The following is a 67,976-nucleotide window of genomic DNA, read 5'->3' as shown; positions in this document are numbered from 1 at the left end:
TGTAATACTTTAAACAATAAAGAATTTTTTAAAAGCTGTAAAAGACAAGAAACTGTATGCAAAAACAATTACAGTGGAACCTCATTTCTTGAACTTAATTTGTTCCGGAAGGCTGTTCCAGAAGTGCTTTGTTTGAAAACCAAATCATTTTTTCCCATTAGAAATCATGTACATTGAATTAATTCATTCTAGACCCCCCAAATGAATCCCTGTTTTAATCTTTCTTTCTTTTAAATCTTATATACAGTACATGTCTAATGTACTGTTTAATTTATAAATAAGCATTTCTTTTCTTAAATTTATCAAACCACCTCCTACTAGCCTTAAACAAATTTTTCATATATCACTGCCTCAGAAATGTTCTGCTTTTCTTAGCCTTAAACAAATGTTTCATATATCACTGCCTGGGAAATGCTATCACCAGCTAACTGCTTTTCCTTTATCTGATCAACAACAATTTTTCTACCTTTCAATTGCCTGTGATTGTGGTTTTGTGAGCACTTTCACACCCTTAGCAACATTAGCACTCTTGGTAACCTCTTTATGCTTTAAGATTATGCTAATCACCGAAACCGGTTTGGCTCAGTGGATAGAGCGTTGGCCAGCGGACTGAAGGGTCCCAGGTTTGATTCCGGTCAAGGGCATGTACCTGGGTTGCGGGCACATTCCCAGTAGGAAATGTGCAGGAGGCAGCTGATCGATGTTTCTCTCTCATCGATGTTTCTAACTCTCTATCTCTCTCCCTTCCTCTCTGTAAAAAATCAATAAAATATATTAAAAAAAAAAGATTGTGCTAATCATTGATTTTGCCAGCAATAAAAGCATTCTCTCCTATGTTTGTTGCCTGAGAGACACTTTTTGTTATGCTGAGGTAGGTATCAGCATGAAAGTGTCAGGTCAAAAAGTGAAGTTTCAGTTGACAACCGAGACATTTTTTCTGTGTACAACTTGCTTGAGAACGGAATTGTTCAAGATGGGAGACATTCACAAACCAAGGTTTGACTGATTAGGGTTCAATCAGAGAGGCAGAATCACATATGTGTGCATATGTATATGTATACATCTATATCTACATCTATACCTATATCCATATAACCATGTATGCATGTACTAGTATACATATTTGTGTGTGTAAAGGTATCAGGAGTCAAAGGAACTAACGATGGAGCCATGGGAAGGTGAGGCAGTGGCAACAAGGCGAGCCAGCAGACAAAGGCAACACGTGTGAGCTACAAAACAGTCACTGCTTCCATTCTGTTCTCCACACACATCTTGCGCAAGAATTATCTGTTGGTTCACCTCAACAAGAAATATACAGAAAAGGGAATTCTGGGAAATGCATTCAGCCTAGCCAAGTTGACACATTACAAAGCTACCATAAACAATATACCATGGACATATATTAAGCAAATCTTCCAATAATATAAGGAGAATTTCATAAAATCAATACATATTATGGTGGAAATTTTGAACAAACTTTACTCAGAATTTGAAAGGTTAAGTGTGGTAGGCAGAAGTCTAAGATCGTCCCCAAGTTGTGTATACTCCCCTTAAGAGAGCCAGACTTGTAAATATAATGGGATATCACTCCTGTGTTTATATTATGGTACATGGCTGAAGAGACTTTGCAGATATAATTTAGGTCCCCAGTTAACTTAGAGTTAACCAAAAGAGTTTATACTGTTGCACCCTAACCGGTTTGGCTCAGTGGATAGAGCATTGGCCTGCGGACTCAAGGGTCCCAGGTTCGATTCCGGTCAAGGGCATATACCTTGGTTGTGTGCACATCCCCAGTGGGAAGTGTGCAGGAGGCAGCTGATAAATGTTTCTCTCTCATCGATGTTTCTAACTCTCTATCCCTCTCCCTTCTTCTCTGTAAAAAATCAATAAAACATTAAAAAAAAAAAAAGAGTTTATACTGGTGGGCCAGATCTCATTTTAATGGCTCCCATAATTAAAACATTTCCAAAGCTTGGCTCCTATTTGTATGTAAATGGGGGCCAATTAATTTTTAAGAAACAGATAATTCTTGGGTTATTTCAGATGTTTCATAAGATAGAGAAATATGGAAATCTTTCCATTTTATTTACTCATGACTAGTATTAGTGTGATATCAACATCTGAAAAATAAAATGCAAATCACCTATTTATAATTTTATTTGTAAATATCAAAGCCAAAAATAAATAAATACTGAAAAATCAAAATATAATTTAATTTAATAATAACATGAGTAACAGAAGAATTTTTGAAATTCAATATCTTCACTAAATATTCAAAAGACATTTGATGAAATTCAACATCCATTCCTAGTTTTAACAAAACATTTCTTGTAAATATTTCTCTCTTTTCCGCATCCAGCACGGCTAGAGAGTGGTCCCGTTCCAGAGTAGGGGCTGCTGGGGAATGAGAAAATGAAAGAAAGAGATAGACACAGAGATGGAAGGAAAAAGCTGGGGCCGGGTGGGACCACTGTCCTCTAATGGGGAGCCAGGCGCCCAGAGCCAATACAGCGTGTCTATTTTATACAGCAACAAACAGGAAGTTTTACTAAAAATCAAGACAAAGCAGATTATGCACATTCTTGGGTGGGCCCAAGTCATATTCATTCCTGGTGCTTGGCTGGATTTAGATAACGAAACAACCCCTCCCCCACCCCTTTGGCACCTGGGCTGAAGGTCAAGCTGACAACACTCCTGCCTCTGGCAAAGCGTGTTTCCAGGACGTGGCTCTGCCAACGCCACTGGATTCAGCTGACAGTAATTAAAGAAATGCTCATGTGCCTTCCCAGGTGCTCTCTACAATCTCTCAGTAAAAAAAAAAAAAAGTTTAGTTGGGCCAGTGTGGTTCAGTGATTGAGCATTGATCCATGAACCAGGAGGTCATAGTTCAATTCCTGCTATGGCACATGCCCATGTCATGGACTCGATCCATAGTGGGGGGTGGGTGCAGAATTAAAATAAAATAAAAATAGTCTTAGCATGATAAATAGGAAACATGAAGCTTAATAAATGGGCCACTAAAGGCATTGTCTTTATATATTTTTCAATTTTTATTTTATTGATTTTTTAATTTTTATTTTATTTTGGAGGGAGGGAGAGAGAGAGAGAGAGAGAGAGAGAAAGAGAGAGAGAGAGAAACAGATGTGAGAGAGAAACATTGATTGGTTGCCTCCCACTTGTGCCCCTACAGGGGATGGAACCTGCAATCTGGGTATGTGCCCTGGCCAAGAATCAAATCCACCACCTTTTGGTGCATGGGACAGCGTTCCAACTAACAGCCAAGCTGGCCAGGCAAAACATTGTCTTTAAATTCAGGAACACTATAAGGATGTCTGTTTTCATTATTATGATCCAATAGTTTTATAATGTTTTACATCCATACAATAAGGTGTTAACGTAAAAAAAACCATTGAAACCTGTAAAGAATTTTTGTGAGTTTATTTGAGCCAAACTGTCGACATATGCCGGGAAGCAGAACCTCAACGAATTGAGATAGTGCTCCGGAGAATGGCAGGGTTACATCCGTATTTATACATGAAATTCATTGGTGACAGATTTAAGGAGGTGGGATTAAGCGAAGCGGGGAAACCTCTGTGATAGGATAAAAAGTAAAATGATGGACACATACTTAGGTGGGTGCAGGAACAATTAACATGACAAATGAAAGAATCTGCTGCATCTGTCCTGGGACCCAGCACACCTGGTTGTGCCCCAGGGGCTCCATAAAAAGGGAAGTCACAAGTTACCCAGACATCCCAAGGACATGTTATCATAGATGCAAAAAGACAGATAGGCTCAGTTATGGTATAAAGGTTGACCTTATCAGTGAAGATATCGGCTTAGGACGTAACTGCCCACCATAACTGCTTTTAGTTAAGGTTTAATTTCAGACCATCCTTTGTGGTTACTTTAGGTCTGCAAAACTGCCATGCAGGCCTCTCCTGAGCTTGTCAGGTCAGCATGTGGCCCCTTTTCGTCCACAAAGGCAAGGAAAAGAAATAAAAAGAAGAATTTAAAAAGGAAGAAAATAAATAAGGATTATATATAGTTCATATTATTCTCCCTCAAAAGTCTAAATAATCAAACAAGTTAGGGCTCTCCAATATTGACATTAGCAGAAATCCCATTCAAACTGACTTTGAAAAGATAAAATATTATAGGTTTACATAACTGCAAGCCCAGAGACGGAAAGGGACTCAGGGTTGATTGATCTAATCAGTGATGTCATTTAGGACTCAGGTATATCCTGTCTTCAAGCCCTGCTAGTCTCTGTGTCAGCTTACTTAGGTTAGTTCCCCACAAGATTGTGGGATGGGTTTCTGTAAAAGTTGGGGCTATAAACTTCCTTGCCATATCCAGGGGATGATAGAGAACTGGGTTCTTCTAACTTTCAGAGAAATGAGAGATTCCTTTCCAAAGCCCCGGAAAGCTTCTTCTCAAACATCATTGGACCAGATTAAATCATATTATAATGTCTGAACCAGGCATGGTTTCAAGGGACAAAAAAACGATTCTGATAAACTTAAAGTAATCAATGTTTACCTTTAAACCTGAATATAAGCTGTGTTCCACCCAACACCTATAGTTGCATAGACAAAAAGATAGCTATTCAAATGAAAATCTGGTGCTATTAAAAAGAGGAAATAGATGCAAAATAGGCAACTAACAATGTTAACTATAATGCCATCTACAAAACTATTTGAAACTATAAAAATACTCATTAGGATGGACGGATACAAGACATACACAGAAATAGAGATTTGCTTATAATGATTGGTTAGAAAATATAATAAAAAAGGAAAACTCATTCTAGTCCCCAAAATAAATATGGCTAAATATCAAATGCCTAGAAACACACTTAAGAATTTGCAAGACCAATGGAAAAAACAATAACTTGTTTTGAGAACTGAAAAGAGACTTGAACAAATGGAGAGATAGAAATTATAATTCTAACTGGGAAAGTTCAATATTATAATTTTATCCATCCATAAAGTTAATGCTTTTTCATTAATTATAGTTGGGAGGGCATGGAATTTAGAAAATTATTCAAAAGTTCATCTAGATAATAAATATTTTAAAATAATAATCAGAAGGATCTACCAGAAAGATATCAAAAAGTGTACCAAAACTAATTAAAATCACAATTTTAGTTTGGGGATTTTTTTATACAGAGAAGATGAAATTTCAGATCAAATAGTGTTGAAAACTTGTCAACCTATTTGGGAAAAATATTAGAATTCTACCTTACACTATACATCATAAAATTTTTTAGAAAAATTTAAGTGTAAAAAGTAAAATCATGAAAATAATATAGGACAAATTTTAATATTTTTATAATTTTTATAATTTTTGGATAGAGCAGATCTTTCTTAACATACCATACATGCCAAGTTGGAAACCTTATAAGAAAAGTTTATGGACTTAGCACGTAAATTTTCTAAAATTTTATACGGCAGCCAAATACCATCATTTTAAGTGAAAGATAAATAATTAACTGGAAAATTAATTGCTACATATAACAGATAAAATATTTACATTTATATTAATTTTTACAGTATTATACTGTAAAGAGTGACAAAATAAGTAAAACATTATACATACATGAAAAGAGGTAGAGGACTGAAATAAAAAAATTGTAAAAAAATAAATATAAATAACTAATACATGGCAGATGCTCAGCCTCACAATTAACTAAAGAAATGCATACTAAACAACATTATTTTTTTAACTATCAGATTGGGAAAAGATTGACAGGATTTACATTGACCAATATTGAAAAGAATGGGAGCCCTAGTTGGTTTGGCTCAGTGGATAGAGCATCGGCCCTCATTCAATTCCAGTCAAGGGCATGTACCTTGATTGCAGGTTCCCCGGCCCTGGCCAGGGTGTGTGCAGGAGGCAACCAATCGATGTGTCTCTCTCATATTGATGTTTCTCTCTGTTCCTCTCTCTCCCTTCCATTCTCTCTAAAAATCAATGGAAAAATATTCTCAGGTGAGGATAAATAAATAAATAAATAAATGGGAGAAATAGGTTCTTTTAAAACACTATATATATATTTTAAACACTATATAATTTATATATTTTAAAACACTATATATATTTTCTTTGACCAGTAATTCAATTTTTAGACATTTATGCTAAGAGATAAATAATCAAATATATACATAAGAATGTTCATTTAATGGGGAAAAATTGAAAATAACCAACTGTTCATCAAAAGAAACATTTAGCCCCAGTGTGGCTTGGCTGGTTGGAGCATTGTGCTGTACATCAAAAGGTTGCAGGTTTAATTCCCAGTCAGGGCACATACCCAGGTGGCGGGTTCAATCCCTGACTGGCAACTAATTGATGTTTCTCTCTCACATCTCTCTCTCTCTGTCTCCCCCTAAAAAAAAATCAATAAAACGTATCCTTAGGAGAGGATTAAAAAAAGAAGAAACATTTAAATTATGGCATATTTGTGCACTGGAATATTACATAATCATTAAAACATGTTATATATTGGCATAGAAAGACAAATAAGATATTTTAAGTGGAATATATACTTCAGTATATATATTATAATTCTACTTTTAGGGGGAAAAGGAAATATTTATATAGACCTACTGAAAAAAAATCTGGAGGGTTGTATTTCAACCTGTTAAAAGTGCTTAGCCCTGGGCTGGGATTATGACAGATATTTTGTTTTAATTATTTAAATTGCCCGGCCAGCATGGCTCAATGGTTGAGCTTCGACCTATGAATCAGGAGATCAGGGTTCGATTCCAGGTCAGGGCACCTGCCCGGGTTGCAGGCTTGACCCCCAGTAGGAGGCATGCAGGAGGCACCCAATCAATAATTCTCTCTCATCATTGATGTTTCTATCTCTCTCTCCTTCTTTCTTCCTCTCTGAAATCAATAAAAAAAATATTTTTTAAAAATAAACACTCCTGAATTATTTTTATTTTGTTCAATTTAATATGATTTTATGCTCAAGGGGAATTGGTTATTTCTTCACCAAATAGAAAAGAAAGTGGAGAAGACAGTTAAAATGGTTTCCATACACTGAATGTTTGTGTGTCCCCCCAAATTCATATGTTCACGCACTGATCCCCAATATTGTAGTATTTGGAGGTGGGATCATTGGGAGGAAATTGGTTTTGAATGAAGTTATGGAGGTGAAGTTCCCATGATAGGATTGATGCCCTTAAAAGGGGATAAAGAAACCATAGCTGTCTCTAGCCATGTGAGGATACAGTGAGAAGGTAGTTGTCTGCTAGTCAGGAAGAGGGATCTCACCCAAACCTGACCACACTGGCACCCTAATCTCAGACTTCCAGCCTCCAGAACGGTGAGAGAAAAAAAAAGACAAGAAAAAAAAATACGTTTGTTGTTTAAACCACCCAGTCTATAGATCTTGTAGGCCAAACTGACTAAGATAATGAGATTCATGGTGAAGTAACTTTGAAGAAATATTTTTCAGGATAGATAAGACTTGAGCTTGTTTTAGGCCCTGGGAAAGAAGCCAATGTGGGAAGAGATTTGGGAGGGTGAGGGGAGCATTAACCAGCCAAAGTCCCAGAGGGGCTGGAACAGTACACCAGTATCAGGGCTAACTTTAGAAAGAAGGAAAGGACAAAAGGCCAACTTAAATGAAGTTAGGAAATCTTTTTGAAGAGGGAAACAAAAGGTATTAAAACCATTGAGCCCATGTGTTTTCCCAATGAATTGGGAGAAATGATCATCATTGGAGTAGGAGGGCTGGGACTGGGAGCTGGAGGGGTATAAAAGAGGTATATGGCTGCTGGATAAAATGAAATAGGCACACTATCTGAATTATCAGTTATGCTCATGAAATTCTTGATCTTTTCCCAGATCTACCAAATCATAGTCTCTGAAGGTGGGTGATCCTAATGAACACTAAAAATCTGGAACCTTTGAAACTAAAGGTTAACTAAGGATATGGGGCTGCTGCTGATGCTAGATAACGATTATTTGAAAGAGTCAATTAATACATTTGTATGATTTTCTCCAGCATTATTGAGAAAAATCAATAGCTGGATATACCCAGAGTTGGGCTTTGGCAATGTGGGTGTAGAAGTTGATGGATCAATGGAACTTGAGATGCTGGTAAGTGCATCATTAACTTGGGTAATCACAAGGTAAGAATAGGGTGGAGAGAGAGGAGTTGGACTGGAACTTATGAGCAGGATGTAAAGCAGATTTCTAAAAGTCAGAGAGTGGGTGAAATGCAAGAACTACAAGTTCTGGTCAGTGAGATGTGTCCTGGTGTAAAAGATTTTGAAAAGGAGATGGTGACACAGTCCTCACAGTGGCCATCGAAGGAGCTTCTGAACTACTAGCGTGGAGATAAAGCTGACCCAAGTAAAAGAGGTCCGAGTGTGAGATGGTTATCCTAATGAACACCAGGTTTGTTGGATCCAATGGGTAAAGGTGAAAGTGGAACTCAAGACCAAACCAGATAGCGAAGAAGAAAATGTTAGGGTCAGGGAGGGTGAAAAAAAAGTGTGACTGTTGTTTGAAGATAGAATAAAAAGTAACAATAAAGATTTCATTGTTCTCTACCTGAGCATGAAATGTTCAGCCTCTGCTCTCTTCAAACTTTCCCTAGGTAACCTCATCTTTATTCACGGTTTTAATGATCACCTCTATGTGCACACAGACCTTCCTTCTGAATCCAGATCTGTATCATTTTCTACTTGAAACCTATCAGAAGCACCAGAGAACCCCTGAGGCTCACCCTGCACTAGCAGAGTTCATGATCTTCCACTGCAATCCTGGTCCTCTTCCAGAGTTTGCTCTCCCATTGCTTATCACCTCTTCTCCACAAGCCGGGATGAGTCAGCAATCAACCTTGATGAGTCCCTTTTCCTTATCTTCTACCCATCAAGACTTCCAATCCTATGTAATAAAAGCCTAATATGCTAAGTGTCCAGCCGTTCTTTTGACCGTTTGAGCAGTCACTATGACATGCACTGACCACCAGGGGGCAGGCACTCCGACTGGTAAGTTAGCTTGCTGCTGGGGTCCAGCTAATGGGGACTAGGAGAGATGGGGCCAGACACACCCTGGAGTCTTCCCGCAGTCCCTCCCCTGCCGGCCAATCTTCCTTGGTCCCTCCCTGACGTCTAAAATATTTCTTCTAATTAATTTCCTTTCAATGTGCACGAATCCATGCATCAGTTCTTTAGTTTAAGATGTAAAGAACTCGCCCTAACGGGTTTGGCTCAGTGGATAAAGCATCGGCCTGCGGACTGAAGGGTCCCGGGTTTGATTCCAGTCAAGGGCATGTACTTTGGTTTCGGGCACATCCCCAGTGGGGGGTGTGCAGGAGGCAGCTGATCGATGTTTCTCTCTCATCAGTGTTTCTGATTCTCTATCCCTCTCCCTTCCTCTCTGTAAAAATCAATATAATATATTTTTTAAAAAAAGATGTAAAGAACTCTTGAATCATTCTATTTCTCTCCATTGTTAAAGCCACCACCCAGCCCTAGATTTCTGTAATACCCCACAATGGGCCCACCTACGCCCCCAGGAGGCCCCCTCCAATCCCCTCTCCACCTCACCAGCCAGGATGATCTTTCCAAAACTTAAATCTGTAGGTGTCATGTTCCTGCTTAAACCACCTCAAAGACTTATTATTGGGTTTAGCCCTAAACATGATTTACAAGGCTCAGTAAGGTCTGAGCCCTGCCCACAGCCCCAGGCTCATTTTTGCACCACTCCTTCACTGGGAGCCAGCTGCAATGGGTTTGTTTCATTCTTAGATAGGCATCATTCTATTCCCATCCCCAACCCCCAAGGCCTTTCTACATGTTCTTCCTTCCCTAGTACCTGTCATTTACCCCTACGCTCCCTTTTGATCTCAGGTCAGGCATGATTTCTTTGGAGGAGCCATCAGAGATCTCTCCAACAAGGTCCAATCTCCCTGTTATAGTCATTCATATCCCCCAGTTTTATAGCATACATCTCAGTTGTGATTTCACATATTTCTGTACGTGTGATTATTTCACTTACGTCTGTCTCCATCACTAGACTCTTAGCTCATGACGGCCAAGAACCCTCTGTGTTGTTGCTAAGCACAGGCAGGGCGTGACACATAATGAATATGCCATAAATATTTCTTAGATGAGTGAATGAAGAGACCAAAAACCACCTCTGCCTGGTGTTAGCTATAGTCCCAGTAATAAAGGTTTGTTTCTCCTGTCCATCCCTTGTGACTTGGGACTAGTGTGGTCATAATGGACTCTTCTAAGCAATGATATCCATGATAGCTTAACCAGCAGTTAAAGCCAAAATGCTTTATTCTTGTCCTGGCTCCATAGTGGTGTGCCCTCAGACAAGATATGCATTTTTTTTTTTTAGCCCTAAACTCTGTGTTTTACCTACAGATCAGGTGTCTCCTTTTGCCTTTGAACTTTCAACAGCTGTTTCTCCAAACCTCTCCTCCTTCCCTTCCAGCCTGTCTCCCAGGCTGAAGATGGCTGCTGGCCTCCTGCAAAGGTAGGCGAGGTCCTAAAACAGAGCCAGCTCCTCTGTGGGAGGGTTGGGAGGAAGTGTGGGACTGCCTTTGTATTCAGAAACAACTGCTGGATTCTATTTCTTCAGACAAACTCGTTTTGAAAAGAACAAGGCTTGAATATTTAACATGACAAGGAGCTAGTTCTAAACACTGTTGCCTGAAAAGGTGTAATTCATCAAACTGAAAACCTAGGAGCCCGATTTAGGTGAATTTACCCCCTTCCTTGTTTAATTGGGCTCACATATATTCAGATTGATCTCTTTCTAGTTCAGTGACGTCTAAGCAGTCTGAGTTTTCAGGCTGCTATTGTTTATTTTCTAGGTAGTTTGCCCAAATATGTCATGGGAAGTGAAGGGGAGAAACTTGGTTTTCAAACTGGAATGTTTCTTCGGAAGAAACTCAGCAAGTTGCCTTCTCCACCTTTCTGATTCTTGGATCCCAAACTATCCCCGGTAGCTGAAGTGCAGTTTCAGACCCCATCCTGTGCTATAGACTCGCAGTGTGAAGCTTGTCATGGTCTCTCTGTATGTTCATTTCTCCATCCCTAGAATGGATGCAATGGCTCCTACCAGTCTCAGGGACACATCATTAAACCACGGAAATGATATCAGAGGAAAACGAGAATGACTCATCTCGCAGAAAGGCATAGCTATATTTTCTTCGTGTTCTCCAATGTGCATGAAAATCTCGTTCAGAAAAGATGTATTCGTACCTGATTTGACAACTCCAAGCTGCACCGCAACCACCCACTTCCGAATAGGAGGGGGAAAAAATGAGAACCATTTCTGTGTGCCATTGTGTAACACAGAAATCTCTGGCCTGGAGCCCATCGCTGTGGTTTGGCAACACAATCAGCACATCTCTTTTTTCATCTCTTGAAGAAAAAAAAAAACACAACACACAACCCAACAGAGAGAAAGCACCTTGAGAATAAAGGTAATGATTAATCCATCAGGCACAAAAAAAGGATAAAAAGATCCTTTTGGGATTTCAAAGCTTTTAACTCACTAATTTAAATAAATTGCAGCGAACAGGGAGTGACAATTTCACCAGGAGAGGATTAAGTCACGAGCTGTAATTGGGACAGTGCGGAGTCGAATAATCTTATCAGAGATTGCAAGGTATTTATGAGCAGTTGTCAAAACTTCCTTTTACACGTGTGAGTGAAGTAGGGAGCAGAAGAAGCCGGTACTGGTGGAAAGAGTGGTCCTTGAAGAAGCCACACAATGCAGCCTGAGAAGGAATGGAGGAGGAAAAGCCTCAAGCAGAGACTGGTGTTGAAGAGCAGTTTGGCTAAAGAAACACTCTCTGAGTTCTTGGGCACGTGTATAATGATCGTGAGTATTTTCTGATTTTCGGATTTCCAAACCAATAACGCCTCCCTATCAACCTAGTTCCTGGTGGAGAGTTTTGTTTTGGTTTCTTTAAGTTTGTCGGTAGATTCCTGTCTTCCAGGAAGCAGCAAGTTACTTCCAGGCTGTTTGACTACTTAATTGTCTCAATATTAGGTTTCCATTTACTCATTTATTCACGAGAGTTGGTGGGAGTGGAAGAGGAGGAAGCTTGAAGTACTTTTTTTATTTCAGAGATTTACTCGGACTCTAAGGTGGCCTTGTGATTAATGTCAGATATGAAAAAATTTTTTCATTGACTCATTGATTTATACCCTGTTTGTTTCACACAAACATTGGGGTGACTCAGTCACTTGAAATAAGTATTGACAGCCAATAAATATGGATGGTAAGAAACAGTTCGTTATTGTGTTGATAGATCACTTGACTCTTAAATTAAAAATTGCACAAGACAGAAACAGTGTACTGTGCAGTAGCCCAGCTTTGGCTTTGCACCATTTTCCCCTCTAACTCAAGCTAATCTCTAAAGACCTTTAATTAGACAATTACAAGAACCTTCTACATATATAAAGGAAGGGCCGATTCTAAACCTCTTGAGGATTTTATCTAGAGATTTGCACAGCTATTAATAAAACATTAGAAAGTTTACTTGAGTGGCATGGGCTTTAGGTTTTTATCCTGTTGCATGTTTTCCCACATTCTCTGGACCCTGAATTTTCAGTTGGAGCCAGACCATTTGTTTTGTGTGTGTGTGTGTGTGTGTGTGTGTGTGTTTTTAATCCTCACCTGAGGATATTTTCCCATTGATTTTAGAAAGAGTGGAGGAGAGAGGGAAAGACAGAAATAGCAACGTGAGAGAAATACATCGATAGGTTGCCTCCTGCATGCACCCAGATCAGGGCCTGGGCCTGGAGGAGCCTGCAACCCAGGTACATGCCCTTGACCAGAATCAAACCGGGGACTATTCAGTCTGCAGGCGGACACTCTATCACTGAGCCAAACCGGCTAGGGCATGGTGCCAGACCATTTGTGAACAGAAAATTAAATCTTTGATTATTCTCATGTGTAGCAACTACTGATTTTAATTTGTTTTTAAAAATAATCTGCTCAAGGATTCCCTACTCCAGGTATAAATAATTTTATTTTTCTTAAGGTAATAGAGAATTGCCCATAAGCTTTATACATTAAAAGTTATTTGGTAAGAAAAAAATAAAGAAAAAAGTTATTTGGTAATGTACAGCATGGTGACTACAGTTGATAATACTGTATTGTCTATTTGAAAGTTGCTAACTAGATCTTAAAATTTATAAGAAAAAATTATAAAACTATGGTGATGGATGTTAACTTATTGTGGTGATCATTTCACAATATATACAAATATCAAAATATTAGGTTGTGTACCTGAAACTAATATAATGTTATATGTCAATTATACCTCAATTTTTAAAAAGTTATTTGCTTTGGGTAAATATATAGTAATTTAGGAGAATAAGCCAAAATTGAGAAATGAATGTGAACTTGGGAATTGAACTAGCATAAGATGAGAGAGCCATGTTTTGTGGTCTCTGATAGCTTGTTTTTTTTATTATTATTATTTAATTCACTCAAGTGTTTTAAAGGCATTAGGGATGATTTCTTGTATTGCTTCTGGGCTGTCCTTACCCACATGATTGCGTAGGGGAGATTGTGAAGGAAAAGAGACAATCAAAGCCCAGGATTCTTTTGATGTTAGTTATTGCTTCCTGGAAAATTGTGCTCAAGGAGACAGACACCCTCAGGTCAGGGTCACGTTACTTGACAATTTGGTCCCAAAGAGGAGAGTGGTTGTTACCCTGACTTCTGCTTCACAGTAACCTTGCTTCCAGAGAAAGTGAAGCAAGTTCAGTTACAACTCTTGAGTGTTCTGCAGAGTAGGAAGTAAACACCCATTTTGTAACCAAAAAAGTTAAAACTTTATTTCTTCACAAGAACCTGTTGCATAATCCCATCCAGTCTAGGTTAAATAAGTGAAAATTGCTTTCAGCCATTCACTATTCTACTATTAAAAATCAAACACAAAATCCAACTGTGTAAATATAAAGATCTAATTGGCTTTATGAAGTGATTCAGAAATTGGGCAGCATCCCATCTTAGCAACTAGAAGGGGGGTCAGAGGAGTTATACAGAAAGGAAGGTTTTATAGGCAGAAAGAGGTGGCACTAAGTAATTAGAGTGGATTAATTCAGACAAGACCCATTCCTTTAGGGTAAGTCAGGGTGTTATTAGGAAGGTTTTATATAAAAAGAAAGGATTATTTTGGGGTCAGGACATCTTTGGGGGGAAGAAGGGAAGGGTTTTTAACATGCAAATTGCCTCTTTCTATGGGTTGGGGACAATGGAGAGGGCCCACAGCGTAGATCCTTACTGGTGCTAGGCCAGAAAATTCCAGAGTGGTTGATTAAAATTATGTTTCTGGCCCTAGCCAGTTTGGCTCAGTGAATAGGTCGGCCTTCGGACTCAAGGGTCCCGGGTTCGATTCCAGTCAAGGGCATGTACCTTGGTTGTGGGCACATCCCCAGTGGGAAGTGTGCAGGAGGCAGCTGATCAATGTTTCTCTCTCATCGATGTTTCTAACTCTCTATTCTTCTCTGTAAAAAATCAATAAAATATATTTTTAAAAAAATTATCTTTCTGGAGAGGTTGAAACTGCAATTAAATCAGGCATGGAATCTAGTTTAGGTATCATGGCTTTCAGCACAAGTGACCATTTTGGGCCTGTGGTTTTCTGTTTAAAAACTACTCCTACGGCCCTGGCTGTGTGGCTCAGTCAGTTGGAGCATTGTACCATAAGCCAAATCTCTCTCTCTCTCTCTCTCTCTCTCTCTCTCTCTCACCTTCTCCCTCCTCTCTCTAAAATCAATAAAAACATACCTTTGGGTGAGGACTTTTAAAAATTAAATAAAAAAAACCCCACTCACCGAAACCGGTTTGGATCAGTGGATAGAGCATCGGCCTGCGGACTGAAAGGTCCCAGGTTCGATTCCGGCCAAGGGCATGTACCTGGGTTGCGGGCACATCCCCAGTAGGAGATGTGCAGGAGGCAGCTGGTCGATGTTTCTCTCTCATTGATGTTTCTCTCTATCTCCCCCTTCCTCTCTGTAAAAAATCAATAAAATATATTTAAAAAAAAACACTCATACAACTAACACTGTCTCTTCCCCTAGTATTCAAGAGGGGAGCTAAAGAAATAATATCTTACTATTGTATGTTGAAAAATTAGCCTTTGTATCTTCTGCCTAAAGCCAATCTATTCTAGATGAAAGGCTTGATTTCCATCTATACTGTACGCTTATTTAAAGCAAACCCTGATGAAATCTATATAGTGATTACAAGCTCCAATTTTGTTGAGGCCTGTGGGGATGTACAGACAAGTTGCCACACCGACGCAATTATTTCTTAATCCATAAATCTATATGGTTTTGCTCAAAGATTTCCAGAGTAGCTGTCTTTGCTGTATTAAAAAATGTGCATTTTGCCTTGTTTTTTCTAGTAAAAAGCTCTGCATTCTGATAAGGCAGGGAAAGGGAGCCTTAAACAGATGGCAGAGGATGTTCAGGACTCAGTGCAGCGGTTCTCAACCTTCTGGCCCTTTAAATACAGTTCCTCATGTTGTGACCCAACCATAAAATTATTTTCGTTGCTACTTCATAACTGTAATGTTGCTACTGTTATGAATTGTAATGTAAATATCTGATATGCAGGATGGTCTTAGGCAACCCCTGTGAAAGGGTCGTTCGACCGCCAAAGGGGTTGCGACCCACAGGTTGAGAACCGCTGCATTAGTGCTTCAGGTTTGTGGAGCTGGTTCCCCTCCTTCCCCCGCCCCCACCCACCCCAAACTCTCCCACCCTGGGAGTTTGGGACCATTTCCCCCACCAAAACCAACACAAAACAAAACAAAATGCTCTTTGGGGAAGCCATGTCACTTAAACTCATTCATGTCATGGTGTAAATGACTAATAAGGCCCACTGGTAGCATTAAGGGAAGAGATGGCCCATGAGAAATTCTTGGTGAACTACAGCTAAAAACAATAATTACATCATAAGCTGAGGAACTAGCTCGAATTTGGCTTTCTAGGCACTAAGATAGGTAGGTCTTCTTGCCTTTGCTAATGTCAGGGAGGAGGTCTTATTATCACCCATAAACAGTTGGAGAAATGAAGGCTCAAAGAGATGAAATAACTGACTAAAACCTGAAAAGCAGTAAACTGGGATTCTTTTGTATTCTAGAGCCTATACTTTCCACACCCATTACTGGGAACTATTTTAGCGATGTCCTTGATAGTAAGACTCCCTCTGCTTTAACAGATTAGAGCCATAGCTTGCTTGAGGGCATGTGAGTTGCTCATGGGCATGTGAGTTTAAACCTGTAAGCACTTGAGACCAAATTGTTCCTTATACCCTGAAGCCAATGTCTTTACTTTCTCGGCAGCTGAAAAGACTGTTCATTGCAGGTAGAGAGGTATGAAGTGAAGGTAGAGCTCAGGCCCATGCATGTGGGCTCATGGCCTGGTGATTTCAAACTGCACCTTAAAAACGCTACATGTGAAGTTCCTGATACAAGAAACACTCATTCAATTCCACTTCCTTTCCCCCTTTCTGGCTCCTTCCCCCTTCTGTTCAGAATTCTTGTAGTATTTGAAAACAACTGCTTTGTCTCCTCCTGGCCAAAATCTTGCAGGCTCCTTTCTCCAGCATCTGCCACAGAACTCTGCTCATACATAAATGGGAGCCCGTAAATGTGTGTTGAATTTAAATCTTTTTTTTTCTTTTCTTTTCTTTTCTTTGTTTGCTGAACATTTTAGGATCTCCAGTTATTTCTCTTTTTTTTTTCTTTTCTTTTCTTTTTTTTTCTTTTTTTGCTGAACATTTTAGGATCTCCAGTTATTTCTTGTATGTTCACTCCTCACTGTTCTGTGTATGTTCTTTTCTCTTCAAACATTACAGCATTCTTTGACACAGCTCATCCTCTTGAAGATGCTGAGAAGAATAGCCCAGCAAGCAGCCATGTGGCCTGCGGTGGGAAGGCATCTTTCTAGGGCTGAACTTCTGAGTAGGTAGCACCTACTTGTGTATTGGGGAAGACCCTAAATTCTTTTCTCACTCTGTGTCAAGCTTGCGCATTAGAGGTCTACTTTTTGACATTTCTAAGAACGAAAAAATGTGAATCCTTCTTTTAAAAGTGACATCCTTGATGTGTGCCCTGAAGGGAAATACAAAAGGTAAAGGCCTGGGACACAGACTATGGATGGGCATAGGGGAGTGGGCAGTGCAGGAGAGAGGGAGGAAATGAGATGAATGGTACATGAGAAACGTCAGACTCTCCGTGTTTCCCACGTCTGCTCCTGTCTTCCTCCATGACTTCATGCCCCAGTTCTCTCCCAGCCGGAGTCACTGGGTTAATCATTTCATTCTAGGAAGGTTCTCAGATAGGCTTCCTATAGAAATTCTAGGGCTTTACAATCATTATTACAAAGTGTGCTCAGATCTTGGAATAGGCCTATTCCATTTTAGAGAGGTGTTTTTTTTTAATGTTTTATTGATTTTAAAGAGAGAGTAAGGGAGAGGCATAGAAAGAGAGAAACGCCAATCTGTTGCCTCCTGCACACCTCCTACTGAGGATCAATCCCAAAACCTGGGCATATGCCTTGACTGGGAATCAAACCGGGGACCTCTTGGTTCATGGATTGATGCTCAACCACTGAGCCACACCAGTAGGGCAAGAGAGCTTTTTTTTTTAAAAAAAATTATTGATTGATTTGAGAGAGACAGACAGACAGACATTGACATCAATATGTTCCATATATTTATGCATTCATTGGTTGATTCTTGTATGTGCCCTGACTGAAGATCGAACCCGAACCTTGGGATATTGGGATGATGTTCTAACCAACTGTGCTACCTGGCCAGGACCCACTTTAGAGAGCTTTAAGAGAGAGAGAGAGAGAGAGAGAGAGAGAGAGAGAGAATCAAGTGTATATCAAATTTAGAGTGAAATAGGAAAGTTCTTCAAATAAGCCAGTTCTTAAAATAAATCTGCTTTGCAGGGCATAATTCAGGGCAGTTTGGGTCTATTACATTATTTAGAATTCCCAGGTACTGGAGGACAGCTGGGATAGGGGTGGGATGGATGGAATTGACCCTTCATATTAATGGGGAAACCAAGGCACAGGCTGGCACAATCATGTATCTTGTATCTTTCCTGGGAGGGAGAGAGGGATAAGAGAAGGAGGGGGGGAAGAGGGAGAGAGAGAGAGATCAGCTCCATTCTTCTAGATGGGGAAACAGATATAATTAAGAGGTTCACCCAAGATCACCCTGCCCATGAATTCAAAAACTGGGCTTGATATCTTGGCTTCAGTCATTCCTAATATACTGTAATTTGATGAGATATAACTCTTTTCATGTGAAATCCCCACAAGAGCACCACTGGTTTTACAGCCTAAAGCACATTAGTTAGTAGAGGTGTCAAAAGATGATTATATAGAACAGGCATCATCATGGCAGGGAAATTTTATAAAAAATCTATTAGCATAGAGGTTTCAGATCTCTTTATCACCAGGTGGTTCTGCCATATATCTTCATGGCTCCAATGAACACACTGACCATGTGTTTTCCCCCTTAGGACTTCTATATTCTGTGAGCCAGCAAAGGACCTATAGGAAAGTGAGTCTCAAGAGACCCTGTAACTCCTCTCTTGCTTTCTGCCTCAACAGTCTCCTGCCCTCTATCTGTCTCCTCTCTACTTGGCTCTACTTAATGCTTTGCAAAGGTATGCCCCCCACTTCAAGCCTGAGGGGTTCAGGACGGAAGACCCCCAGAACGGGAGCCATCAGTTTGCCAACAAATAATAGGAAGAAGTCTCTGCTGTCAGCAGCGCCCTGGCTGATTCTGGCCATGCATGGCTAGTCTGCCAGAGGCGTGGAAGGACCCACCATCCCTGGGCTCTCACACACTGGCTTTGGGACGAAGTGGTCTCCGTTGTCCAGTCCCTGTGTCCCTCAGATGAGGGAACAGAGACCCACATGCTCAGTTTCTGTGTTTCTGTCAAGTGCCCTTTCTGTCACAGGAGGACATCAGAGAGATCATCCACAGTCAATCCCACCTGTTTCTAACTATTTTCTTATGACTTAGCCTTTCATGGATATGCACTTGTGTACTTGGGTGTCCTGCCACAGCAAGAAAGTCCACACTTCTAAAATCTGAATGCCTGAACAAGCTAAACACGGAGGGTTCTTGCCCTGTACCTTCACTGGGGTATAAAGGGGCCTTGATGCAGGAAGCTAAAGAGGCCTGGTTCTCTCCCTTCAAATAATGATGACGACAAAAGACAGTGAAGGGGTTAACATTTACTGGTCATACTTTATACCAAGACACTCATTCCTTGGAAAATCTCATGACATAAGGGGATTGTTCTTATTTTACAGCTGAGGAAATCAAGGCTCAGTAGACTAAGCAACTTGACCACAGGCAAGTGAGTGGTGGAGCTGGGAATCGAGTCAAATCTCTGGTCTCTTCACTGTGCTGAAGTTACTTACCGTTCTCCTGTATGCCTTTGAACTTCTACCACTGTTGCCTGTAGCAATATATCTTATTCTTATATATGTTTTAAAAATTTACATACATGGCTTCATAGTTTATATACCTTTTACAATTTGAGATTTTCCCCCAAAGACACTTTTTGAGATTCAGCTACTTGGGGACACGTAGATGTAAGGCAATTCATTTTAGCCATTGTGTAATATGGCGGGTTTATATATCCAGTCCCCTCTTGAACTGTTAGGTTGATTGTAATTTGTCACAATTACCAATACTGCTGCAATGAACATCTTTGTATATGTCTCCTTATAATCGAGTTCCAGAGTTTCTCTTGAGTATATACTTAGAAATGGGTTTGGTGGTCCCAGAACTGGCATATCCAACTGGGTGGGTATTGTAAAATTGCTCTCCAAAGTGGCTTTAAAGTTATACTACCAGCAGCAACATGTGAGTTTCCGTTTTCCACATACTCCCTGACCATGGTATCTAACTTTTATATTTCTGTCCTTTGGACATATAGGAAAAAGAGTTCCTAGTGCAGTTGACTATCTTTTCATGTTTACTAAAACTTTAGATTTTCTCTTTTGTAAGTTGTCTGTTTATGTCTTCTGCACATTTTTAAATGATTTCTTATTGGTTATAGGATACTGGTATTTGTTTTAAATTCAGATATTAAAGCTATTTTGTATTTTCTTTTTATAGTTCAATATTTTTCTTTTTGTATTTACGTCTTTAAATCATTAGAATTTTGTATGATGTAGAGTAGTCATTTCTTTATCTGGAAGGAAAGCCAATTGCTCCAGTACCAGTCCTAAGGCTGCTGATTGTGTTGGCCTCTCTATTACATACCAGTTCACTTATAAATGTGGCTGCATGTCTACTCTTTATTTAATTCCATTGATCTCTGTCCAAACCTGCACTGATGCCATATATTTTTGTTATAATCACTTTCTAAATTTTTATCTTGTGTTTTTCTTATTATTTTTTCAATAATGTCTAGACTACTTTGTAGCCTTTTATTCTTCCACATGAATTTTAGAATTAGTTTATCAAGTTTCATAAATTTTGGCTGGAATTGCATTAATTTTATATATTATTCTGAATAGAACTGATATTTTTAAAATATTGAATCTTCTCATTCATGAACATGAACTAAGCTCTTCATTCATAGGTCTGCTTTTTATATTTCTTTCTAAATTTTTATAATTTATTTGGTGTTAGTCATATATTTTGCTTGCCATATTTCTAGGTATCTAATGGTTATTGCTACTGTGAATTGTACATTTTACAATTATATTTTCCAACTGGTTATTATAGGGTTTAGGAACAATATTGATTTTTATATGTTGATCTTATATTTAGCAAACTTGGTAATTCTGATTAATTCAAGTAAGTTTATAGATTATCTTGGATATTCTATATAGGTCAGAGCTGTCAAATATGATAGCCAGTAGTCATTGTGGTTACTTAAATTAAACAAATAAAAATGAGTTTAAAAATGAGTTCCTCAGTCTTACCAGTCCCATTTCAAGTGATGAAGAGCCATATATGACTATTGACTATAATATTGGACAGCAGGTATAGAACTTTCCCCTTATTGCAAATGATCTGTTGGACTGTGTTGATACAGATAATATTTTTTTTTCTAAGAAGATGAGACCTTCAATTTTCTTTCTAGTCCTTAAATATTTAAATTTCTCTGTCTTTTGTAAAAATCTAAGAAGATGAGACTTTTACAGAGAGGAAGGGAGAGGGATAGAGAGTTAGAAACATCGATGAGAGAGAAATATCGATCAGCTGCCTCCTGCATACCCCCTACTGGGGATGTGCCCGCAACCAAGGTACATGCCCTTGACTGGAATCGAACCTGGGACCCTTCAGTCCGCAGGCTGACGCTCTATCCACTGGGCCAAACCAGTTAGGGCAAATTTCTCTGTCTTTTTATTGCAGTTAAAACCTCTTGCAATTTATAAGAAGCTGCAATTGTGGCATTCTTATTTTATTTCCAACTTTAAAGAATGTGCTTCTCATGCTTTGCCATTAAGTGTGATGGTTCCTTTAGATTTTTGCTAGACATTCTTGATTTGAGTAAGGAAATTCGTTTATTGTTTATTTACTAAAGTGTTCATTAGAAATGATCACTGATTTTTAAAAATACCTTTTCTACATCTATTGAGATAAGCATATGGGTTTCTTCTTATCTGTTGATGAAGAAAATTACATTGATAAGTATGTTTAGCATTAAATTGTCCTTACATTCCTGGGCTTTATTCCTACCTAATCACGCAGCATTCAGTCTGCAATGTTTTATTAAGGATTTGGACTATAAATTTTTTAATTATCTTATTCTTGTCTAGTTTTATTACCAAGGTTATATTAGCCTCATGAAATAAACTGGAGTTCTTTCCCTCTCTTTATATTTTCTGGAACACATTGTATACAATGAGGATTATCTGTTCCTTGAAGATGATTTTACATGTGCATTGTAAACAGCAACAGCAAAGACAGGTGTTTCTGAGAGATTTCTCTAGCAGTTACGCCTAATTTAGATTTTCTATTCTTAATTCCATTTTGGCAATTTATATTCTTTCCAGGAAACTACTTTGTTTTTGTTTTCAAAGGTAGTTTTTCAAAATTCTTAGTACTTTCAGGATTAATACAATGAAAGTAATAATTTTGAAATGATTTTTCATAGTATTTACTTATGGCTTTTGTAATCTCTACTTATGGTGAAGTCCTCTTTTTAATTTTTAACATGGTTTCTTTGTCTTCCACACAGTAGTTTGTTTTCTTAATCCTTTCCTTGAATTGATCAGCTTTCTTTATTTCTCTCTTTTCCCCTACTTGTCTTTCTATAAGTATTTATCCTTACATTTTTAAAAAAGATATATTCTTGAGCTAACAAAATGTGAAGTGAATGAACACCTTCTGAACAATATTAAAAATTTTAAAATCTTAATTGTAATCAACTATTCCATATTACATGTCATTATTTTCTAATATTTAAATTCTATTCTCGCTATTATTGTTATTGGTGTTTTAATAGTGAGTACTTATAAATTTACTACCATATACCAGTTCATTTTCTAATCATTACTGCATGCATCCACTATTTTGCTTTTAAAGAAATAAAAACAAATCTCCTTCTTTGTGCAGTAGAAACTTTCTTTAGGGAATTTTTCAGAAAGGATGTGTGAGGAATAAACTTTCGTTGTTTGCCTGAATGTCTTTATTTCACTTGGTAAATTTTATGTTGATGATTGATTGATTTTCCTTGGCATTTCAAAAGTGTCATCCTAATGTGTCTATTACTGCTGGTGACAAGTCTGTTATTGCTGGTTTAATTTTGTCCTTGGTAGTCTGCATTTCTCTGGTTACAGTTGAGTTTCTCTGTTTTTTATTTTGAAATTTCACTATCATATGACTAGGGGTTCATCTTCAATTTAAGGATTTGCAATTTTCACCAGTTCTGGAAAATTCTCAGCTTTATCACATTGCCTCTCCCCCAGTGTCTTTATTTTCTTTGTTTAGAACTACTATTATGCGTGTATATATGCTTGACCCTCTGACTTTTCTTACCTCATTCACTCTTTCATATTTCTATTTCTTAATCTCTCCATAATGAATTCTGTGTAGTTGTCTTGAATCAATCTTCCAATTCACTAATTCCCTACTCAGTTGTATTTAGCATCTGTTTAACACACTCATTAACTGTAGTTTCATTAATGTTTTCTTTTCTAGAAGTGCTGTTGGTTATTGTTTTTTAATTGTCTTTTTTTTCTTACATGTTTATGTCTTTTATCTCTTTAACTCACTAGGCTTAATATATTTATGGTATTTTATGATTATTCTATCACCTCCTTGTTTATTTTATCCACTGATGCTCATTCACAAAGGATCATTTCTTTAGTGTTTTGTAAATTTGTACTGTAAACACTTCAGGAAGGTTCCTTTTCTCTGTGGGAATTCCATATGGCCAGCACATGTTTGCATTTGCTTCTGCTAAGTTGCCCAGGGATATCACCCACCAGGAAAAAATATATATCATGATATTAAAACAGAAAGAAAGGAAACTGATGAATGTGGGTGCCTCCTTGAAGAGCACTTTCCTCAAAGAATGGCTCTCTGGTCCCTTCCTCCCACATGAGACGGATGACCATGAATGACTAGAAATCCCATGCTTTCTCTAAATAGGCTGGTTCTTAAGTCCTTAGACGCTGAGTCAGTATCAGCTGAAGGGAGATTTCCCTTCAGGCTTTCCCTTATTAGCAGTGACATCACAGGCCAGACTAACATGGAAACTTTCTGAGTTCCAAAGGAACTGGGGAGAAAAGCTGATCCTGGGTCGCTGACCTCTAAGAGCTGCAGACGCCCAAAGCCAAACTTGATTCTGCCAATCAGAACTCTGCTTTTTCATCGTGACCCAGAAATGACTCTGACTTTGAAAGGGGAAATACTTTTGTTTTCTACTTCCCAGAAGTGGGTTTGGTTGGTTTATCTTTAGTGACCAAGTACATTGCAACATGTTTTCATTACTTGACAAGAAAGGAGAACATAAGAATGAGAGCAGAAGTTGGCTTGCTTTTACTCATCAACCTTGTGATGAAGATATGGCATAAAGGGAAGGACAGGTGAGGAAGACAAGCCTCATAAAAGGGAGTTAATTAATATAACTGATCTAAATGCTCAGACAGCCCAGCAGTGAAGGTTACTCCCATCATCCTGTGGGTACCATATTCATGTCTGATCTAGCATTGCTACCTGAAAGCAAAGTAAATGTTTAAGCAAAAAGATGCTGGCAAAATTTGCCCAGCCCCCAACACCTTTTCCATCTCGATAGATTGGCTGGTCATGCTAAGACACAGACCTGGGATGGCCAGTCAATACCAAAAGGAAGTGAGGGCTTATAGTCCCTCTCAGACTAGAATCAGCCCACATGCTCTAGTCTCTGAAAGTTTAGACTTCCTGAGGAGAAATCTTCCCCAAATCCTATGCCTCTATCCACAGTGAGTGGTTAAAGAAGTTGGGATATGACTGAAGAAACACAAAACACTAATTCAAAAGAATATTTGTCTGAACCAACCTGTAGAGAATTTTTATGAGTTTGAGTCAAACTGATGACAATTGCCAGGAAGCATAATCCTAAAGGGCTAAGAGAATGCTCTGGAAAATGGCAGTTTTTCACCTCATTTTATACATCACAATCTAAAGAGGAGGTGTGAGTGGGTTACATGAAATCCATTGATGATAGATTAGGGAGGCGAGAGAACAAAGGGGTGGAGAGCTCTGGGATTGGATAAAAAGTAAAGTGATAGACATATACTTTTACCTAGGTGGGGTACAGGATAGTTATTAACACAATAATAATAACAATGAGAGGATTTGTGGTCTGTGCCCAGAAGGGTCTGGAAAAAGCAAAGTTACCTTGACATCCCAACGATATGTTATCATAGATGCAATAGATAGGCTCAATTAAGGTAAAGATTTACTTTTATCAGGGAAGATTCTAGCCTAGGACACGACTACTTGCCATGAACTGCTTTTAGTTAAAACGTTTTAATTTCAGACCATCCTATGTGGTTACTTTAGGTCTCTGAGTTTGTAAGGTTGCCACACAGACCTCCCCTGAGCTTGCCAGGTTTAGTATGTGGAATATTCAAAGAATAGAATCTTACCACTTGTGACAGCATGGATGAACCTGGGTAGTATTACGCTAAGTGAAATAGGTCAGTCAGAGAAAGACAAATACCATGTGATTTCACTCATATGTGGAATTTAAAGAAAAAATAAATGAACAAACAAAATAGAAACAGACTCATTGACACTGTGAAAATACAGGTAGTTGCTTGAGGGGAGGGAACTTGAGGGAATGGGTGATAAAGGTGAAGGGATTAAGAAGCACATATTGGTAGTCACAAAATAGTCATGGGAATGTAAAGTACAGCATAAGGAATACAGTCAATAATGTAATAACTATGTATGGTATCAAATCAGTATTGGAAATAGTGAGGGGAACAGTTTGTAAAGTATATGATTGTCTAACCACTATGTTGTACATCTGAAACTAAAACAAAATAATATTGAATGTAAACTGTAATTGAAAAAATTTAAATAAAAAGAGTTCATTGCAAAGGGATGCATCCATGAAATGAACTCTTATATAGCTATTGAAGATAGAGAAGCCAGTCTTCATATGCTGACACGGAATGACTCTCTAAGCCAGTGGTTCTCAACCTTCCTAATGCCGCGACCCTTTAATACATTTCCTCATGTTGTGGTGACCCCCAACCATAAAATTATTTTCGTTGCTACTTCATGACTGTAATTTTGCTACTGTTATGAATTGTAATGTAAATATCTGATATGCTATATGTGTTTTCTGATGGTCGCAACCCACAGGTTGAGAACCGCTGCTTAAGCTATCAGATGGAAAGAGCAGGCAGAGAATGGTATTTATCAAATACTCCTGTTTGTATACACACACATATTTTTTGACAGAATATACCATAAAGTATTGATACTAGTTACCTGTGGAGAATAAAATATTAAATCTGGGGGTGGAAAAGAGACAAATTTCTTATATTTTATTGTATGCCCTTTGTAACTGAAAAATTTTTACATGTTCATGGACATTTTCTTCACTCCCCTGTTGCAGATAAACTGCCAGGTGGTGTGGGAGAATTAATCAGCTGGGCACTCAGAGAATATTCAGAAAAGTTGCCTTTATTGCAGATTTCACTAGTGCCATGACTCAGGGGAGTCAGTCTCCAAATCCTGAGTGATGAATATGGACAAAGCTTTCCCTTTATACCCTTTAGTTCCTTTGTCTCCCAAATATGGACCAGGCTTCTGGACCCTTCGCAGGCTTTGTAGCCCCCCATGAGTTGGGATGGGGGATGTGAGACCACACTCAGAGGCCTGCCAGCACTGGTGCCAGCCCCTCTGGGGATTGTATATGGTTCATGGTTTATGGCCTCTGTAAAATGGGAGTATTCCGGGAAACAGGTTCTGTAAGGCAGGACAGGCATCACCGATAAGAATGGAGTTTGATAAGAATGGAATTTATTGGCAAGCAAGAGTGTGCGTCAGAAGGCAGAAGGCAGAAGGCACAGATTCAGATAGCTAGCCCCCCAAATGTCTTATTTTCCCCTTCACCCTGTTGCCCATAAAAGAATTCACTCAGCAGAGTTTGTCCCTTCCAAGTTTTAGGCAATCGCTTGAAATAGGTTCTGAAGAACACTAGTTCCATGAAATGCAGATAAGAATTAAGTGAAAGAAATTATGCTGTCTTTCCCAAATATACTTGGGAAACACTGGCTTAAACTAAGCTAAGCAATTTTTCTCAACTGTGGAAATTGCCATGTTCACTGGAAATCTCTAACAGAGGAATAGAATATGTAGCTGTCCCCAGATTGACTTTGCCACAGATCCCTTTTTTTGAGAAGCATCTCATGGAACTATTGATCTGTGAAATATGTTTTAGGAATTGAAGGGCCTAGGATAAATCTAAATCAAGTCAGCTCCCAGAATTCCTCCGTCTTCAGGACTCTTCCAGATTGAGAGTGAACCATGGTATACTTCACATCATTGGGCCACTGAATAAACAGAGAACTGACCTCAGTAACCTTCATCCACACACAGAGCACTCAGATCCATAGTCATTCCAGTATGAACATGCACACCTTGATAAAGAAGTGCTTTATTGGATTCTTATTCTGGCTCTGGGATTGTGATCAAGCTCTTGTCAAAGCTAACATTATTTGGGATGAGTTGAGGGATGTGAATGCCTGGTGTAGGCCAGAAAAGAAGAGCATTGTTTTTTTCAGCCTAGCAGAAATAATGGAGTTTAGTCACCTTTCGTTTCTGAGGCCCAAGTCTGTTCTTGGTACTTTTTTCTACTGAAAGCACTGAGGTTGGCCATTTGCCTATTTACCTGCTTCTCAAATCTCAAATTTGAGATTCTTCTCTTTTTATGAGCCTGCCCTAATGTCATCTCTTTCAAGTACAGCTGGTTCTTAAGGGTTGATTGATATACTGATATTCTCTCATGCTGCATGCCACCAAATACTTTATTTGTAACCAGAATGTCCAGGTTTCAGTCCTGGTCCTTTGTGACTATTTTTGTTATGATTGAGAAAGTTTTGTTTTTTAATTAGAAGACTAACTGACTGGAAAGCCATGCACACCTATGCATTCTGTCCTAATAAAGGGAACAAGGAGACCTGCCGAGACAGCAGCAGTTGTCATGGGAGAAACACAGGGATGAGGACCACAGGGCTGTCTGCAGACTTGGATTCTGTCACTTATTTAGCTACTAGAGGCCCGGTGCATGAAATTCATGCACGGGGGTGGGGTGTGTCCCTCAGCCCAGCCTGCACTCTCTCACATCCCTCTTGCAATCTGGGACTACTGGCTCCTAACCGCTTGCCTGCCTGCCATACTGAACACCCCTAACCGCCTCTGCCTGCCTGACTGATGCCCCTAATCACCTGCATGCCTGCCTGATCACCCCTAACCACTCTGCCCGCCTGACTGATGCCCCTAACTGCTCCCCTGCCTGCCTGATCACCCCTAACCACCTCTGCCTGCCTGCCTGATCGCCCTAACTGCTCTCCCCTGCTGACCTGATCCCCCTAACTGCTCTTCCCTACCAGCCTGATCTCCCTAACTGCTCTGCCCTGTTGGCCTGATCATCCCTAACTGCCTCTGTCTCGGCCCCGCCACCGTGGACATCTGGAAGATTGTCCAGAAGATGTCTGGTCTAATTAACATATTACCCTTTTATTAGTATAGATATGAATTCTGTCAAGACGTCCTGTCTTCCACTTTTTAAAATGGGGATTAAGTATTGGAAAGAATGATGGAAGTAACATGTGAGAGTGCCTGGCTCAAACCATACATCCTGTAAATGAGTGCCCATTCGCCCATCCAGAGGTCAAAATTGTGCGCATGCTACCTGTGTGAACATGAGAAATTCTCTTGACCTCTTAACCTTTCTAAGCTTTGTTTCCTTATTTGTATAATGGAGATAGTAAGAGAACCTGATTCATAGAAGTTGTTGTATGGAAAGTGCTTAGCTTATTAAAAGCACTCAATAAATATTAGTTGTTACTATTATCATTACATGTTCCAATGGATATAGTCACGTAAACTAAACAGGTGTATATAGTCAGGTGGAGCAGAATGTGGGACTTGCGGCAATGCATGCCTACACAGCACAGGTGGGAAAGCCAAGGTTTGCAGAGAATGCTGTACTGGTAGTTTGGCATTTGTTCTCCTTTCTCTCCAGTTACAAAAAACAAAATGTTTGTAGAAGGAGGGAAATCTCTCCCCAAGTGACTCCCTTCTCAAGAGAGGGGACTGTGTTATTTGGTCTCCCTAGCACCACCATCTTAAAGTTGTACCTGTAGTCAGTCCTTCATTGGAAGGTAGTCCAGAGCCTTCCTCCTGGAACTCGGAAAAGTGCTGCGTCTTAGCCCAGGTATGATATCAGGGGCCAGGAAGTCTCTGGCACCAAAAGCTAAATTGCTTTCTCTTTCCAGGGCTTAAGAATGCAATCAATAGCCCCAAATCTTATTGTGACCAAGCAGGTAATATATACAGTATGTGTGAAGTGAACATGATGGGGTCAGAGAGGAAGTAGATAGTATGTGCCTTGTCGTAGGAGGCACCTGCCACCCAAACCTCCACTGTGGCTGGGCAGGAGTGGTGTAAATCTTTATCAGATTTACCAGTTTTTCAGGAATTTCCAGACATCGAGTTCTATGTATAATTTTTCTGTTTTTAAAAACTGGCAACATGCCCTGACCGGTTTGGCTCAGCGGATAGAGCGTCAGCCTGCGGACTCAAGGGTTCCAGGTTCGATTCCGGTCAAGGACATGTACCTTGGTTGCGGGCACATCCCCAGTGGGGAGTGTGCAGGAGGCAGCTGATCGATGTTTCTCTCTCATCGATGTTTCTAACTCTCTATCCCTCTCCCTTCCTCTCTGTAAAAAATCAATTAAAAAAAACATATTTTAAATAAATAAATAAATAAACAAATAAATAAAAACTGGCAACAATTACTAAAATTAAGAAAAATCACCATGTGGGCCAAACAAAACACATCTGTGAAATAGTCCTACTCACAGGCTGTCTTCAGCCATGGATCACCAGCTTGTGACTGCTCTACAGTGTCCTTAACCACATTCTACAAAGACAAAATAATCACCAGAAAAGGGCAATGGGGAGATTGTGAGGGCCCAAGGCTTCTGTTCAATACCATTTGTTTGTAAGAGGCCTGGCTATTGGAAATCTAATTCCTGTATGCAAGACTGTGATCTCCCTGCCCACCCCACCCCCATTCTACCACCCAAATTTGTTGAGGCAATAGTATGAAAACTATTTTTATTTCAGGCAATATCAATAGAAATCTTGATCTCATGTAATCTTAATCAAGTTTCTCAGTAGGGCCAATCTGTTGTACACTCATGTGCATATATTGTATAGCTCAGATTTAATAGTATTATGTCAGGCGATTCACTAATTTGAAGTATTAATAAAATGATTCACGAATTTGGGGAGATTTAAATGTTGAAGTAACCATCTTCTCAGTAAAGCTGAATTACAAAACTGTAGCTTTTATGCACACTTTCCTAGGCATAAAGACTTAAGCCATTCATTAATAACAATCTTATAACATCAAATGACAGTACCACACTTCATCTATACTTTTCTTATGATTCTTACCAGTTCTCAGCTATCATCTCTTTTATTGGTCAAGTTCTCAAAGGACCTGTGTGTGTGTGTGTGTGTGTGCGCACGCGCGCACGTGTGCTTTGTTTTGTTTTTATATTTTTGTATTGATTTCAGAGAGGAAGGGAGAGGGAGAGAGAGAGAAACATCAATGATGAAAATCATCAATTGGCTGCCTCCTGCATGCCCCCAACTGGGGATCGAGTCCGCAAGCCAGGTATGTGCCATTGACCAGAATCGAACCTGGGACCCTTTAGTTCACTGGCCAATGCTCTATCCACTGAGCAAACCAGCTAGGGCTGTGTGTGGTTTGTTTGTTTGTTTTGTTTTTTTGCATCCTTGCTAGTACCAGATACCATGCATGGCACTTAGAATTTTCAAATGTACACATGGAGGAGAGAAAGGAAGAAATGGTCGAGTGACTGCCAACTCCCAATTAGAGCTACTTGTAGATGTGGATCTTAGTTTCTGACAATTTGGTATTTTGAAAGACAGACTTCTACAGCACAAATCTGGACAAACTACTTATTTGGCTCAGATACAGGTGAGGGCAGTTCAGTATAAGTGAAGGAACATGAAACTTTGAACACAAATGTTAAAATTGGGTTTAAAAATATCTTTATTTGTCCTCAGGCAAATTTATTTTTTTTAAAATATATATGTTTTTTAATTGACTTTTTTGGAGAGAGGAATAGAGAGGGGTAGAGAGATAGAAACAACAATGATGACAGAGAATCATTTGACTGGCTGCCCCTGCAACACCCCCTGCTGGGGATCAAGTCTGCAACCTGGGCATATTCCCTGACCAGAAATCGAACTGTGGCCTTTTGGTTCATGGGTCGATGCTCAACCACTGAGCCACACCAGCTGGGCAGGGCTCAGTTTTTACATACTCACTGGAAAAATACTTATTGAGTGTGTTTTGGGCTGTGTACTGTGCTAGGAACATCTTGGTCTACACCTTAAAGGAAGTAATAGATGTGCCAGAGATTTGAGAAAGGTCAAATGAAAGAAAATCTGTGGGTTTATTATTCTCTCTCCCCATCCCCAGCATTGTGGATCATGAGCATCACTTCATCACATTAGGTTTCACATTGTGTCCAGTAATTGTCTTGTCATAGAGGTCACAGCTCAGTTGGGAACTTCCCAGCAGTCCCACTGACATTTCTTAGAAATCGCACCTCCCACTTTCACATTCTACCCCAAACTAACTTTTTCTCTTGAAAAGGCATTTATGCTGGGTTTTTTCCATGCTTGTATTTGGATATTTTAATATCTCTCATCAAATATTGTTTAAGCATGGAATATAAAGAAGCCCAAGCTGCGCTAGTGGGCATTTTAGTCTTGGTGGGATACCCCAAGGCAAAGTGGATTATATCAAAATGACATTGTAAAAACATGGTAGAAGAACCAGAAGAGCCCTTGAGGCCTTAAAGTGTCAGAGAAATTCCCACACAAAAAATGGAGGATTTTAGCTCATTGTATAGAATAGAATGAGTTTGGTTGAGGAGGGTGCAGGGAAAAAGTTTCTGCTGGAAGGCATAGTATGAGCAGGTGAACAGAGGTGGGAATGGGTGTCATGAGTTCAAAGCGCTCGAAGTGACTAGGATGCCAGCCTGGCTGATACAGAAGATTTATGCTGAAGCATACTGGGCAGAAAGTGGCCGGGGAACATGGAGCAAGGCACTGGAGAGCCCCTAGGTGCTAAGGGGTTTGTGCAGGCACTTTCTGAGCAATGGGGGAAGGGAGGGGATGAGCCATGCCTCATCTGGCACTGGGTGGGGAGACACTAGAAGTGGGGACACTAGTCGGAGGCTGCAGAAGAAGGCTCAGAAGGTTTGGGAATGGTTGGCTATGGGTGGCGAAGAGAAAAGGACAGAATACTAAAGGATTCCAGAATGCGTGGCCTGAGTGTTTGGGAATGACTGGGGGTACCTTGCCCACCAATTAGTCATTTGTAGGAGCTCTGCCTTTCAAGTGGCTTTCTTTTCCATTGAGATTTTTTCTTTCCCTCCTGCTATTCGTGGAACCTAGAGTTGTTGTGTTTTTTTTTAAGAAAGAAGAGAACATGTTCTTGCTGCAAGTTTATTTGGCATCCAATGTAGGGTCTGGAGCCAAGCCTGGGATGAAAGTCAAAGGCAGCCTGAGTTCTTTCCTGGAAATAGCAAGTCCTCCCACTTCTCTCTACTGCCTTGCCGTTAGAACTAACACAGTCAGTGTATCTTGGGACTGGGGACTGCAAGGGGGTTTAAAAGGTCTTCTAGATAATTTCTCTGCCTTCAAGGAGGAGTAAATCATCCCAGATGTATTAAATATCCCGTGTTTGCAAACTGCATTTCTCTGAAGGACCTTACCAATGAGCCTTGGGAAAGCTATTTAGAATTAATTGATCACTATCAGGAAATTGTTCATGTGCAACCTCTCATAGTTCAGTTTCCAACTTCCCTTCTCATTCTTTTGTGAAGAGATACAATAGCTGGTATTGTCTCACTTATCATCATGTTCTCAAGTTTCATCAATATTGTTCCAAATGGCAAGATTTCATTCTTGTCATGGCTGATTTCATTCTTTTATATATATCCATTTCTTACGAAATGTTTCCTTAATGGACCATGATTAAATGGTTTAAATTGGTTATTCAATAAATACATAGACACTTTATATATCATTCTTGTCATGGCTGATTTCATTCTTTTATATATATATCCATTTCTTACGAAATGTTTCCTTAATGGACCATGATTAAATGGTTTAAATTGGTTATTCAATAAATACATAGACACTTTATATATTTATTTATATTTAACACATTTTTTAAATAGTAGAAAATACATGGTGCTATGGTCTCAATGTTTGTGCTTCCCCTCCCCATCCCGATTTCATTTGTTGAAAATCTAATGCCCAAGGTAATGGTATTAGGAGGTAAGGCCTTTGGGAGATAACTAGGCTATGAAGGCAGAGCCCTCAGGGGTGGGATTAGTGCCCTTATAAAAAGACCTCGCAGAGAGCTGGTTTGCCCTTTCACCATGTGCGAACACAGAGAGAAGTCTGCAACCTGCATGAGGACCTCACCTGATCATACGGGCCCCTGGTCTGAGACTTCCAGCCTCCAGAACTGTGCGAAATACATTTCTATTACTTATAAGCTATCCAGTCTGCGGTATCTTGTTAGAGCACCGCAAATGGACTAAGACACATGGTAAAAAAGAAAAAGGATATACAAGGAACAGTTTTCTTCTGACACCTGTCTCAGCCATCTCATTTCCTGATGCATGTATTCACGGAGACAGCTGAGGCATATAGAAAGAAATATATATAATGTATTCTTAATACAGTTTGGCAGTGTGCTTTAACACTGCTTTGCATCTTGTCTTTAAATGTAGTAATATACCTTGGTACACACAGATCTTCCTCATTCTATTTCACTACACTGTACAGAATACTGTGTAATATTTGAAGGCTATCATACTTCATCTCCATGGTACAGCTGCTTCCCGAGTGCCTTTTTCTTCCCAGGGCCATATGGATATTTACAACTTCATTTTCGGGCCTTACAAATTATCAACTTAAAAATTAGCCTGCTATATTTAACTCACCCTTAATGCCTTGGCAGGGCCAGACCAAATGATTCTGTGGGCCTTATACAGCTCGCGGGCCACATGTTCCCCACCTCTGGCTTACAGCAATGTGCTTGGTGCCATGGGGAATACCAGAAGCAGTAAATTGGGCAGCCTCTGCTCCCCAGCAAACTATAGCCCAATCAGAAAGAAAAGACATGGGGATGAGGAAGGCTTGATTGCCATTTCAATTGCCCTGCAGTTTTCCCTGGTTTTCCAGCACATCAGACTCTTTCTAATAAATAGCCTTGCATATGGCTTAAATGAACTTTCTGCCTGTTAGATGTGCATATGATTGTGAGACTGACCTGGCCTATACTGGGGATCGCAAGCTCAGGTGCCCATAGGGGCCAGGCAGGAGAACTAAGTGGGCAAAGTGGAGTGAGCCAATTGGGAGAGCACAGCTCTGTTTAAAGGGGTAGCCAACTGCTACTTTGCTCCAGGATATTCTTTCCCTATGGGTTGCTAGATCTGATTGATTAAAAGGAATCTATGGATAAAAGGCATATGGGGCCTTTTTGTTTTATTTCTTACAACCTCATGTGAATCTACAATTACCTGAAAACTAGAGTCCCGGCCTGTGCCCTCTCGCAATCCAGGACCCCTCGGGTAGGATCCCTAGGCCTGGCTGGTGCTCAGGGCCTATCAGGGCTTTCCTTCCCCTGGCTGCTGGCAGCTGGCCCTGCCCCCACCGCTGCCACTACTTGCCATCTGTGCGGTGTTGCCCCCCTCCCCCACCACTGGTTGCCTCCCTCTGTGGGCAACAGGTGTGGGGTGCAATAGCTGACCGGCCCCACACACCTGCCACAGCATCACTGGCCAGTGTCCTGGGCCTCCCTCTGCGGGTGATCGTGGGGCGATGGCGGGGCCCCCCACCAATCGCATCACACCCGCCTTGGCTGTCCTGGCGCCAGTGCATGTCATAGCATGGTCGTCCAGACGGTCATTCCGCTGTTTGGTCGATTTGCATATTATCCTTTTATTATTAAAGATTAAAGTTTGATTTATAATAATAACAATAATAATAATAATAATAATATAAAAGCCAGAAACCTGGGTCATTGTGTGAAGTTATCTGATTCATAAATGTAGGCAAAATCTTAACACTGGGCAGGCCCAAGAAAACTCACCGTCAGCCAGGTGCAGCCGGGGACCGTCATCCTGCAGGCTCTGCGTGTCATGTGCTACGTGCTGTTGAGACAGCTCCGACTCCTCAGGATCTGTGCACAGCCAGAGCATTATAATTTGATTTGCACAAAGCCTGTGGCAGCCAAATCCACGAATTTGCCTACAAAGTACTTCTTGTTACTTTGTCAAAGACTTTGACAGTGGCCATCTCCACTCAGTTGTTGAGTTTCCTCTCATTCCAGGTCCTCGGATGTGGCTGTGTTGCTCAAGCCGTCCTCAGTCGAGGACATTTTGGAGGAATCGTCACTATTAATGTTGGATTTGCAATGGCGGTCGTCATGGCCATTTATGTGACTGGGGGTGTCTCTGGTAAGTAACAGAAATAATAGCAGCTGCCATTATCTTAACCATTTCCGTGTGCTAGCACAGTGCTGGGTGCTTTCTGTACCTTTATTTATTTAGATCTCAACAGTCCTGCAAGAATATGTGTTTGGTTCTATTTTCAGAGATGATAAAACGAAAATGTCCAGCAAATAGCAAGTGACATGTGCACAGGCAACTTTTAGCAAGAGACAGACATGGGAGTTAGAACTGATTCCTGTATCTGCCCACTGAATCATACTTTTCATCTGTCTGTACCATCTTTTCCTTGCTCTTCCCTGGAAACTATTGCCCAGGGGCCGGGTGAATAGCCCAGTGAAGATGTCACTCCACAGAGGCACAGTCCCTGGACCTTCATTCGCAGCGTCTGGGTCACTGGCTGGGGCTTTCATGCAAGTGCAGGTCTGGCCCAGAGGTCTTGGTCTAATTCTGCCTCGAGTGGTGGGCTAATTGGCCAGCAGCCTGGGAACTTGGGAAGGGACTGTGAGAATGATCTGGTTCCAAAGGCTCTTGAGATCTTTCAGCAGCCTGGTCTGGGTGTTCAGAACACTAGGAGAAGACTGGTGGTGGTAAGGGAAAAGGGAATCATGCATGCTGGGCACTGTGCTGGCTGCTGGACATACTTACCTCCTCTCCCCTCTCCAGCAGGACTCAGAAGCAGGTATTAGCGTCTCCCTTCTACAGAGAAAACTGGGGCTCCGAGGGGTTAAGTAAATTGCCAGAAGTCTCACAGCTGGTAAAGGGACAGGACAAAGATTTGACTGGGCCTCCATGACAGCAAAGTTCATGTCCCCGTTATTACACAACATTCCCAACAGTCTATGATGGGAAGGGCGTTACAGGCAGGGCACTTCATTGCAGCACTTGAAGAATGATGGCCTAGCCTCCCTGGGAACCTCCTTGGGCTGGGCACCTGGAACTGGCATTTGCTGGCTGGCACCCTTTCCATCTCGCAGTCGACTCCGCTCTTGGGGCAGTCCAGGTTACAGATGCCTGTCTGTCATTTGTTTGGCATGAGCAGTGTTTCTGCTCAAACTCCCGCCGAGCCTCTGCTGTGATCCCAGCGCTGTACTGCTGATCTGAGTCTCAAGAGGAACCAGGGCACCATCTTGAATGTGCCCAGGCTTAATTCCAGCACAGGCCTCAGCCCCCCACACAGGACATGCTCCTGAATTAAAACAAGCACACAGGATGCTCCGCGGCCACCTTACGTGCTCCCACGCCATTCACACCTGTGGTTTCCACAAAGCATGGGATATGAATGCGGGCATATTCTCAGCTAGTTTTTGAGTGTTTGTTTTCTGGTGGACATGTGGTTTTGGAGTACTTTGCTTGCATGGCACCCTGAATCGAACATTGTCAAATATTTAGTTAGGATGGCTTTGTCCCACACCCTACCAATGTAACTAACACCTTTTGCCACCACCACTGTCCATGACTGCATTCACTGATGCATTTGGGGAATCTGGGCCGTCCCCATAGGAGGAAAGGGAAGAACCAGCAGGAAGGAGAAGAGGGAGTAAAGGTTGGTTTGCATCTGGTCTCTGGACTGGAGTTAAGGGCCTGTGCTCAGAGCGGTGAGGGCCAGAACGCATGGAACTGTTTTAAATAGAGTTGTTTCTGGGTGAGGGTCAGGAGCTGGCCAAATTGTTTATGAGAGACTGTGAGACCCCAAAATATAAATAGAGCTTTTTTGAGCCTGGCTGGTAAGGTCGGAAAGGGAGCTCATCTCCCCCTCTCTGTTTGGGAACTTAGCACAGTTCGGCTCTCTGAAAACTGGGGGCTTTGGGAGCAAGGGCAGACAACACAACGGCCCACCAATGGCATCCATACAGACTCAGTATTGGCTCCAGCAGCTGAAGGAATAGGAGAGGAAGGTTGTGTGTGGGAAATGACTTTCTCATGGGGCTGCAGCTAACTTAATGGTGTGTGGGCACCTGTGAGGCCCTCTTTGAGGATTCCAAAAACAACCAAACATACGGGGCATAACCATCAATGAGATCTCATTTTGTGGTTTCAGACTGGTAAGGTGAGCTGACATCTGGTTTTGAAATATAAAACATTACCTGACTGCAAAGAAGTTACCACACCCTGCTTCCCCTGTGAACATGCCAGTGGTCTGGGAACCCAACCTGCCAATCAGACATGACACCCTCATTATGCAGCGTCTTCCACCCAGTGTTACGCCACTGACCTGTACTAGGCTACGGTGCTTGTTTTGATGTAGCATTTCATAAGTAATATAAATTCACTGAAGAATCAAAATAGCTTTGCTTCATGACCAATAACATATGAAGGTTATCTCCATCCTAGAATTGTCTGTGGATGGTGGGGAGGAGGGGACTTGTCTAGAACAGAGCCTTGAGAGAGTTCAGCCTGCTCACATAAGACTTTTATCTCAGGCCCCATGGGCTCCGACTGCCTGTGGGGCTCTTTGTGCGAACAATCTGATCATCACAACCTTGGCAGGGCCAGCCTCTGAGTGAGGTGCTCCCTGACTCTGGCACTGCTGTTCTTTCCAGTACACTGCTCTGCCCTGTCCTTTGGGTAAGCAAGAGTGACCACTCATCTCTGCTGGGAGACATTTTCCTCATTGCTCTGCAAAGCGCCCTCCCAGACACACCTTCCCTGGCCTCCAGCTTTCCCTCTCTGTAAATCCTTGTCGTGTGAACTAGCTGGATAAAGGCCTCTGACTGTTTATCTCTTCAACTTTTATATCTTTTTTTATCCTCACCTGAGGATATGATTTTATTTATTTGTTTGTGTGAGAGAGAAATATCAATGGGAAAGAGAAAGATTGGTTCGCTTCCCTATGCACCCCAACTGGGGATTGAACCTGGGTATGTGTCCTGACCAGGAATCGAACCCACCACCATTTTTTAACCCTTATTGTTGAAAGTATTACATATGTCCCCCTTTCCCCCCCCATTGATCCCCTCTAGCCACCCCCCAAGACCTTCACCACCCTATTATCTGTGTCCATGGAACCCACATATGTCCCCCTTTTCCCCCCATTGATCCCCTCTAGCCACCCCCCAAGGCCTTCACCACCCTATTATCTGTGTCCATGGAACCCATCACCTTTTGATGTAAGGAACAATGCTCCAACCCACTGAGCAACCTTGCCAGAGCTCAACTTTCATATCTTGAACACCTTCCAACTGCTTTGCAGCATGTGAAGTCCAAGGTGAATAATAGTTCCAGCTTCAGGGTGCTTATAAGAGACTAAAACGCAAACACCTACCTGTGGGAAGTTTTATTTTGGGAGAGGAGCTTGCTAAACAAACAACTCTTCCACTGGTGAACCTATCGAAGGGGAGGTATTTTATTTGGGGGATTCAGGAACTGTCCACTGTCCTATGTGCTCCCTGCTCCTAACCCCGGTTTCCTGGTGCATGGACTCCTGCTGGTCTCCAGCATCGTAACTCTCTTGCATTTAAAAGTAAAACAAGACACGTGACGTGTTTGTAAGGCTTCAGGAAATCATCTGGGCTTTGGCATATTGGCATTTTTTGCTCATGTTAGCCCCTGAGGGGCAGGGGCAGGTATAGAAAGGACCCTGAGGTTTAGCCAGCATTCTGAACCCCTCTCCACTGCAAACCCACCTTGGTGTAGAGACTCAGGAAAAGCATGGTTTTCTGCACAGGGAGGGCTTCCAAAACCAAGCTCATCCATAGGTGCTGTGGAGGGTCACATATGAAGCGTCATCATAATCATCAGCATTGTCATCACTCTTTTGTTTACAACTATTTCTGTAGCCCAAAAGTCCACATTTTCATATGGTCACATTGACAGGCATTCTAATCCCCCTCCACACAAAATGTCACCTGTATTCTTCAAATGGACAACTTTTACAGGAAGGGAGCCCATACATGCATGTGATTGTTATTTTCCCCTGCCCACTGAGGCAGAAGCCTTTATAAACTTGGTGCAGAAGGTCTGGAAGTGCCCGGCCAGCATGGCTCAGTGGTTGAGCATCGACCTATGAACCAGGAGGTCACGGTTCAATTCCCGGTCAGGGCACATGACCAGGTTGCGAGCTCGATCCCCAGTTGGGGAGCGTGCAGGAGGCAGCCGATCACTGATTCTCTCTCATCATTGATGTTTCTATCTATCTCTCCCCCTACTTCTCTGAAATCAATAAAAATCTATTTAAAAAGGGGGGAGGGGTCTGGAAGTGACAGAACATAGAACATAGGCCCTAGAGTTCAGAGAAACCTAGATTTGAATTCTAGTTCTCCCACTTTTAACCATGTAGCCTTAAGAAAGTTACTTTAGGCCCTAACTGGTTTGGCTCAGTGGATAGAGCATTGGCCTGAGGACTGAAAGGTCCCAGGTTCAATTCCGGTCAAGGGCATGTACCTTGGTTGTGGGCACATCCCCAGTAGGAGGTGTGCAGGAGGCAGCTGATCGATGTGTCTCTCTCAGCGATGTTTCTAACTCTCTATCCCTCTCCCTTCCTCTCTGTAAAAAATCAATAAAATATATTTTTTTTTTAAAAAAAGAAAGTTACTTTAGTTTTGTGCCTCAGTTTCCTCACCAGTGAACTGGAGCAGTACCCATCTCACCAGGTTCTTCTGAAGATCAAGTGCATGTACTATCCCTGTGATAGCATCTGGCAAGTGTTCAATGAAAGTTGTTACTAGCACAGCCAGCTGGGAATATTAGTGACTTACCAGAGCAAATTCTGTCTGACCTTGTGGTGAGAGGAGAATCAAGGAGGCTGATTTCTCTAGCCATGGTTTAGGGTGGGGTGACAGGAGCACTGCTATGTCTGTGTATGAGAGAAATATACTGGTATTGTTTATGCAGAACTGCAGAGAATCCACTCAGACACTGCGATCACCTCAATGTTAACGGAGCCCGTTACCTCAGAAGGGGCTCAGCCTACCAACCAAGGGACATTTCCTCTTAAAGAGACATCTCTTTTTCATATATTTTAAAAATTTTTATCAGTTTATTTGAGCCAAACTGGCAACATGCTGGGAAGCAAGATCTGAGCTCCCTTTTTACTTCCAAGATTGTTTTTAATATATATCTTCTGAACATGGACTGAGGAATTGCTAGATATAGATTTAGACTGTATAGGTCTGTCGACTTTTTAAAAAGATATATTGAAGTTAATAATTCACATCAATCTCTTTGAGGTTATTGCTTTATAGAGAAAATCCAGTAGATAGATGATAGATAGATAGATAGATAGATAGATAGATAGACAGATAAATAAAAATGAGCCACTTGAATAAAAGTTTCTTTCTATATAAAAAAGCTAAACATCCTAAACAGTGTCTAATGATGCCATGAGGATTATTAGTCCTCCCTTTCTCCCTACTCAAGCTCACTCTCTCTCTCTGCTCTCGCTCTCTCTCTTTTACACACACACACACACACACACACACACACACACACACACCACTCTGTGTCCTCACATATGGATCCCTACTCAGAGGGCTGAGGTCTCTAGATAAGAATTACTTTCTTCATAAGAATTCTCCCCGATCTGCCCTCTCTTTAACATCATCTTATCTTCCTTGTAGGTGGCCACATCAACCCTGCTGTGTCTTTTGCAATGCGTCTCTTTGGACGGATGAAATGGTTCAAATTTCCTTTTTATGTAGGAGCCCAGTTCCTGGGAGCCTTCGTAGGGTCTGCAATCCTCTTTGGTATTTACTATGGTGAGTAAGACCCCTGAGTCCAGAGGTTAGGGAGAGCTGGGCATACCCTGAATGTCAGAATTACTTACAGGAGGTACAATAAGACAAGAATAGGGAGCACTCTACAATTGACAGGCAATTTGAAAAGCTCTAAGTTCTAAATAATGGGACCAACATTATCGTTAGGGATAATTCATGAAGCCTCTCAATGAAAATGGTCACAACTTAAAAGAGAGAGCAGAACTTAAAGGAAGCTCATATTTAGGCCCAACCAGGACTACAATGTTAACATGTGCAAAATAAGTAGCTACATGACTTAAATAAATCATCTGACCTTCTGGTCTTGGTTTTCCCTGGAAAAATGAGGGAAATGAATGGTGGTAGGAGAGAGTTGGGGTCGGACTGGCTCTTTGGGGACACCTATCTCCCTTGCTCCAAGGGCAACTTCACTCTTCCATGACACCCTCGAATTGTGAACTGCTATTAGAATTATGAATTCTGCCTCGAGTAGGTTCAAGTTCCACATTGGCTTTTGGTCAATACAAAAAATGCCAACAATTCCCCCAAAAGACGATTGTTTCCAGGACCCACTGGCTAAGGATATGGCTCACATTTAGAGTGAACCAATGAGGGCAGCCAGGGCTGTCTGGCCTTGACCCGCCATCCTATGGCTTCTCTGGGCATATAAAGTGAAGAAAGGCAAACAATATGGATTTGCTAAACTAAACCTGAGTGTTTGACTGCAGTTGGTTAACACCTGGCATAGACCTCCCTCACCCCTTCCCAGAGAATGCTAACCTGCTGGAACTCTGTCTTCCGTAGATGGAATTATGTCCTTTGCTGATGGAAAACTCCTCATCGTGGGAGAAAATGCAACAGCAATCATTTTTGCAACGTACCCAGCTCCATATCTGTCTCTGGCAAATGCATTTGCAGACCAAGTAAGTATCCATTCAATCGAGAGCTAACTTTGGCGGCGAAAAGACAGGATTTAATGAGGGAACTGCATGGGAGTCCTATGCACCTATCAATAGGGAGAGGCTGTGTTTCCAAAGCCAGAGGTCACTAGGTATCACCCAAGCTTTCCTGACAGGTTTTTGCTTTGTCGAAGTTGATGCCATTAAAAGAGTTTTCTACTTCTGCTTTAATATATACACTTGTTCATACCAGTTGAATTCCAGAAGACAGTGGCTGACTGAACATTTCAGCCTCTGTAGGGGCAAATGGTGTTTGCTGCACAGTTGTGTCTCTTTTGTGCAAACGATCTAAATGGAGAGACCACAAGAAAAGACATTCTGCCTTCCTCCCAGCCCCTATCCTCCCCCCAGGTCTTCACTACCCTATTGCCCGTGTCCATGGGCTATGTATGTAAGTTCTTTGGTTTATCTCTTCTCATCCTCCCAACCCCACATCGAGGTATGCCAGTCTTGCCTTCTATCCCTGCCATTATCACCTGCAAGAGTGATCTGTTACTTGTCAGAGAACCAGGCCCTGTACTCCTCGAATGAGGAACAGCATGGAACTGTACCTGGCTCAGTAGGTGCCAGTAAATATTTATTAGGTAAAAGAATGACTGTCCATTAATTAAATTATATACAATATGCTTGAACAATATTTAGAGCTAAACAATTTAGTAATCTTGAGAGAAGCTGACCCTGAAATGGCCTGGGGCCCGCTCACTCTCCTGAGGGGGCAAAGAGGAGAGCGTTGCTAGAGGGCTCGGTGAGAGAGGCTGTCTCTGTGGGAAAGTTATAGGGGCTGAAGGCTTCACTTTGTCACATTCTCAGAACAGAACAAGAGTGTAGGAAGGGGGCTGTGGGTCCAAATCTCAAGGAACTAAGACATCAGCCTTTGCAGGGCAAGCCCAGGATTGAGAGAGAAAGTTGGCTTTATGGAAAGGGCCTGAATTCACAGGAGGAACCTCTAAAGCTCCTTCCACAGCTCTGGACTCCAATGTCATCTTCTTCATTATAAGATACATTGGGCTTGAATTACATGAAAAGTAGGATCCCTGAGAAACCTTATGATTTTTCCATATTTTAGATTATTTTCACGGTATGGTTCTCAACTATTCAATGGGGTCAAATTGAATAAATGATTTTGTGGGGTTTAAATGCATGTTGCTAAATTACTGTTGAGTTTCTTTTCAAACGTGTGGTACATGTTCAGTTCTACTGGAAAAGCCTGGGAGAACTGGTATCATTTCCCTAACATTTGGTATTGTTTGCATTTCTTTTCATTACAAATCTGTTTTTCCCATTTGTTTCTTAATTCTCCTTTTCTTTAATGAATTTTCTGTTCATTTCCTTTGCTCATTTTCCTATTGATATCTCACATTATTCATCTTGCCAATTTGAATGAGCCTCTTTCTTCATTTTTCCAGCTTGCAGTTTGTCTTTCTGTTTAGCTGGGTAGTGGTTTAGCAGGAGAGTATAGTAAAGTTAGTCTCTAGAGCAGTGATGGCAAACCTTTTGAGCTCGGCGTGTCAGCATTTTGAAAAACCCTAACTTAACTCTGGTGCCGTGTCACATATAGAAATTTTTTGATATTTGCAACCATAGTAAAACAAAGACTTATATTTTTGATATTTATTTTATATATTCAAATGCCATTTAACAAAGAAAAATCAACCAAAAAAATGAGTTCGCGTGTCACCCCTGACACGCGTGTCATAGGTTCGCCATCACTGCTCTAGAGCCTAACTCTCTGGGTCCACTGACTGCCATTAATTTTGCAACCTTGTCAGGGAACTAATCTGTAAAGGAGAATATTACCATCACGTTTGAAATTGCTATGGCAAGAAGAGTATCTGACCCAGTCTGTGTTGCTCAGTGGTTGAGCATCGACCTCTGAACCAGGAGGTCATAGTTCGATTCTAAGTCAGGGCACATGCCCAAGTTGCCAGCTTCGTCCCCAGTGGGGGGTGTGCAGGAGGCAGTCAATCGATGATTCTCTCTCTCTATCCCTCTCCCTTCCTCTCTCTCTAAAATTAAAACAAAAACAAAACAAACGAAAACACCCTACAACATATTTCATACACACAATCAATTTTTAAAAAAAAGAAGAATGGCACAGTGTGCTCACCTAGGTCGCCCAAGTTGCCAGCTTCGTCCCCAGTGGGGGGTGTGCAGGAGGCAGTCAATCGATGATTCTCTCTCTCTATCCCTCTCCCTTCCTCTCTCTCTAAAATTAAAACAAAAACAAAACAAACGAAAACACCCTACAACATATTTCATACACACAATCAATTTTTAAAAAAAAGAAGAATGGCACAGTGTGCTCACCTAGTGTATGTTAGTTATTACTAGGTTTGTTCTTAACAAGAGGGGCTGGATTTTAAGGTGGGCAAACAGGCAGATTATAAGCTAACCCCCTTGAAAATTTTCTCTTTCCCCAGGTAATGTCCACCATGTTCCTCCTCCTGGTTGTCTTTGCCATCTTTGACTCCAGAAACTGGGGAGTCCCCAAAGGCCTACAGCCCATTGCCATCGGCCTCCTGATCATTGTCCTTTCTTCCTCTTTGGGACTGAACTGTGGCTGTGCCATGAATCCAGCTCGAGACCTGAGTCCCAGACTTTTCACTGCTTTGGCAGGATGGGGGTTTGATGTCTTCAGGTAAGTAACAGTGGTTGGGTGGAGGGGAGAGAAATATTCATGCTGAGCTTTATCAGGGAGGGCTGTGCTTTCGATTGGAGTCCAGGAGAGTACAGACGGGAAGGTGGAGGTTTAGTGCATACCCTGGTCATGAGTGTGGAATGTCTGTCTCACTGGTGATTTGTGACATAGTGGGGCTGTGTATGTGTGTGTGAGAGAGACAGGTAGGCAGACAGAGAGAGAGAGAGAGAGAGAGAGAGAGAGAGGAATTCCACAGAGATAGACCTGTCCTATATAATATTGGTGTATGGTTTTATGTGCACATTTTGATTGTATAACTTGTCTACAGATTTACTTTGTGACAAAGTTGGACTAGATTTTATATCTTTCAATACTACTACAGGGCTTCTTCTAGGAAACCATGCTAGCTATGCTTCATTCATCATGTCATTCAACAATTCTTCACTGAACCCTATCTCATGCTGTGTCATTGAGCTAGGCAAGAAAATTTCAAAATTTGCTAAGTCACTAGCCTTGAGCAATGTAATAAGGACTCTGGCAACCCTTAAAACAAAGTTCTGAGGAGTGACTAGCTCTGCCTGGGGAAGTTGGGAAAGGTGCCACTGAAGAAAGAGCTGAGTTGGGTCTTAAAAAATCCTAGCAGAACAGAGATAAAAGAGAGCCTGTGCACAGGAAATTTTGCAAGACCCTGTGCTATCAACCTCATAATGCACTTGAGGAAGTATGTCAACGGTCAGTACCAAACTCCCAGGACAAAATCTGCCCATTACTTCCTTCCCACTCCCCCCTATAAAGCCACAGTAGCTCATCCCATCCACTCATCACTTCTCTGTATAGGAAAGGAACTTACTTTGGTTCATCAGGAAACACAGAATCTATATTAATAATCTATACTAATAACAGGGTAATATGCTAATTAGAATGGGTTGACCTGACATCTTCCGGTCGCCCAGTCCTCCTTCAGACAAAGCCACCGTGGTGGGGGCCAAGGCAGAGGCGGTTAGGGGCGATCAGGCCAACAGGTGAGCAGTTAGGGGCGATCAGGCAGGCAGGGGAGGGTGGTTGGGGGGATCAGGCAGGCAGGCAGAGTGGTTAGGGGCGATCAGACAGGCAGGCAGGTGAGCGGTTAGGAGCCAGCAGTCCCGGATTGCAAGAGGGATGTCTGACTGCTGGCAGTCGGACATTCCCCAAGGGTTCCCGGATTGGAGAGGGTGCAGGCCTGGCTGAGGGCCCCCCCCCCATGCATGAATTTTGTGCACCGGGCCTCTAGTGTTACAATAACAAGCAATCCAGTCTGGCTGGAAGGGTGCATGAAGAAGGTTGGAAAGGGCAAATTTTTGGCAGACCATAGAGGCCCTAGACTCCTAAAAAGGAAAATATGGGGGTTTGACTGCTCCCTATGCTGAAGGTTATACGGAGCAGCAGAGGAGTTAGGGCAGACTTTTGGCATGTTTAGAACTTCAATTTAGCAAATTTAATCTGACATCATTTTAGAAAATGGGTTAAAAAGGATCTCTCCTTTAGAGGGGGCAGCAATCAGTTAGGAAAAGGCCAGGCTTACTGGTTATCCTCAACCAAAAAGTTCCCAAGAAAACCTTTAAGAGACAGCAGGTCTCCAAAGTGTTCCTAGAGTGTCCCACCCTTTCAAGTTTCTATATCCAAGGTCAGCATCTCAGTAGGTATCCTAGGTTGGATCCACACCCTCAGATAAAGCCAAGAATGCCTTCTTCTCAGACCCTCACTTGCCCCTGTAGGGCAAGCAGTGAGGCTGAACGGAAGTGGGGCAGCAGGAGGTCTGACAAGAGCAAGAGTCAACAGACCTCTTCCTTTTTCCGGGAAGTGTTAGGATGTTCCCCATCGGAGTTCTCTCCATGGATTCACATTAAGATGCTAATGATTTGATGAAGGATCTCAGGGGTAGTGTTATTTTTTTAAAAGTTCGCCCAAAGGGATGAATCCCTGATGATGGTACCTTAAGCAATTAACATAGACATATCCGGCTTCCCCCAAAATCATAACATGCAAATGACCCTGTGTACATGTAAGGCTTGACCCGGCAGGGAACCACGTGCAAGCTCCTCCATTTATGACGTGTGGCCCCGGCACAAGGCGCTCAGCTCTGATAGAAGGAGGAGGGTCTATTCAGGGGAAGGAGAACATGCGTCCGGACAGGTATCTTGGACCCCAATCTGTGAAATGACAGATTCACCATAAAACAGTGATGGAGGAAAGGAAATAAAGAACCTCCTAGTCCTTTAAAGCCCCTGTGCCTCTCATAGAAACTTCCATCTGGATTTGGGGGCCCGGGAAGGGGCTCTGCGACGGCAGTTTCGCGCCCTCTCGCTCATGCAGTAAGAGCGACACCTGGTGGCCATTGTGCTCAGTCTCGGTGCTGTTCCCAGGAGCCTGCATTGATGATCTAAGAGTACTTGTATGATCCAAGTGGAAGGGACCACGGGGGACTTGCCCAAAGTCCTTCTATCCTGAGATTAGAACCAGGTCTCGGTGACTCCTAGAACAGGCCTCCTGTTCGTGCTTATTTTCTTCATTATCCTTTCTTATCAAAATGTGATACAAAGCAAAAGACCTTATGTGTAGCTATTGAGCACGCCGGTGAGACGCACCGCCATGAGTCCTTCCCTTAAACGCAACACTATGAAACCCTCCTGTGCACCCGTGTGCTCCTCCTGTTTTCCCTTCCTCCTCCACAGTGTCCTGAATTTATTATTATTATTATTTTTTTTGCTATTTCCCTGCTTTTAAAAAAGTTTTATCTCAAATGTATAGCTCCTTAAACCATATATTGTGTAGTGTTGCTTGCTTCTGAGCACTCACGGTCCTTTCTACTGAGTTACCTAAATGGATTTCCTGTCTCCTAAAAAGATGGTGACAATTCACAAAGACAGCTGCTTTCTCACGGAATTATACCCTTAATATAACATACTGACATTGAGGGTTTCTGGAGGGGAGAGGGAATCACAGCACAATAGCCTTATCAGAAAATAACTTTAAGCTTAGTTACCTCAAAAAATAAGCGCTGAAGTAAATTATAGTTAGTGCCCAATTCATATTCCACCTCTGATTTTTTAAATTCGTTTTCACTGATGTCCGGTCAAGGGCATGTACCTTGGTTGCGGGCACATCCCTAGTGGGAGGTGTGCAGGAGGCAGCTGATCGATGTTTCTCGCTCATCGATGTTTCTGACTCTCTATCCTTCTCCCTTCCTCTCTGTAAAAAATCAATAAAGTGTATTAAAAAAAATAAGCGCTGAAGTAAATTTTAGTTAGTGCCTAATTCGTATTCCACCTCTGATTTTTTTAATTCGTTTTCACTGATAAGCATTCCTGATTATTTTGTGGCTGCCCTCACATTACAATGATGTCCAAGAATCTCTCCACATCTTTCCATTCATAATCCTCAGGACTCATTGTTTCAGGACAAGGAAAAGTAAACTCCTGAGTAATCAACCTGAACCTTTATTACATGCCCTCAATTTTGACCATACTATAGGACTATATTTTCTGAAAGGAAAATAAAAAATGGGACATATTCTCTCATAAGTACCAATAGGACAATGGTGGACCATCTGAAGTCAGGTGTATTGGAGAATCCAGGTTGCCAAGCTGTGGTGAGTGCTCTTATACTTAGCTCTTGCTGATTGATAAAGGAGCCAGAAGCATGAGAAAGACTAGCTGGTTAGTGAATAACTAGTAGTAATACGAGGAGGAAAGCCAAGTGGTGTATCACTAATTCCTTGTTTGATTTCAGAGTTGGAAATAACTTCTGGTGGATTCCTGTTGTGGCCCCTATGGTTGGTGCTGCCATTGGAGGCCTCATCTATATTCTTCTCATTGAAATCCACCACCCAAACCCGAATCCAGACTTCGAGGCAGAACCATCGGAGGACAAACTAGAGAAACATGAACTTAGTGTGGTAATGTAGCGGCGTGCTCAGTTCTAGGTTTACAGTTGGCTGAGCTGATGTTCTCTTCAGGAAAGATGGCATCCAGCTGCCTATGTTTTCATAAGACTGGGGTGGATCTGCCCAATGTTCTCTGCTAGCCACTTGGGACACCTAATTGGAAAAGCATCTGAATGAAGTTTTGAAAACACTGACCTCTTCTCTACCAGTTCCCCCTGTCCTCAGAGTAGCATGGATTGTCTCCTGAAACAGCCTTCTCTCCACCCTGTTTATTTCATTCTTTCGTGTGAATTTTTATTGCTGAGTGAGTACTAATAACTTGAAACTTTGACCTTGGACTTATTTGAATGGTCTCAATTGCATTATCTGTATGAAGCAGCATCACCAAAAACCTTACTTTCAAACCCATAAAGGTTACATTCTGAATATCAACCAAAACTCAATTGAAAGATGAAACAGTGGTTTCAGTTAACATATCCATGAGTTAGGGAACTAAAGGGTTAATGCTCTAGCTTTGCTGTGCCACTATTATTTATAAGTATTGAAATTCTCCAAACCCAGGGATGTAGGAAGCAGTAGAATGCAGCTGGAAAGCATAGGAGAAGGACGTTGTGGCATTCAGAAACCTCAGGGGACAAGATAAATTTGGGAAACCAAATGGAATTATTTTAATGGAAACCATTTATCAGATTAATCTCTTGCTCTTTGCATTTTTAGAGGGCACCAATTAATTTCCTGGTCTTTAGTATGTAATAACCTAAAATACAATCATAACCTCAGTCATGAAAAATACATCACTCTGTATTTTTAGCTCAAATGTATTTTCCTAATTGCCCATGTGAGGACAGACATTTGACAAGTAAGTCAATGACTGCACTCGTCCATTATTCTATGCATGCCCTAGAAGCCAAAATGGAAAGCCATTGGCTCCGGGTCTAGTATAATCTTCAGGATGGAAGGTCCCTGGAAATAGCATACCTCTTGGGCTTTAGATTACAGAAAGCACTTTCACACCTATGACCTAATTTAATCCGCATAGGGACTGTGTGAGGTAACTGCCCTGCCGCCCCTTTTCAGATACGGAAACAAAATCTCAGGGAAGCCAAGTGAGCGGCCTGGGTCAGGTGGGAAGTCAAACATCTCATGTATCCTACACCTTCCAGAAGGCCAGCCTTTACCGGCCAGCCAGAAGGAGCGGGATTGGCAGCTGCCAGAATATGTACACCTCCTGGACCTAATTCTCCTGGATCCTAAGATAAAAGGCCTGCATTGTCTGGTTTTATTCGCCCTGCTCTGACGCTTTCAAACGAAAGAGGGAGTGATTTGATCGTATTTTTCGTCTGCTGAAAAGCGTCATAAGAAGCCTCCTTTCCTAGGCCACTGTTGGTATTGCTCAGTCTTGATCTCCCCTCCCTGCCGATCCCAAACCTTACATCCAGGAAATTTCCTCTTGGTTAGGCTTTTCCCTTTAAACTCCTCTAATTGATGTCCTTTGGTCAAAAGAGTCTCTGTCAGTTACAAACAGCAGATAAATTGCTCTACATCAAGTGATGCACCTTCAGTCAAACTTAAAAAGCCCAGAATTCCCAGAGGGATCCCGTTTTCCAACTGCTCTGCGATAATAACAGAACAGCAGAAAGCTAACGTGAAATATCTCCAGTGGCCTGTGTTCTACAATCTACTGACACATGGAATTTTTTTCTTGCTCTGAAACTACTTGGATATTTCCTACTTGAAATAAAATTGTGTTTTTTGTTTAAGTTTTTATAAGTGTTAAGACTGCTAAGTACACTTAGTTCAGAGATTGCCTATTCCTGTCTACAAACAGATCTTCTGAGGAGCTTTTAAAAAATATGCCCAGTTGACCATTTGTAATGTCTGGGGTGACTCCCATGTGCAGCCAGGGTTGAGCGCATTGTCTTGGTGAATTACGTGGGTCTAAGGTTTCTTTCAGAACCAAATCTGGTGAGGGCCAGGCAGTTCTGGTCGGATTCTCAGTGTCAGGGTCCTCATGGAGTAGAGAACAGTGGTTCCCCAAAGGGGGCAGTTTTGCCCCCTTCCCACTTCCACCCAAAATCTCCATTCATGCAAGGAGACGTTTGGCAATTCCTGGAGACATTTTTGGTTGTCTTGCTTGGGAAAGGGGTGTTACTGGCATCTGGTGGGTAGAGGTCAGGGATGCTACCAAACAGCCCACAGTGCACAGGACACCCCAGACCCCCACCCCCTGCAATAAAGAATCATTCAGCCCAAAATGTCTACAGTGTGGAGGTTGAGAGATCCTGGAGTGAAGAAAAGGTGAGGAGAGGAGTAAGAATATGTTGAAATCCTATTCCCTGATTCCAGTTCTGCCAAAAACAGAGATGCCAAACAAGTCAGGAACAGACCCTGGGGGTAGATTATAGAGTAGGAGACAACCCAACATTTGAGTTTTCAGGTTGGATTGTGGAATCTATGATCCATGCAGGTGTTCATTATTCACTACTTGGTGATTAATGACTAGGATTATGAAGAGGAAATGTACACTTATGGAAATCAACTCCAGGAAGTTTTTTTTTAATGGGAAAAAAAAGTCCTTTTGTTCCAGATGCTCACATGCAAGTCCTCGCCCTCCCCCACCTTATAGGTGGGTTTGTCTGTGTCAGGTTCATTTTGGGGGGTGGGGGGAGATAGGTGGGTTTGTCTGTGTCAGGTTCATTTTGGGGGGGTGGGGGGAGATTTTAAAAAAATATATTTTTATTGATTTCAGAGAGGAAGGGAGAGGGAGATAGAAACACCAAAGATAAGAATAATCGGTCGGCTGCCTCCTACATGCCTCCTACTGGGAATTAAGCCACCAACCCTGGCATGTGCCCTCGACCAGAATCGAACCAGGGACCCTTCAGTCCACAGGCCGACGCTCTATCCATTGAGCCAAACCAGCTAGGGTTGTGCCAGGTTCTTATCCAAGAGAAGGTTTATCAGGTTGAATGATTGTTATCAGAAGTCAATTAGAAACAACTAACCTACGTGTTACATAGATCCTTTAGGAGCTAAAATTGCAGCATGTCCCCTTGCTCTCTTCCTTGTCAACCCTAAACCTTAATAGAAGCATTTATCTTAATGCCAAAAATAGAACTTAGGATTTTCCAACACGTTGTGATCTCAGGGCATGTCAAAGCTTATAGGACTTTTCTAAGCAGTAAGAGCCAGAGTTAATATTCAGATGTTGAACAGGATAAGTGGAGTATAAATGTCACATTTAACATCTGATCCTTAATATATAAATTATTTCCTTTCCATTGCTTTACACACACACTTGTCTAATTTAAAGGTACGTCAGTGCTCAAAAAATGTCATCATGGAAAAAGAATGACCAGTTACAGAACCTATTGTTCAAATAAAAACATGTGGTAACCCACAAGTAAACCACCAGAGCTGCTGTAAATAGAGAAAAGGTGGGGAGGGGGTGGGAGTTTCATTCTGCCTGTGATATCATCTTATACTGCACCCCCCAACCCAAGACAGCCCCTGAGAGGTCTCTGAAGAGAAACTGTGGGGTGGGGTCTTCAGAATTTGAAAACAGTTTCACAATTTGAAAACCACCTTGGGACAAGTTGTTGAACATTTTTATAAAGGTTTCGAGGGTAGAACATACCAAAAGCCATGTTCAATCCCAAGTAATATTCCAGGTTTCTTAATAAATAAATCAGAAAGTTTAAACAGAATTAATCAATTCACCAAACATTACCCACAAAGAAATGTTGTATGTCAATTCTCAAACTGGGATTTTAGGTAAATCTATACAAATAAATAGGCAGGCAGGTAGGTAGAGCGGTTCACCAAGTCCCAGCCTCTTTCTTGTTGCTGGAATGGAGTAGCTCTTACTCAAGAGAAGCTGTCTCTGGATTAATGAAAGGAGAACCCCCATATAACTGAATATGAATAAATGAACTTAATTAGCTGAGAGAATCCATGGAACGATGTGTAGATCCTATCAAGCACAATTCGATTCTATCTTCCTCCAGTATTACACATCTTTTGTAGGTTTTGGGCACTTTTGCCTTCTAGGAAATAACCCCATGTCCCCTCCCCACCACCTCCCCAACCTCCACACACCCAAATTATAAATTATATGATGGCCCTGCCTCCTGCTTCCTCCCCATAGCGCGCCCCCTGGTGTCCAGAGCCCAGTCACACAGCGGCCTCTTCCTCCAGTCCCTCAACTCCCTGCCTGTAGGGTCTCAGGAAATAGGACCCAGGGAAGATGAAACCCTAAGTAGGGATGGAGATAGAGGAGAGCTTTGGGAGTCCTGGAGGATGTGAGGAATACTCCAGAGGCCAGGCTCAAGGCCATGGGAACCCTCCACATCCTCCACCCACCTTGTGAAGCACCCAGCAGAAAAGGGGATTTCCTGAGCGTTTGAGAAGAAAGCAAGGGGTTCTGGGGCCTGGGCATCATAAGCCACAGAGACCCTGCACTGTGATAACACATCATTCTTGTGTAGTATCTCACAGTTCACAAAGCACGTTCACATCTAGTATCTGATAAGAGTCTCAGAACAGACCAGCGAGTAGACTATTATCCCCATTTAGAGGTGAGAAAACTGAGTCTCGGAGGCCTAAGAGCTTTGCACCCTGTTCCAGAGTGATCAGTGGCAGAGGTGGAATACAAATCACATGGCTAAGCGGAGTGACCAACAGTCCCAGGTGGCTTGGGATCCAGGGATTTTCTGGGATGTGTGAGGCTGGTGCTAAAGCTGGGAAGAGTCAGTTACCCTACATTTGGAGTCAAGACCCACACACTTCCCACCACTGTGCCAACTAATAGACACTAGCAGAGAAGATAGTATATTGGGAGCACAGTAGTGTAATGGACTCGCCACCAGCTGCAACAGTTGCCAATGCATGGCCAGTGTTGTTTCCTCTTGCCCCTCTCTGTCTCACTACTAACCTGGGATTATTTGTTGAAGCACATCCCAGACATGACGTCATTGTATTCACGAATATTTAATATATATCTAAAAGATAAGAATTCTTTAAAAATATTAGTATCACACATAAATAATTATCAATGATGTCGTAATATCATCAAAATCCAGTCACAGTTCATATATCCAGTGAGACTGTCCTTTAGCTCTTGTGAATAACAACGTGGACTGTGGATATGGGAGACGGGTGATGTACTCCGATGTCCAGTTCCTCAGGACAACATTGAGCTTTTGTAGTACTAGTTTGTCTGTGTTTTGTACTTTGTATCAGAGTCTTCTGTAAGATTTTAGCAAATATTTTCATTTTTACACTAAAAGGAAAATGCATGTGCCCACTGTTACTAAAAGTAGCCATCTGGCAGGAGTGAAATTCTGTCTAGGAAGGGAGGAAGCCTCAAATTTACTTGAAATTATGAAAAAGGGCTATTGCTACATGAAAAAAATGCATACTCCACAGAATACTCACAGTTTAAAAGCTAAAATGCACCGTGAAAAGAAATCCAAATTTTTTAACAGCCATACAGCCCTCTCTGTATGTGAGACTCTGTGGTTGATTAAGGTAAGTGGATACCTCAAACTTTCTAAGCTATGATGACCTTTAGGAGCAGTGTTTATTTGATGCTTCTTATTTATTTATTTATACTATTTTACCCAAAGACTTCAGACTCTTGAAAATAAAAGCAAGTAAGAAGTGCCATAATACAGCCCAACTTTTGCATAAAGGAAGTCACCTCTGCTGAAATGTTTTGTGTGTTTTTTTTAATATGTTTTTATTGTTTTTTAGAGAGAGGGGAAGGGAGAGGGATAGAGAGATAGAAACATTGATGAGAGAGGAACATCATTGATCGGCTGCCTCTTGTATGCACTCCACTGGGGATCGAGACTACAGTCTGGGCTCCAAATTTTTTAACAGCCATACAGCCCTCTCTGTATGTGAGACTCTGTGGCTGATTAAGGTAAGTGGATGCCTAAAACTTTCTAAGCTATGATGATCTTTAGGAGCAGTGTTTATTTGATGCTTCCTATTTATCTATTTATCTATTTATTTATTATTTGATGCTTCTTATTTATTTATTTATACTATTTTACCCAAAGACTTCAGACTCTTGAAAATAAAAGCAAATAAGAAGTGCCATAATACAGCCTAACTTTTGCATAAAGGAAGTCACCTCTGCTGAAATGTTTTGTGTTTTTTTTTAAATATGTTTTTATTGATTTTTAGAGAGAAAGGAAGGGAGAGGGATAGAGAGATAGAAACATTGATGAGAGAGGAACATCATTGATCGGCTGCCTCTTGTATGCACTCCACTGGGGATCGAGACTACAGTCTGGGCTTGTGCCCTGACAGGGAATTGAACTGGTGACTTCTTGGTTCCTGGGTTGACGATCAATTGCTGAGCTACACTGGCTGGGCTGAAAGGGGGTTTTGATGGCCCTCAGCTGGCCTATCTCATCTGGTGATATTCTCAGAATAAGATGCTGATACAATAGATGAGATAGCCACAAAGATCTTTGAGGGTGAAGGGAAAGAGTGGGCCTTGCTTTGCCCGTATGGGAGTCTAATTTTAGCCTGGGGCCAAGGGCAGGAAGTAGGTGTTTTGTTGCTGAATCACTGAACAAGACCGTGAAGGGGGTCTGTGCATCACAGGTTGAAGGTTGTGTGGCTAGTGCTCAAGAGGTCAGAGTCTGGAGACAGCCAGATTGAATTCTGATTCACTGCTGAATAGCTATGAGACCCTCTAAACCTCTATCTCTTTGCCCATGAAATGGGAACAATATTGGCAAGTGCTTTCTATTGATTGTTGAAAATATTAAGAAAATGGCTGTGAAACATTGAACATAGTGCCTGGAATTTACTTCCCTGAGAATTACTTTCAGCTAATTCTATCATTATTTCATATTTACGTACTCAGCTTTATAGCTGCTTTGCCAACATAAAAAAAAATACTGAAGAAAAACTATGTACATTTGCTGACATTTAAATAATCCAATTTGTGAGACTGACTTAGCTTTGACAATTCTCTTAATATACTCTGTTGCAAAGAATGCCATGCTTAGTTCGTGAATTACAGTGCTTTGGTTTTGGTGAATTCGTGTAAGATTTCTGGCCCACAGAACTGTAAGTAAATAAAACTTTGTTGTTTTGGGCCACTAGATACATGCTAGGTTGTTGCAGAAGCTGAACAAACTAATAGAGATGATAACACTCCCAAAAACAATCTTGCAAAAGAACAAGTTAGAGGACTTTCACTTCAAGGTTTTAAAACTTAGTAAAAAGCTGCAGTAGTCAAGACAGTGTGAGTAAGAATAGACATGCAACAACAGAATAGAATTGAGAGTCTAGAAATAAACCTTTGCATTTATAGTCTACTGATTTTTAACAAGGGTGTCAAGACAATTCCATGGCCTTTTCAACAAGTTGTGCTGGAACAGCTAGATAACCATTTACATAAGATTGAATTTGGATCCATAGCTTAAAATATGTACAAATGTTAATTCATAATTGATCAAAGACTTAAATGGAAGAGCTAAAACTATAAAACTCTTAAAAGAAAACATAGGCATAAATCTTCATGAGCTTGGGTTAGACAATGGTTTACACCAAAAGCATAATCAACAAAAGAAAAAATAGGTAAATTGGACTTCCTGAAAATTAATTGTTGTGTTTTGAAGACATAGTCAAGCAAGTGTAAAGAATCTACAGCATGTGTGAAAATATTTGCAATCGTATATCTGATAAGGAGCTTGTGCCATAAGAACTATTACAACTCAACAATAAAAGCACAGATAACTCAATTTAAAAATGAGCAAAGGAGTTAAATACACATTTCTCCACAGAAGATATATAAATGGCCAATAAGCACATAGAAATATGCTCAAAATAATTAGTCATTAGGAGATGCAAATCAAAGCCACAGTGAAATGCTACTTCCCACCTACTCGGATGGCTGTAATAAAAAATATGGACGATAACCAACATTGATAAGGCTGTGTAGAAATGGATCCTTTATATATTGCTGGTGGGAATATAAAATGATGCAGCTACTTTGGAAAACAGTCCCAATAAACAAACAGAGCTACCATATGATCTAGCAATTCCATGCTTAGGTCTGTATTCAAAGGAATTGAAAATGCATGCCCATGAAAAAAGTGTGTACATGAATGCTCATAGCAGAATTATTTATAACAGCCAACAACAACAACAAAAAACAAATGTCCTTCATCTGATTAATGGATAAATAAATGTGGTACCTCCATACAATGGAAAATCATTCAGCAGCTAAAAGGAATGAAGTACATTCCTTGAAAACAATTTGCTAAGTACGAGAAATCAGACACAAAAGGCCAGATAGAGTATAATTCCATTTATATGAAATGTCCAAAATAGACAAATCTATAGAGATAGAATGTAGATTTTCAGCCGCTGGTTGACAGGAGTAAGGGGAGAGGAAATGGGGGGTGACTGCTAATAGTTCCCAGGTTTCTTTTGGTGGTGCTGAAAATGTCTGGAATCAGATGCACAACTCTGTGACTAATCTACAAACCACTGAATTATATACCTTTAAAAGAGCAAATTTTATGGCACGGGAATAATTTCTCAATAAAAAAGAATGTTATAACCATTTGCAGAACAATATGGGAGCACTTAGTGATACTAAATATGTGTATCCCTACAACTGAGAAATCTCACTCCTGTCTATATACTTCTGATAATCAGATCCATAGTGGCATATGCATGGGGATGTTTATTGTTGCCTTTGACAGCGGGATGTCAGAAACAAGCTAAATGTCCATTCCTAGGATTGCTCATTGAAATGTGGTGGATACTTACTATCAGACACCATGCAGCAGTTAGCAGCAATGAGCCAGATAAGCATCCCACACTATAAATAGATCATAGAAACAGTGTTGAGTTAAAAATAAAAGGAAACAGAACAAGACTCAGAGCAAGTACCACTTATGTAAATTTAAAATACATAAATACAATATATTCTTCAATGATGCATGCAAATGCAAGCATATAGCATCTTAGAATGACTAACAGTGATAGGAGTGGGGACTGGGAGTAAAAACCCAAGATGAAGGAGGAAAATCTATTCTATATGTATAAAAGCCTAAGTGACCGCCTGACCGTCCTACCAGTAGCTATGACACACAATGACCACCAGGGAGCAGATGCTCAACGCAGGAGCTGCTGAATTGCGGTGACTTGGAAGCTGCAGTTCTCAGGTGACACACCCGAACCAGAGAGAAGGAAGCCCAATTCCGGGGTGCATCATCCAAGAACCACTCTCTCGAAATCTAGGACCTCTTGGGGGATGTCAGAGAGCCAGTTTCGGCCTGATCCCTGCAGGCCAGGCTGAAGGACCCCACCTGCAGGAGGGACCCCGCTCACTCTGCAGACACCCTTCGAGCTGCGGCACCGCCCCTGGTGTGGCCAGCCGGGGAGGGACCATGGGAGGTTGGCTCCAGGGTGTGTCTGGCCCTTCTCGCCCAGTCCTTCCCGCCTTCTAATTAATTTCCTTGTGTGCACGAATCTGTGCACTGGATCACTAGTAATAAAATAAAATAGAAGCAAAGCCAAGAACATGAAAATGTTGATAATGTGCTATGACTGAGAAGTATAAATAACTCAACTCTCGGACCAGGTCCAAAGAGAGAAATGAAAGGGGGAGGGCAAAAAGGAAGTGGGGTGGAGAGGAGAGGAGGGCCGAAAGAAGGTAACTCAGATGCACCCCAGCACTTTAACCGACTGTCTCCAGGTGGTGGAATTGTGGTGAGGTTTATTTCTCCATCTCCTTCGAAACACTCTTTAAAAATATTTTTTAGTTTTAAAAAATTTAAAAAATGACAAAAGCCTTAGATGACTTTTGAGTGACATTTAAGGGCACCTAGATGCTATAGGCAGCCAGAGAATTACAACTAGTATCATTCCCTGGGGTCATCAACGTGGATTTAAAATGACTGCCTTGTGAAGTGTAACCCAACACTGCCTCTCCCATTCTTATCAGGTCTGTTCTAGCCTTCCATTGACATTTTGAGCACTCACTAGTCACTCGTGACCCAGATCCCGCTCAGCTGTCGTCACACATCCCGCTGGGGGAGTGGGGGGTGGGCATCTAATAGGTTTCTGAATACCCAGAAATCAGTAAGAGAAGGGCTCTCCAGGATTTAATTCAGGACTGGTTGGAAGAACTGGATGGTATGAGCACGAGTCGGTAATCTTGGAAATTCTCTTAGAAGATGTCTTATTACCGTGCTTGGCTCTCTGCTGGAGCAGCACAGTAACCCCCACTGCTGGGGCCACCTAATACTCATAGATTCAACTCATACCCAAGATCTGGTACTTCCAATTTTGGAGGGGGATTTAAGAACCCCTGGCTTGGTACTGTCTGGTTACTATGTTAGGCTTGTGCATGGTTCTATGACTTGGTACCCAGGTTCTCGCTACTATTATTTAGTTGTACTTCCCTTCCTGCTGCTCTAGTTCCCCATTGTTATGCTCTCCTATTTCTCCAAGTCCTGCTCTCTAACCCTAGATCCCATGACTTCCTGATGTTAAATGGTTGCCTGGCACAGCTAAATGATGTCTGGGGCTCACTCAGCTCACTCCTAGTGATGACAGAGCCATGCAAAATATGGCAGGAACATACAGAGTGATCCCAATGGGTCTGCCTGATGGTGGTTGGAGCCCCAGTGAGTTGAGCCATGGGAAACATGCTAGGGCCACAAAAGGTTTAAGTTGGGCATGGGGTGGGAGACACATTTTAATCAATCTTTGGAGCATGAAGAACAAAAAAAGGGATATGCCCACAGCTTTGGGCAGATGGTCAATGTTAACAGATGGCAGAGAGAAAGCAGCACTATTTTTATTTTTGCTACATTCTTCAACACAGTGCCAGAAGACTAGGGATAGGCATGTGTTGTTCAAATTTTCAGATAAGCAAAAAAAAAAAGAGGTCAAATTTAGAAACTACAGATTGAGTAACAGCTTGTCATTACAATAATAAAACAATAACAATAATGAAAACCAACATGTATTGAGTTATTGCATGCTGGGCGTGGTGCTGTGCGCTTTCCGCACATCATTGCATTTTAATTACCACATCAAACCCTCAATGAAAGTATTACTATTCTCATTTTACAGATGAAGAAACTGAGGCTCTGAGAAGTTGGCACTTGCCTTAGTTCCCAATAAAAATAGCCAGGATTTCAACCCAGGTGTGTTTGCTGGCCAAGCCTGGGCTCATCAAATTTTAAATCAAATTGTTGCTGATTGTGTAGGGAGTAATGTGTGTTCACTAGGAGACTGAGTTGGTTGGCAGCCAGTGTGTCAGACTATATTTGAACCACTTTTTGGGAAAGTTTTACCCAGAAGATTCAGGGGAAAGCTAGAGACCAATTACTCTGTGACTGAAGCAAGGCAAATTCTCCACAATGTCATTGTGAATCAAAAGAAGAAAAGCAGCCTAATGGACAATAGATTAGACAGGTTTCTAGCTGGAATGATCACTTCCTAAAAGTATTGCTTAGTCAACAGAGCAAACCTGCCTGGCAGATCTTTATCACCCCTCCTAAGGACTCTGAACTTGCCTAGCCCCACTCAACAATTTTGTCAATGATTTGAATAAAATATGACATATTTACCAAGTTGCAGGGGACACAAGGGATAATGATTTTATTGGATGTCAGATTTGAATAGATTGTTTAACTGGAATGACCATTTCCTAAAAATGTTGCTCAATTAATGTATCTGAATCCACGCAGGAGATCGTTAGTGTCCTGCAAACAAATTGAATTTGCCTGGTCCTATTCAGCAATTCTATCAACGATTTAGATAAAATGTGTAGGACATGTTTGCCAAGTTGCAGAGAACATGAGAGATCATTGTTATATTAGGTGGCAGAACTCAAATCTTTTCTAAAAATCTCATCAAGCTGGAATGATGTGACAGCAGACAAGATGAAATTATGACGAAAAAATATATAAAAATCCTTTATTTAGGTCTGTAATACCACTTATGAAAACATTGGAGAGAAGTAGCCAAACAGCCATTCTATGATGAATGCCAGGGACTTATAGTTTGCTGCACATTCCATCTGATGGCAGGATGGCTAAATGTAAGCAAGCCCAGGACAGTGTGAGTAGTGTGGGGATAACGGAGGCACCGAGGATGGCTAAATGTAAGCAAGCCCAGGACAGTGTGAGCAGTGTGGGGGCACCATTCCTTCCATCCTCAGCATGAGACAGATCAATTTTGTTCTGGGAATATGTTTCGAGTTATCTACTGCTATATAACAAACCTCTCAGACGTAGTGGCTTAAAAAATCGTATTCTTATCTCTCATGATTCTGTGTGCTGGCTGGGCTCAGCTGGCTGTCCTGTTGGCTTGGTTTGGAAGCAGTCCCCGGCAGGGCATCCACGATGGTTCTCACTCACAGAGCTGACCTCTCGGTTCTCCAAGTGGCATCTCATCCTCTAGGGTTTCCTCTCCAGCAGGGTCACTAAACTCACATGGCGGTTAGCTTCCAAGAGCACAGACATAACATTTATTTAAGGCTTAGGACCCAAAGTGGCACAGCCAAAGGACAGCCAAAGTTCAGTGTGGGACAAACTACACAAGGACATGCATAGCAGGAGCTGTCATTTAGGAGGCCATCTTTGGAGCCCATCAGAGGAGGACAACCAGGTTTATAATAAATCCTACATAATAAAAGCCCAGCGACCATAACGGCATAACAACCAGAACAATCGCTCGACCAGTCGCTATGAGGTGCATTGACCACCTCTCGGTCCCTCCCCCTGGCCCGCAGGCTCCAATTGCAGCATAGCACTGGGGACTGGCGAGCGGGTGGAAGATGGCCCTGATCTAGTCTAGGCCTAGGGACCCTAGTTATATTATAAAATTCCTGTATAATGTGAAAGACTTACATAAACTTGGGAATTTTAGCGCAGACATGATTATATTTTATAGATTCACATGAGTTGTTTTCAAATTCGTAAAGGACTGGGTAGAGAAGAGGCCTTAGATACATGCTATATAGCTCCAGGGAACAAAATTTGTACTAGAAGTAGGTTTCAGCATAGCGGCTGAGTGCCCAGTTGTCTGGGGGGGATGCAGAGAGGTTTCTGTCTGAGCAGGAAGTCCTACTAGATGGTCTCTAAGGCCCCTTTCCACTCTTGAAATCTCAGCTTCTAATTACAGGCCCCCTTCTGTTCATTATTTCTTGGTGTGAATCCTATCTCCTCAGCCAGGTTTTAAATTGGAGGAGCTGGATAAAGGAATAAAGAGATTTCTGGACTAGCGTCTGGTCTTAGCTCTGTCAACAGCCAGCTGCTACGTGACTGTGGGTAAGTCATTTAATGTCCCTGGGCCTCAATTGCTTCATCTGGAAAAGGAGGGGATTGAATTCTAACCCCCATCCTAGTGCAAAGAGAGGATAATAAACTTTGTTATGGTTACATCAAGGATAAAATGGAAATGAAAATAGATAAAGTCCTTTAGATATTGCCTGGCCTGTTGTACTTAATGTTAGCGCTTATTCTTTTTTTTCTTTTCTCTCTTCTCAAATCAATAAATTAAAAAAAAATCTTTATTGTTGAAAGTACTACATGTGTCCCCCCTTTTCCCCATCAACCCCCTCCAGTGCACCCCCACCCCCTGCCCCAGCTCTCATTATTTTCATGATGATTATCATTATAGTGTTTTCTGAGTCTATGATTTCCATGGATACAATAAAATCTTGAGTTACTTTAGACCTTCACTGTGTTTGTTCTGCTCAGTGGTGATCAGAAAGTGACTCATGATCATTTCTAGTCTAAGTCTCCTCAACAAGTAACCAGGAGCCCACCTTGACCTTGTATAGGGCATGCCTTCAGTAAATAATTGAATTAAATCTAAAATCATTTGAGCAACAAATGTGTTCTCTTGCTCCATGTCCAGCAGAGGGAGCCAAAGAAAAGGAACAAGTTCTTTGATTAGGTAGGGAACACAGTAAGATGGAAGGTAGGGGCCTTTAGAGGCCCCCTCATTCACTGCCCCCCTCACACTCCCTTCATTTTGTAGGTTGTGAAACTGAGGCCAAGAGAGGAAAGGGGATTTCCCAAAGTTACCAACTAATAAGTGGTAAGATGCTCAGAAAAGAAAACAAAAAAACAAAAGCCTGTATTCTCAATCCGTATCCTTGGGTCTTTGATAACGCACTTTCCGCACATCATTGCATTTTTTAAAAATATTTTTATTGATTTCAGAGAGGAAGGAAGAGGGAGAGAGAGATAGAAACATCAATGATGAGAGAGAATCATTGATTAGCTGCCTCCCCACTGGGGATCGAGCCCGCAACCTGGTCATGTGCCTTTGACTGGAATCGAACCTGGGACCCTTCAGTCTGCAGGCCGACGCTCTATCCACTGAGCAAAACCAGCTAGGGCACATCATTGCATTTTAATTACCACATCAAACCCTCAATGAAAGTATTACTATTCTCATTTTACAGATGAAGAAACTGAGGCTCTGAGAAGTTGGCACTTGCCTTAGTTCACAGTAAAAATAGCCAGGATTTCAACCCAGGTGTGTTTGCTGGCCAAGCCTGGGCTCATCAAATTTTAAATCAAATTGTTGCTGATTGTGTAGGGAGTAATGTGTGTTCACTAGGAGACTACGAGTTGGTTGGCAGCCAGTGTGTCAGACTATATTTGAACCACTTTTTGGGAAAGTTTTACCCAGAAGATTCAGGGGAAAGCTAGAGACCAATTACTCTGTGACTGAAGCAAGGCAAATTCTCCACAATGTCATTGTGAATCAAAAGAAGAAAAGCAGCCTAATGGACAATAGATTAGACAGGTTTCTAGCTGGAATGATCACTTCCTAAAAGTATTGCTTAGTCAACAGAGCAAACCTGCCTGGCAGATCTTTATCACCCCTCCTAAGGACTCTGAACTTGCCTAGCCCCACTCAACAATTTTGTCAATGATTTGAATAAAATATGACATATTTACCAAGTTGCAGGGGACACAAGGGATAATGATTTTATTGGATGTCAGATTTGAATAGATTGTTTAACTGGAATGACCATTTCCTAAAAATGTTGCTCAATTAATGTATCTGAATCCACGCAGGAGATCGTTAGTGTCCTGCAAACAAATTGAATTTGCCTGGTCCTATTCAGCAATTCTATCAACGATTTAGATAAAATGTGTAGGACATGTTTGCCAAGTTGCAGAGAACATGAGAGATCATTGTTATATTAGGTGGCAGAACTCAAATCTTTTCTAAAAATCTCATCAAGCTGGAATGATGTGACAGCAGACAAGATGAAATTATGACGAAAAAATATATAAAAATCCTTTATTTAGGTCTGTAATACCACTTATGAAAACATTGGAGAGAAGTAGCCAAACAGCCATTCTATGATGAATGCCAGGGACTTATAGTTTGCTGCACATTCCATCTGATGGCAGGATGGCTAAATGTAAGCAAGCCCAGGACAGTGTGAGTAGTGTGGGGATAACGGAGGCACCGTTCCTTCCATCCTCAGCATGAGACAGATCAATTTTGTTCTGGGAATATGTTTCGAGTTATCTACTGCTATATAACAAACCTCTCAGACGTAGTGGCTTAAAAAATCGTATTCTTATCTCTCATGATTCTGTGTGCTGGCTGGGCTCAGCTGGCTGTCCTGTTGGCTTGGTTTGGAAGCAGTCCCCGGCAGGGCATCCACGATGATTCTCACTCACAGAGCTGACCTCTCGGTTCTCCAAGTGGCATCTCATCCTCTAGGGTTTCCTCTCCAGCAGGGTCACTAAACTCACATGGCGGTTAGCTTCCAAGAGCACAGACATAACATTTATTTAAGGCTTAGGACCCAAAGTGGCACAGCCAAAGGACAGCCAAAGTTCAGTGTGGGACAAACTACACAAGGACATGCATAGCAGGAACTGTCATTTAGGAGGCCATCTTTGGAGCCCATCAGAGGAGGACAACCAGGTTTATAATAAATCCTACATAATAAAAGCCCAGCGACCATAACGGCATAACAACCAGAACAATCGCTCGACCAGTCGCTATGAGGTGCATTGACCACCTCTCGGTCCCTCCCCCTGGCCCGCAGGCTCCAATTGCAGCATAGCGGTGGGGCGGGACTGGGGACTGGCGAGCGGGTGGAAGATGGCCCTGATCTCAGGCTAGGCCTAGGGACCCTAGTTATATTATAAAATTCCTGTATAATGTGAAAGACTTACATAAACTTGGGAATTTTAGCGCAGACATGATTATATTTTATAGATTCACATGAGTTGTTTTCAAATTCGTAAAGGACTGGGTAGAGAAGAGGCCTTAGATACATGCTATATAGCTCCAGGGAACAAAATTTGTACTAGAAGTAGGTTTCAGCATAGCGGCTGAGTGCCCAGTTGTCTGGGGGGGATGCAGAGAGGTTTCTGTCTGAGCAGGAAGTCCTACTAGATGGTCTCTAAGGCCCCTTTCCACTCTTGAAATCTCAGCTTCTAATTACAGGCCCCCTTCTGTTCATTATTTCTTGGTGTGAATCCTATCTCCTCAGCCAGGTTTTAAATTGGAGGAGCTGGATAAAGGAATAAAGAGATTTCTGGACTAGCGTCTGGTCTTAGCTCTGTCAACAGCCAGCTGCTACGTGACTGTGGGTAAGTCATTTAATGTCCCTGGGCCTCAATTGCTTCATCTGGAAAAGGAGGGGATTGAATTCTAACCCCCATCCTAGTGCAAAGAGAGGATAATAAACTTTGTTATGGTTACATCAAGGATAAAATGGAAATGAAAATAGATAAAGTCCTTTAGATATTGCCTGGCCTGTTGTACTTAATGTTAGCGCTCATTCTTTTCTCTCTTTCTCAAATCAATAAATTAAAAAAAAAATCTTTATTGTTGAAAGTATTACATATGTTCCCCTTTTTCCCCATCAACCCCCTCCAGTGCACCCCCACCCCCTTCCCCAGCTCTCATTATTTTCATGATGTTTATCATTATAGTGTTTTCTGAGTCTATGATTTCCATGGATACAATAAAATCTTGAGTCACTTTAGACCTTCACTGTGTTTGTTCTGCTCAGTGGTGATCAGAAAGTGACTCATGATCATTTCTAGTCTAAGTCTCCTCAACAAGTAACCAGGAGCCCACCTTGACCTTGTATAGGGCATGCCTTCAGTAAATAATTGAATTAAATCTAAAATCATTTGAGCAACAAATGTGTTCTCTTGCTCCATGTCCAGCAGAGGGAGCCAAAGAAAAGGAACAAGTTCTTTTCTTTGATTAGGTAGGGAACACAGTAAGATGGAAGGTCAGGGGCCTTTAGAGGTCCCCTCATTCACTGCCCCCCTCACAGTTGTGAAACTGAGGCCAAGAGAGGGAAGGGGATTTCCCAAAGTTACCAACTAATAAGTGGTAAGATGCTCAGAAAAGAAAAGAAAAAAACAAAAGCCTGTATTCTCAATCCGTATCCTTGAATCTTTGACCCATGGTCCTTTCGATAATCCACATTGCTTTTTTGTTCTTCAAGAAAACCAGTTGTCAATAACTGTGACCTCGACATTCACTTCTCCTCCATTATCTGACAGTGTAGGCTTTGGGTTTGAATCCTGACCCTGCTCCTCACTAACTGTGTGACCATGGGCAAGTTACACAGCCTCCCAAAGAGTCAGAATCACGTCTTTAAAGTGGTTATAAATAATTACAGCTATTTCAAAGGGTTGCTGGGAGGATGAAATAAAATGATGTAAAATGTGAAATGCCTTACTAGATGTAAACACCTATCTTTATTTTTAAAAAATGGTTTTATCTAAATGAATTGAAGCTGGATAACATAGGTCTCAAACTCAGATGCTTCCAGGAGCCAGCCGTTTACATCAAGCTGAGAACAAGGAGCTCCAGGGACTGTGGCAAACCTCAGAGTTCATGGCCATGGGAGGCAATCAACCTTCACCAACGGGAAAAACCAGTCCAATGTTGCCAGATTTTCCAAAATGTCAAGAGAAGTGGACATCTGGGTTTTTATGTGTAAATTTTTGTTTTTTAAAAATACTGCGCAGACCAAATAAAATCCAGGCCAGCAGCTTGTTATGCCTGCTTTCACAGCTAATTTTAGGGCTCCATATGCAGGCACACAGCATGCTAGAGCTGAGAAACTCAGCCCGAAGAATTCAGGAGAAGTATCTCTCTCATTGGGAAGGAATGTGCCAATAATATAAGCCCACAGGATTGTTTTGCCAAGGGCCTTACTCAGCAAACACATTGAACTTCTGGGGATTATTTTGCAATATCTAGAATATCCTCCAAGTTTCCTTAATGACTCTAGGTTTTTCTGCCCACTCCATGACTGACGCCACTGTCTTCCAGCTTGACCATACATTATACATTCCACACTGATGTATTTTTTTCTTCATAAGGCAGAAAATAACATTTCGTGGCTTTATATATAGCATTCATTTTTACTTAACAGCTACCTTCATTAGATATTCATTGAAAAGAGGTTCATTGTAAGTAACAGCTAGGTTGGGGAAGAGGGGCTAAGTGTCTAGAAATTTTTAGACCAAACTTCTGATACACATCCTATATAATAAAAGGCTAATATGCAAATAGACTGAATGGCAGAACAACTGGAACAACCGAACAATCGAACAACCAGTCACTATGACATGCACTGACCATCAGGGGGCGTGTGTGGAACATGGCAGGCGTTGGCAGCGGCGGGATGGTGGAGCGGGTGAGCAGGGGTGCCAGACCAAGGAAGGGCACTGGTCACTGTCATCGGGGCGAACCTCTGGTGGTTACTGAAAATTCTTTGCTCCTGCCCACCTTGGTCCTGCCCGGCGCTCACACCCACTACCAGAGTTGGCTCTGCTCGCTGTGCCTGGTGCCAGTCCCATGGTGGTTACTGAAAATTCTTTGCTCCTGCCCACCTTAGTCCTGCCCGGCACTCACACCCACTACCAGAGTTGGCTCAGCTCGCTGTGCCTGGTGCCAGTCCCAATCATTCAGCACCATCAGCAGGTGCGAGCAGTGGCTGCCAGCCCTGATTGCCCCTGAGAGCTTCTGCACCTCCCCCTGCTCCTGAGGGTTGATCAGAGCAGCAGCTGAAACTCACACCTGCTGATGGCACCAACCCTAATCCCACCACCTAATGGTGCCGGCCCCAATCACTCTGCGCCATCAGCAGGGGTGAGTGGGGCTGGTGCTATCAGTGGGTGGGAATGGCGGCAGCGGGAGCAGGGCTGCCGGCAGACCGGGGACCGGAAGCCACAGTGGGAGGGGCTGGGCAGCCCACAGTTCCTTTCAAGGTGCACAAATTCATGCACTGGGCCCCTAGTTAAGAATAAAAACCAACTGTGTTCCAGTCCAAGAAGAAAAATAAATTACAAGCACACCAGAATAGGAAAAATAAAATGTTAAAAATGAAGAAAAGGCGAGTTCAGGGGAGTGGGAGGGAAATAGCAGAATAATTCAATCCCAACTTCTTAAAGATCTTTG

At 41.6% G+C, this 67,976-nt stretch overlaps 1 protein-coding gene across 1 annotated transcript; it reads left to right on the top strand.

The window, feature by feature from the left end:
• The first annotated feature begins 11,427 nt into the window (after window positions 1-11,427).
• Window positions 11,428-50,271, top strand: AQP9 (aquaporin 9). The gene is made up of 6 exons (XM_005883289.2): window positions 11,428-11,862; window positions 35,177-35,303; window positions 40,853-40,990; window positions 41,792-41,910; window positions 44,367-44,584; window positions 48,353-50,271. Exons 1-6 carry the CDS (start codon window positions 11,752-11,754, stop codon window positions 48,525-48,527), a joined length of 888 nt encoding a protein of 295 aa, XP_005883351.1. The 5' UTR covers window positions 11,428-11,751; the 3' UTR covers window positions 48,528-50,271.
• The last annotated feature ends 17,705 nt before the right edge of the window (window positions 50,272-67,976 follow it).

The sequence above is a fragment of the Myotis brandtii genome, unplaced genomic scaffold (genome assembly GCF_000412655.1).
Source record: "Myotis brandtii unplaced genomic scaffold, ASM41265v1 scaffold781, whole genome shotgun sequence".
NCBI lineage: Eukaryota > Metazoa > Chordata > Mammalia > Chiroptera > Vespertilionidae > Myotis > Myotis brandtii.
The sequence above is the reverse complement of the archived record's forward strand: the minus strand, read 5'-3'. Positions and strand labels throughout refer to the sequence as shown.

Excerpts from the sequence above, each read along its gene's own strand:
- AQP9 (XM_005883289.2), top strand. The coding sequence starts at position 11,752 with ATGCAGCCTGAGAAGGAATGGAGGAGGAAAAGCCTCAAGCAGAGACTG. Across the intron at positions 40,991-41,791 it reads CCTCTTTGGTATTTACTATG|ATGGAATTATGTCCTTTGCT; the intron begins GTGAGTAAGACC and ends TGTCTTCCGTAG. Across the intron at positions 41,911-44,366 it reads CAAATGCATTTGCAGACCAA|GTAATGTCCACCATGTTCCT; the intron begins GTAAGTATCCAT and ends CTCTTTCCCCAG.